At 43.1% G+C, this 72089-nt stretch overlaps 1 protein-coding gene and 1 long non-coding RNA gene across 2 annotated transcripts in view; one reads left to right on the forward strand and one right to left on the reverse strand.

Moving 5' to 3' along the window:
- Positions 1-11418, reverse strand: part of PPARGC1B (PPARG coactivator 1 beta) — a 98114-nt gene extending 86696 nt beyond the window's left edge. The window contains exon 1 of the mRNA XM_080995219.1: positions 11232-11418. Coding sequence (XP_080851345.1) covers positions 11232-11315 — 84 coding nt within the window. The 5' untranslated portion in view covers positions 11316-11418. The remainder of the gene's footprint in view (positions 1-11231) is intronic.
- A 16618-nt stretch (positions 11419-28036) lies between these two features.
- Positions 28037-52320, forward strand: LOC308471356. Its single transcript, XR_013982895.1, has 3 exons — positions 28037-28082; positions 32465-32516; positions 51839-52320. It is a non-coding gene; the product is annotated as an uncharacterized lncRNA (long non-coding RNA).
- The last annotated feature ends 19769 nt before the right edge of the window (positions 52321-72089 follow it).

A 72089-nucleotide genomic window follows, 5' to 3' on the forward strand; every position in this document is an offset into this window, starting at 1 on the left:
AATTCCCATGTGCTGAGTTTGACAGGGAAGCTGCAAATGATTTCACACAAAATAACCTACCGATCATCTCCACCTCCTTCCAATAACTGTGGTCAGTCAAGAATGGCAGTGCTGTGGGAAAGCCTTTGAGGACCAGGATAGTTAATCTGGCACTTTGTTATCTGACTATTAATATTTTAAATTAATTTCTTTCTTTCTTTTGTAAATGCTGGTGGTGGTGTACTGAGATTGGCAGCACAGGATTAAGCTGTGCATAAAGGAAAGGCGACACATTCCAACCAGTTCATGGAAAGACCTTCCACAGTTGTTCTCCTAGGGCATAATCCACCAGACAGTTCTCCTGCACAAGCCCCACTGAAATGAATAGGAGCCATGAAAGGGCACTGTAAGTGACTTTTGCCTAGGCAGGTGACTTCAGCCTTCCTATAGAAGTAATCATTTGCCCTTGGCAAGTCAGCTAATCAAGACCACAATGATTAACCAAAAGGAATTTGTCCTCATTCCTAGAGTATATTCACCTAGTAAGTTTCCAGCGTGGCTGGAGGCTCTATTTCCCTTTCCCTTTCACTGTGAATAGCTTGAATTCCAGTAGAATCAACAGCTGCCACCCATAGAAAGGTAAAATTTGAAATTTAGCCTAGTTGCAGCTGAAATCTCTCTTGATCAGCAGAAAGGGACCCAGCTGAAGGCCAATTCATGGAGCTATTTTATTCTCCCATGGAATTTCTGGAGTTAACCACATTTAACTCCACACTTAAAAGGATAATAAAGAACATACGAAGCTGCCATATATTGTTAGTCCCAGTGGTCCATCCAGTCCAGTATCATCTACTGTTTGATGCAACCAGTTGGTCTCTGTCTGTCTCTCAGAAGGGAGTTTTATCCTCTGTGGTGGCTTACAGCAGCTCTTTTCCTTATATCCTGCTATGTTACTACATGTCTAACTGTTGCTCCATTGTTTATGGCTTTCACACCATTCTAGTTGGGCTGGATTAGAAGTTAAGACAACCTCACCTGGATGCTTATATGATGCACATGGAGGCAATCCACTTGCTGAAATGAGGCACTGCTAGATACCATAGGACAAGGGAAGAATGACCCTTCACCTTCTCCACCCACACTGCTCTGATAAGATTTTGGGGCTAATTTCGAGACTTGATGCATACCTATAATTTTTTCCTATATATTTTAAAGTGTATCTACTTTTTTAATACAACTCTAGGCCACTTACTGTACAGTCAAAATGGTATTAGTTCTCCGGTATTAGTTCTAAGTCCTCTTGCTGGAGCAATGGTGGTATGTGGCAGAAGCAGGTTACAAGGGTAGAATTGTGGAGGAGGGAGGGCAGTCTATCTAGTTGTTGTTATCATGATGTTGGGGATCCAGGTATTTTTAACCATTTACTTGAGTTATGTTACTTGAGTTAACAGGGGTAAATATTTAGAAAATTCACTTCCAGTTTATATATATATATATATATATATATATAGTTACAAGAACATCTCCAATTGGTTTTTTTTGGTCATGTGCTTGTTTGGCTTTCCTCAGCGGCGTAGCGTGGGTTGTCAGCACCCGGGGCAAGGCAAGAAGTAATTTGCGCCCCCTAACCCGGGGCAAGGCAAGTAATTTGCGCCCCCTAACCCCTAACCTGCCGCCGCTGCCAGCTTCTTCTTGCTGCTGCCTGGTCTGGTCTGGTGTGGTTCTCTCCCGCGCTCAGCGCTGCGCTGGGCGGCCGCTGCACTGTCCCTCCCCCAGATAGTCCCTCGCTCTCTCTCCGCACCGCAGTGGGCGGCGACCCAGCGGCTCGGATCCTATTCGCACAGCCAGCACTGCAGTGAGAGAGAGTGAGTGAGCCAGGTAGGGGCAGAGAGCTGCAAGTGCGAGCGCGCCCCCCCCAGATGTTGCGCCAGGTGCAGCCGGCCCCCCCTGCACTACGCCACTGGCTTTCCTCTTGGCCTGGGCACTGAAAGCTAGATGATGGTCACTGAAAAGAAACAATTTGATGAAATGCATTGGATGCCTCATTTTATCTGTGGGTGCCCACTTGAATTAATTAGAATGTTTGCTTGCTGAGTGAGGGAAGGATAATGGTGTGATACAATTGTATCATCATATTTTATTGAACAGATAACTTCCTTTGCTTATGTATTTATTTATCCCATTAAAAAAAAACCAAGAAAAATATTTCAAAAAAGGAGAAGACAAGAAATGAATTCTCACACACCATCGTTACTCCAGTGCAAAGGGATTCACTAGACAGAAGGGGAGCTGTTATACAAAAAGTTACAATCCTTTCTTAATCACACAGAGACAATAATGGCAACCAGGCATTTCCTGGAGGCTCCGTACATATCAGCAAAATATTTGAAGGTGCCCTTCAGGGCTTTACAGCCCAATCCCCTCTGGCATGTTTACCCAGAAGGAAGCAACATGAGTTCAGTAGTGGTTACCTCTCCCTGGCAAGTATATTTTTTGGTCAACAATAGCACACTCTCTCACATACTTGCATATAGTCCCAGAGACTTCAAAAGGGTACCTGATAAGAAAAACCATTGACGGTTGGCAGGTAAAAAGGGTGCCCTTGGTGGCAGAGACACAAGGCCACCTTGAGAGCCTGCCTAGCTTGAACTTGTGCATACAGTGGTACCTTGGTTCTCAAACGCCTTGGTTCCCAAACACCGAAAACCCAGAAGTATGTGTTCCGGTTTTTGAATGTTTTTCGGAAGCTGAACGTCTGATGCGGCTGTCAGCTATTGTTTCTGGGGCTTCTGCACCAATCAGAAGCTGCGCCTTGGTTTTTGAACATTTCGGAAGTTAAACAGACTTCCAGAACAGATTAAGTTTGGTGCTTTTGTTTTTGCTATTTCTTTTGCGCTTTTGAGGCTTTTTCAGTTAATTTGTTTTTATGACTGTGTGGAACCCAGTTAAGCTATTGATTGATTGATTGATTGATTGATTGACTGCGGAAATGGATAAAAGCCTCCCATCCAAACAATGACTATCATCAGTGCAGGTAAGAAAAAAATTAACTTAAATTTTCATCATCTATAATACTGTCTTATTTATTTTATAGTACAATACATTTGAATTATGGTGCTGGAGGAGACTCTTGAGAGTCCCATGGACTGCAAGAAGATCAAACCTATCCATTCTCAAGGAAATCAGCCCTGAGTGCTCACTGGAAGGACAGATCGTGAAGCTGAGGCTCCAATACTTTGGCCACCTCATGAGAAGAGAAGACTCCCTGGAAAAGACCCTGATGTTGGGAAAGATGGAGGGCACAAGGAGAAGGGGACGACAGAGGACGAGATGGTTGGATAGTGTCTTCGAAGCTACCAGCATGAGTTTGACCAAACTGCGGGAGGCAGTGGAAGACAGGAGTGCCTGCTGTGCTCTGGTCCATGGGGTCACGAAGAGTCGGACACGACTAAACGACTAAACAACAACACAGTACATTGATTATTGCTTTCATTTTATGGCTCAATGGCCTCGTTAGATAGTAATATTCATGTTAAATTGCTATTTTAGGGGTTGTTTCTAAAAGTCTGGAACGGATTAATCCATTTTGCATTACTTTCTATGAGGAAGAACACCTTGGTTTTGGAACGCTTTCAATTTGGAACAGATTTCCGGAACAGATTAAGTTTGAGAACCAAGGTTCCACTATATTTACCTGAAGTAAATATAATTTTACTGCATGCAACATAATCCACTTCAGTGTAATTCTTTCATTTTGCTATTAATGGCGGTTTCCCAATGGATCCTGTCCTACATAATTGCAATTCTGAACTCTTGTACTCTATTCCTGACTGTGTTTACTCAGACATAGGTCCAACTGATTTCAGTGGGATTTGCTTTTTAGTGAACAGGCTTACGAATGAAGCTTTACAACAAAGAAAGGTGAAGTGGCAGTAGCAGTATAACGTCTCTCTCTCTCACACACAATCTGAAAGAGGATCTGAATTGTCTAACCTAGGGGGTTTACTTGCAAGAAAGTCTCCTTTCCCAGGCTGCTCATTGGCTGAACTGCAGGCAGCACATTCATAATTTTCAGAGGCAACATGGTGGGTGGGGGGATAGGGAGGAAATGGAAAAATATCTTAATTAAAAGAAAATGGCCCTCCACTCATCTTACTGCCAAGGCTGGAGGCTCATATTTTACGTTAAGCCATCTTTTATTGCTCCCCTGAGCACCAAAATAAAAACACATAGCACTGTCCAGTCTCAACAGGAATGTAGGAGAGATATCATTTCAACATTGTCAATGCTTTACCTCTTCCCAATATAATACACAGGGAGCTGACAAATCCTCTTACTACACACCACCTCTTTCTTCATGCATCTCTTAACAATGGTTTGGTACAGCAGTTTTGAGAGCATGCTCAGCTCCTTCAGCTTCCCAACCCAGTACATGGAAAGTAGTAGATTTCACTAAAATAGAGGAGAAGGTGAAGATCTGCAACTGGCTTTGGAGCTGGGGTAGCTACTCTGTGACCCTCCAGATGTTGCAGAGCTACAACACCCATCAACACTGGTCATGATGACTGGAGAGAGCTCACAGTCTGATAGCATCCAAAGGTCAAATAGATCTGGAGGCCCTACTTTATAGAAATACAAGCATTCCTATCTTAAATTTACAGAGCATTCATTAAAATGTAGTCTGGGATTCTGCCAAATATATCATGATTCTGCAACACAGTAACAAGGCCTTTGCACAACATAGCCTCCGACTCCTCTTGCTTCTTACCTATTCCTCCATCATCTGCAGCATGTGGAAAAAAACTGGTCTATGTTTAGAAATACACTAAATCATGAAATAAAGGGACCTATGAAAGGGTAGACAGCTGTGCAACACATGAATAAACACATCCGGGCCCTACTCTTGTGGCAATATGAAGGTGAATTGAAAGAAACTTTAGACCTTGAGTAAGGCAATGTTCATGATCAATTTTATTCACTCCTGGGCCAAATATTCAAGGCCCCTTTCATCTCTGATGACCTGCTCTGACATATGTAGTCCACATGTATGAGTTCATGAGATGACTGCTGAAAATCAACTATCTGTACAAAAATATTAAGATGGGATTGACTCAATACAATCTTGGGAGTGGCGTGTTTTGGCAATGGAAAATACTGTACTCAGAATCACCTGCTTATAAAGCTGCAGAAGAACTAATGGATCCTCGTCAGCGTTAGCAGCACTACACCATACCCCCAACAGTCCCTTCAAGCAGGTGTCACATATTCCGTAGAGAACCCAGTTTGCCAAGAATAAGGGAAAAGCCATTCATTGCCATGAATGTCTGCCACAAACAGCAGTGTCATGAGCCAACTCTGGAACTGGCTGGCTGGCTGACATTTTGAGTAGCTTAGAATGCTTCTCCGCACACCCACAACTGCCAGAAAAACCACCCTATTCTGCCAGGCAAACACAAGGAACTTAAGTGCTATAGGAGAGTTGCCACAGTGTGGATTAAAGCCACAGAATCAAAAACATGCAGGTGGATTTCCCCCACTCCAGAGCTGTTGTCTGTGGCCAGCTACCTTATGTGAATGTGCCTTGTGCTTCGCTTTCCCCCTATGCAGCCCCATGTATTGGTTTCTAAGTCAATGTGTCTGTGACTCCCTAGAGAACAGTTGCCAGTTGATAGACACTAATGCAGGCAGTCAAGTACAACTGCATGCATCACTGTCCAGATTTCAAGAAGTTACATACGATGTGCTTCTGGATCTATGAGTCTATGAAACTGTCAGTCACTGTAGTTGCATACTCCAGACTATAAATATGTCATCTGTGTCAATCAGCTCTTAGCCAAAAGCTATCTGGACTATGTGCCATATTTGGTGCTTTTCTCTCAGCAGAAAGGTCTAGGAGCAAAAACTCCATGAAAACTACCCAGTATTATTCCTCTGGGGAATCATGGTTCAGAAAGGTCTGAAATGGCTGTGTCTATGGTGAAAAACTACTCCTGGCTGCTACCTACACTGTGAATAAGCCAGGAGTCCAGTCTACACAGCTGTCTGGCACTAAATTCACACCTCTTTGAGTGGGCTCTACACTGGAAAAGCAATTTAGATCAAGTTTCACTTACAATATAATGCCACAAAAAAGACATTATTTCCAGAGCTTATGTATCCTAACCTCTTGCCTTCCCATATCAACATGATTTCTGCCATGCACTCAAAGCCCACACACATACAATTGGAAACAAATCCCTTTGATTGCACAAGAATACACTTCTATGTAAATCTGTGTAGAATTGTTTCCTTAGGCCACTCAAAAGGCTCATGTGGTTCATTATACCATTTCAGAATGCAGGTGAGGATGGAAATTTCCCCACTTTGTCCAAAGTTAGTTTGTCAGGGAGAAGGCTATGAGAAAACATTGACATGCCAGCTTTTTTTTTTTCCAGGCAGAACATTTTTTGAATGAGGGATATTCAAATATGCGATCCACTGCCTGCAATCTAAAGCGGTACAGTCTAGAAAGGACTCTAAATGCACAATTCTTCTGACTATATACCGTATTTTTTGCTCTATAAGACTCACTTTTTCCCTCCTAAAAAGTAAGGGGAAATGTGTGTGCGTCTTATGGAGCGAATGCAGGCTGCGCAGCTATCCCAGAAGCCAGAACAGCAAGAGGGATTGCTGCTTTCACTGCGCAGCGATCCCTCTTGCTGTTCTGGCTTCTGAGATTCAGAATATTTTTTTCTTGTTTTCCTCCTCCAAAAACTAGGTGCATCTTATGGTCTGGTGCGTCTTATAGAGCGAAAAATACGGTAATTCATCTTTCTGTTTCAATCCATTGCTGACACTTGCCAAAGCAAATAAAGCAGTGTTAATAAAAAAGAAGCTTATCATTTCCATGTGAAATAAACATGCAAACAACAAAAACAAACAAGACTGCCATCATCACCCACAAATGACCAGGGTCATGTATGTTAGTCACAAATGTTGGTGTGAACAAGTCTGTGCAGTGTTTGCGCACCCCTGAGGTGGTGGTATGATGGCTTCACCAAATGCCCATTCAAGACTGTAAAACCTGAATCAGGTAAGTGAGAACTATCCTACCACTCCTCTTCTCTCCATTATGCCACTGAGGTTCACAAGACAGTGGAAGCACAGCAGGGCAAAATATAGAGTTCACCTCTTCAAACAGAGTGTGCTGGCCAGGTACTCAAAGGACACTTGCATGTTGTTCCACCAAGAATCATCTCCCTTGTACTGTCAAGGAAAACAATACTCATGCTTTTGCCCTATTTAACGGGTAGAGAAATGGGCATTCAAAGCAATACCTCTTGTCAGCCAAAAGGATCATTATGCAGATCTATTAAATAGATGGAAGTATGCATGTGTCTGAAAGAAGACAAACCATTTTGTTTTGGTCAATAACTGTTTGCATCTCCAACCATTAATTAATTGAGCTGTTAACAAGAGGCTGAGAAAATCAAGAGGAAATATTGCCCCGGGAAGCTTGAAGCCAGCAGCCTGTGTTATCATGATGGTTATTTTTCCTTCAACAAATGAAAAACAGAAAAGTCGAACTGCTTTCTTGCTCTTCTACAGAGGCAGAAAAGTATATGCTAGTAATTCCTGATACCTTCCAACGCCTGGTGAATTAACAACAATGGCCACAAACTTGAAATGAGTAGCTCAGAATGCATCATGCTGCCTTGCACATAAATCATACATTTCATACTGCTGCACAATAACTCCATTTTGATGAAAAATCAGACTGCAGAAGAAAAGGCCTTTAATCTCTATCTGTTGCAATGCAGTCATTTTGTGAAACATCCTTTCCCTCAATACATAACAGCTATCAATGTGAATATAAAACCAAGGCAAATCAGGTTAACATTTCATTGCACCTTTTTCTCAAGATGCCTTTAGTTGTGCTTGGACTGGGCTCTGGTTCACCTGTACTATGAAATTCATAGCATCATGACATGAATTTCTGCAATGCTGCTGCAAACAGAGGAAGGGGGAAGGGGGTTCTTCATAATATATGATGACAAAAGCTGAAATCCTTCAGGGTCTCTGAAAGAAATGGATAATATTCATTATCCCATAGCCTCCTGACATTTTAGCCTCTTAAGAATAATCTGATCCTGTGCTGGAACATAGGGGGCTTTGCAGAATCAGCTTTCAGATTTCATTGAGAACTCAGCAGCCCAGCTGTAAGAAGATGCTAGTACTGTAGAGTAGTAATGGGGAGAGACGTCAGAGGCAAGCCTAGGAACCACCTCCCGCTTATAGTTACAAAAGAAGCATGTGACAGAAGCCAAGGCTGGAGCCTTCACTGCTGTTTCATCAGAGGTTAAGGTAGAAGTACAAAGCACACTTACAAGTTTTTCCTTTTCAGGGCAATCACATGCCACTCTGATTTACTCCAGACTTTAACCCTCACACACATGCAGAGGAGAAAGTGTAATCCAAAGATTAATGCACTTCCAACCAATACAGTGGGACTAACAGCAGCAAGCAAAATCAGCCCACCACAAGTATTATGAATGTAATCAGTTTCTATATCATATATTAGCAACAATGCTGCCTATGTATGGATAGCTGCTCACATAACAGAGTTGGTGAAGATATTTCTGGACATTTTCACTCGCATGTCTATTCATGCCCAATACACAAGGGCATGCCTCCCTCCAATTACATTTGCAAATATTTTTTATGAGGCAAGATGTCTCACTTCTCCTGACCCCCACAAAGTAGGCAATACTTTAGGTTCTGCTTTTTCAGTATGGAGAAATATATAGAAAGGCAACCAGAGTATTTGATACACTCCCCATAATACTTTTATCCCAAAGGTTTCTTCCCCACTCCTCTCAAAAGCAAACAAGTGTTTTATTGATCCAGCAGAGTTTCCTAATCCGCCCCCCCAACATCCCATAAATAATTTTTTGCACGGTTGTGGTGGAGCAGACAGACCCTGCTTACAAAATATTCTGCCCTCAGTTCTTTAAACAAGCTGCCAGCATCTCCTACTTGATTCTCTGAAAAATTCCCCTTGCCAACATGTCCCATGACAAACCGGTAAGCTCTAGCACTGGCTCTGGAACGGAGGTGCTCAGACTACACGAGTCTGGGCTGGAGCAGGTCCAGCCTAGTTCTGTCTGGCACATAAACACACAAGACGCTAGGGACAAATCAGGATGATCGAGAGCAGGGCACCGCTGCTTGTTTGGAGCCCAAACACAGCAGACTTCGCTCTGTTCTCCTATAAGTAAGTAAATGAATAAAGTCAAGGAAGCGAAGGGAGTGGGGGAGGAATGTGCCATGTCCCAAATCAAAGCAGTTTAGTAATCTCTGTTTATGAGGAGAGAGCAAAACGAAAAACGGGAGGGCAACGGGAGGTACTGGAATCGTAACCATGGAAAACTCTTTGCGATTGCAACAGGCTCCTGGCTTGAGAGATGCATGATGGTCTCGCAGCATATCGGCTCCACAGTCCCCCACTCACTCCTCCCCATGGAAAAGAATGCAGCCGGCTGCCTTTCCAGCAGGCACCCGCTCGTGATCAACCGACGGCTGCCAAGAAACCCTTAATCTGATTTTAACATGTAGCCCAGTCCAAAGAGAGAGAGATCTGCAAAGTTGCTTATTTGTAGCAACTCAGACCCCCCCCTCCACTCCAGCGCGCGCGCGCGCGCGCTTCTCTCGCCCCCTCTCCAAAGCTGCAGGTATATAGCGAGCAGCCCGCATGACTCACGCGCACAAGAAATTAGAGCTCCCACCAGCAAATCTCTAGGACAGCGCGACGAGGGGGGGGGGGGGAATCCAGCACCCATTTATTCCAGTTGCCCCACAGTCAAGCTGAACTGCTGCCAGTCCTGCCTTCATACATTGTAGAAAGGAGAGGAAAGCAACAGCCGCGCTTCCAGAGAGAACATGCCCGGAGGAAGAGGGGTGTGTGAATTAAATACACACTGGGAAGAATAACGGCTCTATTTACTGTCCCCGTCCATTGCAACCCAACCTCTCTCATCCTAACAACATCCAGGAGAAAAAGATAACCCCGAAGAGAGAATTGTAGGCAGATTCTTTATTTTTATTTTGCGGAGAGGGGAGGGAGGCTCTGCAGCTCCAACCGCGAGACGCTGCAAAAGCAAGGCAGCTCGCTTGTTATCTGGGGCAGCGGCAGAGCAGCGTGACCCACTAGTCCACGTGCGAGTGGTGCTGAAAAGTGTTCGGGCTACTCGAGTTTCTTCTGTTCATTCCCCAGCAATAAGCGGGGGTTGGGGGTGGGCTACCCGCAACTGAAGCTTCGCCGTAGGAACACACTACGTCTTCCTTCCGCCGGATCCTCTAAGTGCTGCATGGAGAGGAGCAGCACACGCCGGCCTCCAGGGCAGTCGGCTGCTTTTGCTACTCAGCCGGGGCTGTGCTCCGTCTGCACAAGCATGCAAGCTCCCTCCCCACGCTCCTCCATTCTGTCTGGTGTCTGGAGGAATCCCGGCTCATAGAGCCGCACAGATCCAGGCTCCGCGCCCTGGAATCTGTCAGAACAGCCATACATCTAGCTCTCTTTCATTTTCCGCTGTCGGGGCATGAAGAGGAACAAGGAAGGGATCCGCTACAGAGAAATCAAAAGTCCTTACACACACGCACTTCCCGCTCTCTGAAATATGCAAGGTGCCCCGTAGATCTAAGTAGACTATCATCATGCTTCTCCCGCCCGCCTCCCCACTCCTGTGCACGGCTGTTCTGTGGGGTCTTATGCCCCAGGCTTCCAAGTTGGGTCTGAGCGCGCGCGCGCGCACACACACCGGTTCCTCCCCGGAGCCCTAAATTCTATGCAGAGTGGATGCGGCGTCCTTGTGAGCCCCAAACCCAAGTGCATGTCAGAACGGAAATCCTTGCGTTCCGAGCTCCCCGGTACATGACAGGTCTGGGTCCCGCGCCCCCCATATTTCGTGGTGCATGACAGATCCGGGATCCATACCCCACCACCCCCGCGATTCCTCGACATGTAACAGATCTGAGTCCCATTTACACGGCATTTCCGGGGGGGGGGAGAGAGAGAGAGATGCCGGTGCACGGTGGCTCTGGGGTCCCTGCACGCCGAGACCCCAGTCTCCCTCCGTTCCAGACTCAGTTGTCCCCCGTCCCCGCCGTGCACAGGAGCCCCCGCGGCCCCTGTTCGGAGATTGCGAGAACCAGACGTGCCGGCCGGCCGGGAGTGCGCCTGGAGGAGGCTGGGCTGCAGCGCCCGGAGCCCGTACCTGGCTGTCGGTGAGATAGTTGAAGACGAAGGAGGAGAGCTCTTCGTCCAGAAGCGCGCTGCAGTCCGGCCCCGGCTCCGCCATCTTCCAGCTCCTCCGGCAACGGCACGAAACAGCATGCGGCAACAGCCACCACGAGCAGCAGTCAGGAGCCAGCCGAGCCGGGCGGCGGGGCGGGGCCTGGAGCCCGCCGGTTGGGACTGGGAGGAGCCCCGGGCAGCGGGAGGCTCGGCTGGGTTGGGCTTCGGCGGAGGCGCGGCGCAGGAAGAGGAGGGGAGCGGCCGCCGCCGCCGCCGCTTTGGCGGGCTTCGTTCTGGGAGAGACGCCGAGGGGGAGGAAGGGTTCGCGCGGCCCGCGCTTTCCGGGCCCAGAGACGCGCGCGCAAGTGAGGCGGTGCGCTGAGCTCGCTTAAAAGGCTCGCCGCCCGCCGTGACCTGTATTAAGCATTAAGCAGCGAAGGCCTTTCCTTTTACATTTTGTTCGGTGGCGGGGGGCGGACTTCCATTTCTATATCCTTCTTCCCTCAGCCATCACTTCTAAAAGGAGACGTGGCGGGGCTTAAACCACGAATCATGCTACCTGATCCGGAGCTTGTGGTGGTTACCTGTTGCTGGGGGGGGGCGGATTCTGCGCATGCTCCCCACCACCAAAGAAAACTCGCTCTCGCTTCTTACTGCTTCGTGTATTCCAGAGTACAGCTGTAATTGGCACGGAGAGAAACTCGAGGAGGAGAACACCCCCCCCCCCTTTTACCTCAGTTTCCCCTTCAGGCTCATTCAGTGTGCGGCCTTTAAAGTGCTGCCCCTTCCCAAGGACTTCCTTTGGCATCCTCCCCCCCCTTTTTTTTACTTGACAGAAATAAGGGGGCAGAAATAATGCTATGCTGTATAACCACGTTAATGGCGCTTTGGCAGTTTGAGGTTCTTTTTCGTCAACATTTCCTTCACTTTGGCTGAACAGGTTGGCTCAGCATGCACATTCAAATATTAAAGCCTTTGCTTGGTTCTTGCAACCCCTTGACAGCCCCCCCTCCAGATGAGGTAGTAATCCCCACCTACGCACCAGAGATGTGGGAGCTAAACCAGCCAATCTACTCTTCCCAGTGGAGGTTCGCGTCCCGCCGGCTCACTTGGCCAGGAACAAGCATCTGTTACTCAGGGTAAGTCAAAAGCAATCAGGTGTGATATTAGCCGGCTTGCTGTGCGGTATGAACAGAAGAGCTCCATGTTCATGGGGAAATGGAACATTTGGGTAGACCTGCTGGGCACATTGTTCTCGAAGTTGATGTGAAAGCTAAATCTGCAGGTAATGCTGCTCTACAGACTCTCCCATTACCTCAGCACAATGCCTTCTGCCCACCCACCCCACTTCCCGGCCCGCTAACTCCTTTTGAAAGGCTTGCCGAGCTGACACATTGTGGTTCTTAGGTGTGAAATTTGCACAGCAGCTGTCATTCGCTCCTCTCAATCAATATGTTAGACAAGAACATGAAAAGAGAACACAATGGTCAAAGAGAGAGAGAAATCATACGTGCAGCTTTGAGCCAGCCAGCAGCCACTCCACTGAACGGTGCAAAACATGTAATTTGAATGTCCTGGACCAGGGATAGACAGGTTTCAAGCTTGTCTGATAAGTTTTGTTTTGTTCTAGAACTCCAGGATCTATCAGCCAGAGCCAGGTGCAAAAGACATAGATTTAGAATTAAAAACAAACAACTGAGTGCCTCTAAACCTCACAGATTTGTTTACAGAACCAAAATTGAACCAAGGCAACATGATAGACGTGGCTTGGAGAAAGTTGATAAAGAAAAGAAATCTGTCTCATAACATTAGAACTCATGGGCATCCAATGAAATTGAAAGTTGGGAGATTCAGGACAGACAAAAGCACATACAGGCAACAACCATTTTACACTTGTTTAGCAGGCATGCATCGCTGCAACCCAGAAGTGGCCGGGAAAGGGGGCAGGACGAGGTGGGCTTCCACCCTCTCCACCAATATGCGGGGGTTGCCTGTAGTTGAACTTTAGAATTCACTCTGACTAAAGGCAGTGGTGGGTGGCCACCATGTTGGGCGATTTTAAAAGAGGATTAAACTTCATGGAGGTTAGCAGTGGCTCCCAACCCTAAAGGCTGTGTTCCATCTCTGCTGTTGGAAGCAGTATGCTTCTGAATACAGCTGCTGGAAACTGCAGGAGGCAAGAGTGCTCTTTCGCTTGGTGCTGCTTATGGGTTTTCCATAGGTGTCTGGTTGGCCACTGTGAGAACAGGATGCTGGACTAGGTGGGCCACTTGCCTCATGCATCTGACTCTTTTGCTCTCGCAGTCCTTTCATCCAAGTCCGTTCATATTTGTAGCCTAATTTAGGAGGAAAGGGTTTTTCCTTGCTCTTGGACAACTAAGAGTTGGAAACGCTTACTGATGTACAGCAAATCACTCAGAGATATAACAGGAGACCTGCATCTACCTTCTCCCCGGCCTTGTCCTATATGGCATTTCAGTAGCCTCAGAACTGAGCTATACTACTCAATGCTATATCATTATTTATTTCTTATATTTTTCCCTTCCCTTCTCCCCATAGGAGCTAAGGGCAGCAAACAACAAAGTAGTAAACAACACCATTAAAAACAAAATAATAACCTGGTTTTTTTAAAAAAAAATACTAAAAACAATTTAAAATATTTTAAAAATAGTTGCATACCCTCTGAGCTAATACTTTTAAGGTTACTAGGAACAGTATTAGCCACAAAATGCTTGTGTGAAAAGGAATGTTTTAAAATTCTGCAGTAATGCTAACCATGAGGGAGGCAGATGCATCTGACCAGGGAAGGCATTCCACAAACAGGAAACCACCACTGAGAAGGCTCTGTCATGGGTCCTCATCACCGTCCGGGCAGCTATGTGAACTAGCATAGGATAGCAGCTGAGAGACTTCAGCCGATTCAGATCTCTCTTTGACCAAGACCTCTCTAGGACTGCAATGCTACACTCACTTAATCTGGAGATAGTCACATTTAAATTCTTGGGACTTCTTCCTGTTCTTACTCCCAGGTGCACCCAGCTTTATTCACTCTTTATTCCAGTGGCCCATAGGTCTTGTTTCCAGGCCAACCTACTAAGTATAGCAGCCAAGGAAGGGAAAGAATGCTGGCTCATATTTACTCCTGCACGAAAAAGTGGTGGTGGTAAAGGAGAATCCACCACAGGTACAGGAAAACATAATTAATTGAGCAGGTGTTTGTTTTTATTCCTGCTGCTATAAAATTACAAAGAGGAATTCAGAAGAACTTGGTTGAATGCTTGGTAAGGATATATGCATATATATTCTTCCTGCTTTTACTAATGAAAAGGCTATTAAGTTAAATATACAGTCTTAAGGTCATTCTCCAAAAGAAGTCAAGTTTAGAAAATGTATTTTACTGGTTTAAAGTTTCTTGAAGAGCATAACTAGAAATGTGTGCATACTGAATTTATTTTCTTCTTTTAAATAATGAGTAACACATTTTTCTTTTCTTTCTTTCTGCACCCATGGACATTCTTTTCCCCTTTTTGTGCTTTTTTCTTTTTTCTTTTTGCATATACAGTGGTACCTCGGGTTAAGTACTTAATTCGTTCCGGAGGCCCGTTCTTAACCTGAAACTGTTCTTAACCTGAAGCACCACTTTAGCTAATGGGGCCTCCATGCCACCGGAGCACAATTTCTGTTCTCATCCTGAAGCAAGGTTCTTAACCCAAGGTAATATTTCTGGGTTAGCGGAGACTGTAACCTGAAGCGTATGTAACCTGAGGAGTATGTAGCCCGAGGTACCACTAGCACCAAATAGTAACATATCCAACCTTGTCGGGGAACAGCCACAATTTTGAACTTTTGCCTAACGTTGCTCTTCACCACTACCACCATTAAAGCCCTATGCTGCTTGTGTTTGCTGCTAAGGAGCGTGCTTCTTACTATTGGTTGTTCTGGAAAACTTTCCAAGACATCTCTCTAATTCCACTGACTCTGTTCATTGTACAGAGCAGTAAATAATGGGTAGGGCAATAAATGCTGACAGAGTTGGTCCTTAATTCTGAAGAGGCCAGATTTTACAGCACCTTGGGCTAAGTTGGCAGTGAGCCAGAAGTCCAAAGCTTGCTCCTTGTTGACATATAAATGCACATAGTCATTAGACTTTATTTTACAGTATACTGGGTTGTGTTGACAACCGCAGGAGACAGGGTTGCTAGATATTCTGTACACCTGAGCAGAATACATACTGAGCTAAATTGAAGAATGCAAAATAAGTAAATAAAATAAAAATCTTTCTCTTTACATGGAGCTTTGTTTTACTGACTGGTTGCTCTTTGTAGTGCAGGGTATACTTTCATGTTTTATTGCACATAGATTAGATGTTTCTTCTGAAAAAATTAACAATCAGACTGAAATCCTCTTTATGTCGTACCTGTTTGCTTATCCAAAGCAATTAAAAGGGAAAGGGCAGCTTTTGACAATGCAGGCAGCTGAATAATTTAATTAGTCAATATATAATTGCTCTGAGCAGAAGCACATGCAAGCTAGATCCCCCTACAAGCCCATCAAACTGTCTATATGATACTGACCTGCATAAAAGGATTATGCTGCTGAGAGATACGTAACTACTTGCATTGTGCTTAGGGTTTCTTCATGGGGTGTGTATTGAAGTTGCTTATTGTCTAAGTCTAGTAACAATAGAATTGTGTCATTTATCTGCTCTGTCCTTGACTGTTTTAGGGCAGTCTCCAGTTGTTGTTTTTAGACTCTTTATAGACCACATTTTAAAAACTCAGTCAGGCAATAGTTTTAGGATCAACCAAAATGTCACAAAATAGTAAGCAAGTTTTAAAAATTCTCCAGAACTCATCATCAGGTTGGAGATTAAAACAATCCAGCCTGATGGGGAGTTCTGCAGAACCCGAAAGCTTGCTCACTATTTTGTGGCTTACTTTGCTTGGCCCTAAAAAGAAACACTTAACAATGGGTTCTTCACTTCTTTTTCTAATAGAGTAACATGGCTTTCTTTACTTTTTGTGTTTTCTAAAATAATACAGGCATAACCTGTACATTATATTTCATTTTAATGTACTACTGTAGATCTACTGTTATGATCATAGGATTTTAAGGGAACTTCTTCTAGTCCAGTCCTCTGTTCTAAAGTAAAAACATATATACCACATGTTAACATTCTGGTCTACAAATTAACCCAGGGTGCAATGCACCGCAGAGAGACCCACCATTTTTAATGGTTTAGTAAAACAATCCAGAGTGAGGTGTTCAACATGATATATGAGAAGACAATTAATCCACCTCGATGCCTAGATAATCTGATCCAATGGAAAATTCCTATGGTGATGAGAGGCAGCAGAAAGAAAAACCCATTCACTAAGGCTACAGTCCTATACAGATGTGGATTTAAGCCCTGCTGACATTGAGACTTCTGAGTGGACTAATATATTACTGTAAATTACCAAATAACTGACCACTTAATGAAAGATGGCCATGCCAAATATCTGCATCTCTGATCATGCAAAGTGCAGGGGAGAATCCTTTTAAATAGACCCTAGCTGAAGAACCAAATTATGTGCTTTTCAAGACTCAGGTTAATTTTTCTGGAGGTGATCTTTGTCTAAACTTTTGAAAAGCAAAGTGGGTCTGCATGAACTTTCTGTCTCCATAGGGCATGGGGAGAAGGCTGATCTGGGTCACAGAGGAGAGAAGTGACCAGTGGGTGATGCCCACTGTATTCACTCAAAAATTCAAATGTCCCCACGTGCACAAGAAGATCAACAACTTCTGCAATAAATGGTATTGCTCAGCATGATACCTTAGGGCAGTGTTTCTCAACCTTGGGCTGCCAGCTGTTTTTGGGACTACATCTCCCATCATCCCTGATCACTGGCCCTGCTAGCTATGGATGATGGGAGTTGTAGTCCAAAAACAGCTGGAGGCCCAAGGTTGAGAAATGCCTTGAGGCATGGGTAGGCAAACTAAGGTCCGTGGGCAGGATCCGGCCCAATCGCCTTCTCAATCTAGCCTGCGGATGGTCCAGGAATCAGCGTGTTTTTACATGAGTAGAATTTGTCCTTTTATTTAAAAGGCATCTCTGGGTTATTTGTGGGGCCTTCCTGGTGTTCTTACATGAGTAGAATGTGTGCTTTTATTTAAAATGTAAGAATGTCCGCAGAATCTGTTTCTCACTATGGTGACCTGAGGTGAGGCCATTTTGGCAGTAACCCTAAGCTTATAAACTCCTTTTCATGGGAGAGCTCCGCTACTTTCTGCCTGGTTTTTAAATTGTTAGTTAATGTCAAAACTCAAGCAAACAGTTTCACAGAATTAAACAATTAGAGATAGTTTTAGGTTGAGCTGACCCTTCTTCCATAACGCAGTTTGTGGTTATTGCCGCAGGTGGTAGGTACACCTAGGGATGTGGGAGGAAATTGATTCACTTTGCAATTCAATGTGAACCTACCTAATTCACACTTTCTGAAATGACACATAAACTGGAAACACAGCCATCCCAATACATTCACACTTATTTGAATTTTTCAGTGAAGTTATCCATCCAAGTAATGTGTACAGAAATGCATATGCTAGGGTAGAGTGTGCATATAAATGTATATATTAATTAAAATAATGCACAAAAACACATTATATTATGAAAACTGCTTTGCAAAAGTATGTCAATGAGGCAAAATTGCATACAAAAAAAATATATATTAGGAGAAATTTGCATTAGCAGGCTGGTTGATTTTTTGTGAGGACTTTTTAAAAATTTCCAAGTGTGTGGAGAAGTGTGGGGAACTGAATTTGAGATTGAAAAAAATGAGAAATTGAGGAAGCAAACTGGTACATCCTCCACCCCCTACTTACACCCCTGATAGTCTGTTTTTCTTAGATACAGAGGACGCTATCCCATCACTAGTGTTCAAGCAAGATTAAACTGCCAATCTTCATTTGTATATGGAACAGGGAAGGCTACTTTGTCCTTTGCCTCAGGCAACAAAATGTCTTGGGCAGCCTTGTCTTCAGCAAACCATACTTGAGCTTTGGATATGTTTTTTGCTGTTCATATTTGTTGTACTAAACATCTTTTCATGATTGCTTTAATTTGTATTCTTAGAATTAAATTGTATAACCTTTAGGGCCAAAAGGAAAAGTTAAAATATTACAATAAATATTTTTTGGTCACCATACCGAACCACGATCCCACTGTCGACAAAGCCCATACGCTGCCAAATTTCTCTAGACTTCACATGCAGAAATATGACAAAACAAGCCCTTTCATTAATAATATGGAATGGTTTGATTTTTCTCTTTCTATTTTTGTTCTAGCCAAAAACAAGGAGGAAGAGAGAAGCCTTTATAAGCCACATTACTATTGTGGTAATACTGTCTGCTCTGTGGGCCAAACACAAAAGGCTTAGGAGTTGTAAATGGCTCATAAAACTGAAGTTCACTGTGGCCACATATATAAGCAGTGGGGGGAAAGCTGAGAAGAATGCTCCCAAAGGACTGTACCCAGCTACTGAGCTTCTCTGCTGTTATTTTTACCCTGAACTAAAAATGTGCAAGGTGCTTTAAAGGAAATGTAATCATTGGCCAAAAAAATAAAATAACATAATGTTCTTCAACAGCAGAAGGACGGGATTGTTTTCCAAAACAGTTGTAATCTAGAAAAGAGCAATAGTATTTGACAGCCAGATAGTGCTCTGGAGGCCATAATCAACCATCACTATACTTCATTCAGGTACAGTGGTGCCCCGCAAGACGAATGCCTCGCAAGACGGAAAACCCGCTAGACGAAAGGGTTTTCCGTTTTTGAGTTGCTTCGCAGGACGAATTTCCCTATGGGCTTGCTTCGCAAGACGAAAATGTCTTGCGAGTCTAGAGATTTTTTTTTCGCTTTCCCCCCCCTTTATCTAATCTGCTAAGCCTTTAATAGCCTTTAATAGCCTTAGAGCAGCTAATCCCCTAAGCCTTTAAGCCTTTAATAGCCGCTAAACCGCTAATAGCGCTAATCCGTTAAGCCGCTAATAGGGTTGCTTCGCAAGACGAAAAAACCGCTAGACGAAGACTCTCGCGGAACGGATTAATTTCGTCTTGCGAGGCACCACTGTAGCACAAGTGTGAAATATATTGTACATTAAAGGAGGAAAAGCCAGTGCTCAGAGAAAAGGTTGTCAGGTTACCGTATACCCTGAAAATCATCCATATATCTTTTAAATCTCATGATGCAGCAAGAGTCAAGGCTAGGTTTTCCCACATGTTTCCTCCCCATGTCTTAGTCAGTGTGTTTAATCCACATGTTTTTCCCCACTTCAGATATCAGAAGAGTGATCAGGGCTGGAAACTTGCGGAAGAGGTTAATCCTTTCCCCATGCACAATGCTCCTATTGAAAATCTGCCCCCTGCCCCACCTAATTTATTTTCCATTTTCTTTCTGAATCATCTTGTTACTTTTGCTAACTGGCCTTTCTAGGGAAATTAATTTGAATTTATCTATCTTAAACTCCCTGAACTGGGTAGGTGAGGACAGAGATTTCAGTTAGGAGACAGGAGAATGATACGTAGTTATTTCATGTATAATTGCACAATTACCTTTTTAATTGCTTCCTTGCCACAACTCATTGAAATGTGAGCAGCAAGAAGCACCTGATTATTATCAACCCTTTGTTTCACAGCTTTATGTAACTTGCAAAAATGTTCAGACTGATTTCAGAAATTTACTGGGAAGATGCTTTGGGTTGTTGTTTTTAAAAAAATTCTTTTAAATTAAATTGCATTTCAGGCTAAGGATTGTGCAAAACTCAGAGAATTAAGGTGGTGGGCTTGGTGTGTGGCTATGAGAGGAATTCAATGTTGCACTATTACGATTGTTCCATCAACACAAGCATTTCTGCAGGCCACACAGAACAATTTCACCTCCCTCTCCCACTGTGGTTTTTCCTGAACCTCCCAAGCATATTTGGGAAGGTGCAGGGGGAGGAGAGGGAGGGAGGGCAGTTGCTCTCAGGACTCATTGGATTGACTCATTGGACTCTCACAGGACTCATTGCACTCACCAGTGCAGCTATGTAGTTGAATGCAACCCTATATGCATAAGGTACAGAGTGCCAGTAAAATAAAGAAGGTATTCTAAGAGTTTTATCTTCTGTCTTGGTGAAAGGGCCAGCCTGTGTCCTGGCAACCGAATGATATGAAAAGAGATCTCTGATAATGGCCCAGTGATCTTTGAGGTGTGTGGACACTATGCTGCAGTACTGAGAAGTCTGCAGGACATTCTGACTTAGGTGTCAACTGGTATTTGTGCTTTATCGAAAACGTTCAAAGCATCTTGCTTGGCCATAATTTTATATGGTTGTGAGTCATGGATTATAACCAGAGCAATTTCCAAGAGATTAAATGGCTTTACAGCCAGCTGCTGTGATGTGATCTAGGTCCAGGGAGACTGTGTATAAAGTTACCAATTTTAAGTGTAACAGGAAAAGTCTGCCAGTGTCCTTTCAAAATAGCACAGTTCAGAGACCAACTAGTGTCACTAGGCCACTGGTCAGGAGGAGTCGCAAAGTTTATCTCTACCCTTCGCCTACCAACTGCTGAGTGTGTGACACAGAAAAGAGAGCCAATGGAAAGCAGCTGAGCAGGAGACACCCCAAATGCTGTGTAAACTCAGCGGCTCTGGTTTCAGATTGCAGATACCTCTGGTACTTGTAAAGTAGATGTTGTAACAACAGAGATGACATGTGGTGAAAGGCAGAAATGTTTAGGTGCCTATCCAAAATTACAACATCCTCTTTTGCCCTTATCCATACTTGTCCAAACTTTTATATATTATCATTATTGCTGAAATTACCAGTTACAAAATCCGTTTGCCCCCCAACACACTTTGTTGTCTGAATACCAGTTTCTCTAAAAAATTGCATTCCCTTACCAACATAGTGTTTTCACTTATGCATATTTGCAGCTGAGTTTCTGATGCTGGGGAGTGCCTACTATTGACCAGGAACATTTAAGTAGATGCCACTGTCGCGTTCTATAGTCTGTTCTGTGTATAATTAAGTGTCAGGAGCCAGAATCAGGAGTAGGTCAGCAATAACAACACCAGTGTCAGTGTCACCAGTGTCAGAGAAACCAAAACAGTGCAGGCCTAGTGATCCCAGCAATTCTTCCCAGTAGGTCTTGCCCCAATGAGGCAGTTGCAAGGACAGAAGATCCCTGCCTTTCTACTGCTCTCTAAGGCACCACCCCCAGTTCTTTCCTCAGCAGGTTAAGGCTCCATCGCCTTGTATCTCGTTGCTTTGTCCTTTTCATTTCTCTCTGTGTTGGAAGACCGGGGGAAGGGGAGCTGTTCACAGCAGGAGAGGGAGACTTTCTGGATTCTGCCCCCCCCCCCCGGCGCTCCTCTCCAGCTTCCTTGGCTACCTCTGAGCCTGGACTGCTCTCTGCCTCAGCCTCTTCCTGCTCGCTAACCCCTGTTGCCTCTTCAACTTCCGACTCCTCCCGGCCTGCTCCCTCTTCTCCCTCTGACCATGCATCGTCGTCCCACCACCAGTCCCCTGGATCTGAACCTTTTCCCCTTGGAGGTTCCCCAGCTGGTACCTCCAATTACTCCTTTGCATGCAGCCAGTCCATGACATCAAGTGGCATATCGCTGATTCATTAGTGGCATATCGCTGATTCATTAGATGTTAGAAATCTGTCAATATTTGGGGCACATATTCCACATATTCTGGCAGAACATCAGTTGATTTCACAAGGGATTTCTCTAGCCCCCATTCTTCTCCAGCTACCCATGGGCAGAATGGTGAGTGGCATGGAGATGTGCACATTCAAATTAGTGGATGAGTTTTGCATATACAGTATTCTAGGTCTACCAGATTGGCCTATGAGGGACAGATTGTGCTCACTGGCAAAAATTGCCCCTTTCTCCATTCTATATAAACTGCATCAGAACTGGAAACTTAAACTTTGCAGAATACTTTTATTTCAGGTAATGCCACAATGCGATTTACAGAGGGAAACTAACACAGGGAAGGAGGCCGTAGCTCAGTGGTGCTGATAGAGCATCTGTTTTGCATGCAAAAAACCCCACGTTCAGATCCCAGCATCTCCAGGCAGGGTTGGGAGACTTCTTGTCTGAAATCATGGAAAGCTATTGCCAGTCGGTATAGATCTTTCCCTACCTTTTAACACAAACCAGAGAATGTTGATGATCATATTTTGGTTTTTGGATTTTGACTTTTCAGGCAATCATGAATTTTGAACATTCACTGTCAACACATATAAGCAAGAGTTCATTTTATTGCATTTAGATGTAGTTTGTTTTCTGATTGCTGATGAGCTGTTTCCAGTAGCTTATAGGCAGCAGGTATAGCTGTGCTAGTAAATTGTATAAAATATGCAATGGGCTCTTGAAGTATACATTCCCAGCCAAAGGCCAGATCAATAATGCATATTTAATCTGGAGTTTGGGTATTTGTAGTAGAGCCAACTGAAGGAAATGGTACAAGGGGCAAGTAATGACAATGCAGGGTGGCTAGGCTCACTGCTATCTCCTTTTAACTTGCAAGGCCTCAGTGCTGATATCAGGGGAATCAGACACTGTCTGGTTCTTTTCCATGATTTGTTTCGCTCTGTGCATTGTCCCAGGGCCAAAGAGGCCATAAAAGTATTTAGCTCCTTGCTATGTATTTCTTTAAATCTGAGATGAAATCAGGAGGCTTATGTTACCTCTAATTAGGGGGAGACTCGTGGCTTCATTGCAGGAGTTTGCTGTGTCCTTGTCTGACTCTGAGGCACTGACCCTTCTCTTTCATTCCTATTTCTATCTCTCACCTAATCCCCCTCTAAAGTGATTTGTTCCTTTGAAGGAGATCTAGGTAGATAGAGCTAGAAAGCTATTTACTTTTTAAGTGACCAGACATAGCTGCATCCCATAATACCTTGCCACACTTTTCATTCAGTCTCTCACCCTCCAAATGAACTCTGCTTACTCTGCTGCACTGTACCACTGCAGGCTATTACACTCAGCTTACGTTGTCTGTCATATTGTATTGATGTCACTGTGTTGTACTGCTAAATGTGCTGCCTTGCTGTATTTGATCCTGCTGCCTGTCCTCTTTCCTCCCGGCACTGGTCCTTGGCTTCTCATGCAATCAGTTTACTTCACCCACCATCTGAGCTTAGTGGCTAATATAATATAATGCTCTTTTGGCATTGTCTGTGTGCATGCTATCTTTTACAGATTTCTTGCTCTTACGTACTTTGCATTTGTCTCCATCACAGAGTTGGCAGCTCCCATTCTCTTTTTCCTGAGAGTAGTGCTGGGTACAATAAATGATTCAAGTGGGGACATTTTTTGGCGGAAACAGAAATGTGATTATCAATATAATGCTCACAGGGCTATCTACATGAATTACTATTACCCAAGAACAGTAGTTTCCCAGGAGCCAAATCCAGCCAACCAGTAACTTGACCAAACAAATCATATGAACTTAGGAAACTGCATTTATACTGAGTCAAGCTATTGGTTCTTTGGTAGAAGGCCATAGTTCAGCGGCACAGCATCTGCTTTGCATGCAGAAGGTCCCTGGTGTTCAATTCCCAGATAGGACTGGGAATGTTCCCTGCCTGAAACCCTGGAGAGCCACTGCCAGTCCGTGTAGGCAATACAGAACTACCTGGACCAATAGTCTGACTTGGTATTCCTATCTAGCGCTGTTCTTGTCCCCTGCCTAACAACAACTCTCCAAGGTCTTTCTAAGCTTTGCTATCTGAGACTTTATTTTGAGATGCCAGATATTGAGCTTGGAATGCAAAGCATTATTTTTTTTAAAAAAAAATTGCTGCACTGTGGCCTGCCCTGGGAAACCTTTCTACTATAATTCTCAGCCAGCTAGGACTTGATCTATGAAAATGAAGAATGCAGTCTTTGTCCAAACCACAATCTGTGAATGGGACCAAACTAATCATTCCTGGGGGAAATGCAGAGATTGTTTGAACCAGATTGGAAGTATGTCTTATAATTTCCCCAAGGAAAAAAATCCCCCCAAAAGTAACTCCATCGCCTCTATCACCAACAGACTGGTCAAATCAAAAGGTCACTTAGCAATCTTTAGGCCAGGGATCCAGTATTGGATGGGATCCACATTCTCATTTCATTTGCTTTGTAGTTTTCCATAGCTCTTTTCCCCCATCCATCTGTCTTTCTGATTCCTATCCTCTTCCTGTATGCTCTTCTTGGGCTTTCTATAATTGGATGTGAAATGGTTGTGTGGCATTTAAGGCAGGATACTGAGGCAAACTGATGAGCTTGGGGGAGATTCAAAGGCAGCGTTTTTTGGATTTATTTTTCTAATGTAACTAAACGTGATTTGAGTTTGAAGAGGGTATTACTGGGATCACTGTGAAGTAAAATCAATGTTGGTAGAGGGCAACTTCAACGGGTTGAGTGAATTCAAGACAGAATGTATTTAAAGGCCTATTGTGACTGATGCAGGGCAAAGAGAAGTTGTACCTGAGACATCCACTGAGTTTTCAGTGCCCCATTTTCTGTGTTCATTGCATGCAAGGCTTAAGTTCCTCTTGAAAAAAAGTGTGTAGTAAATGGAAGATTTTGAGAGGAGTGCCTTGTCTTTAATGATATGCCTTGTCTTTAATGATATGCATTATTGGCATTATTTTACAACCACGTAGTAGTATGTGGTTGTTTTTCAACAAAATCCATTTGAATTAACTCTGTACTCATGACCTGGACATATGCAGTGCTGCTGTTAAAATAAAATGGTGGAAGCAAAGTAAGGGGGCAGTGGCAGCTGTCCATGAGTGCCACTAGGGCAACAAGCTACTCTGCTGCATGACAATTTGCACTTAAGAACATAAGAAGAGACCGCTGGATCAAGCCCCTCATCCATCTAGTCCAGCATCCTACTCACAATGTCCAACCATATGCCTGTGGAAAACCCATAAGCAGATTGAAGCACAAGAACACTATCTCTTCCTTTGGTTTCGAGCTCCAGAGATAAAAACTCAAATTGGAATTTACCATCTCACCTCTCTATACATTGCTACTCATATTAGGGAGTTTTGCTATTCCTAATGTAAATATTGTCTGCCCTTTTGAAATGATCGCACGTAGCACTAAAACCATTCACAGAATGCCAAAGTCAACAGGACTCCGTATCGCTTAGTGCCATTATGTTCAAAACCTCCTTAGATCAGACTTCAAAACTTTATTATTCCATGCCGGGATGTTGGTTTCATGATTCATATATAAATTGTTCAGCACCAAGATCCCTGTTGAGTGCTCTACAAACATTAACTAACAAGAGTAATGCAAATATAAATCCTCTCCTTTTCTGCATGCTTAGCTTTGCATTCTCAGTGCAGGTGTCCACAGCAGGGAATGGGTCATGCATATATCTATTTGGAGAATATACCAAGTATATCTAAACAGTGTTCTGTCATGCTCAAATAACAGCTCTCTGGGTCACGCTGAGAAATTCTGAGGTGTTTCTTCTCCCCCACCCCATTTCAACAGAGCAAGTGTGGTATTTGCTGATGTGGATTATCACTTGGGGATACAGACTGAAATCACTAAAGCAGGGGTAGGCAACCTAAGGCCGGGGGCCAGGTGCGGCCCAATCGCCTTCTCAATCTGGCCCGCAGACAGTCCAGGAATCAGTGTGTTTTTACATGAGTAGAATGTGTGCTTTTATTTAAAATGCATCTCTGGGTTGTCTGTGGGGCATAGGAATTCTTTCTTTCTCTTTTTCCAAAATATAGTCCAGTCCACCACATGGTCTGAAGGATGGTGGCCCAGCTCACGGCTGAAAAATATTGCTGACCCCTGCACTAAAGGATTAGAAATGAGCTTGTTTTTCACATTTTTCTGAATGGGCTTTTGTCAGCCATGTTCCAACCATGTTTGTGTTGCAGTGCATTAAGTGGTGGAGATACTAGTGAAGATCCTGACAATGGTTGTCTGAGCTGCCATAGGATGGGAGGACTGTTGTGATCCAGTGGAGGTGAGGGGCAGGCAGAAGGACCAATGAAAAGAAGGGTAAAAAGGAGAAGCCAAGGAAACCGGGACTTAAAGGTATGGGCTGGAGAAGACAAAAGGCTGAGGGTGGTGAGTGATGTGGAGTAGTCCAGAGAAATGACATGAAAAGGGTAGAAGGCCTGAAGGAGGAGAGGAGAGTAGGAAAACTGGGAGAGACAGCAGAGAAAACTAGCATGCCCTGAAGCTGCAAAGCTGAAATAACCAAACAAATATTTGGCTGTTGGCCTCTAGTTATAAGAATAATCAGAGGGCTTCTTTGTAACCATGTTGTATTACAGCTATATCAGATTGCTTCCAATCCCATCTCTGTGTGCACTGACATCCGTGAGGGATGCCTTGATGCTCTTGTCTTTGATGTTATTTCTATCCACATGCATTAAGATTCCAAGGTGCACCCCATATGCAAACAGACTGCCCTGAGGCTATAACATTACTCTGTAAAGTCTGCTTTCTTCACAAGGGCTTTTTGTTTGTTTGTTTTGTAATCCTGAAGCGCATAGGAGTATTTTCCCTCTGAAGAATGATGGCTTTATTATATATGTTACAGTGGTGTCCAAACTTTTTTCAAAGAGGGCTAGATTTGATGAAGTGAAGGGCCATGAGGGCCAACCAAAGTTGCTGAGCTTTTTAAGGATTTTACCCCAGGAAATGAACAGCCACAGGGGCCGGATTAAACCGACTGGCGGGCCGGATTAGGCCCCTGAAACAGACTTTGGACATGCCTAGGTGGAACATGAGGAATAGGTTGCCTTAGTATTTAAGGAGCTCACGTAGGTTCAGTAGTCCACATCCCTACCTCAAAGTAACATTTCCTGGATTAGGACTATGAATTGGTTCTATTGTCAGGAATCATGGGTATGTTCAGAGGCTGTGCTGATTGCAAATAGCAGAGGATGGCTGGATCCATCACAGCTCAGTTTGGGATCAGCTGGTGGGGCAAGTGTACAAGACTAGATGGAGCTTTGACCAGATCCAACAATTTTTTAAATGTTTTTATCGAAATCTCATCTTTCATATCCACCTAATTTCAGTACATCCAAAGATGCTGCAGAAGAACCACACTGACATGGTGTTTCAGCCTATGGTGGTCTTGTACAGAGATGCCAACTTGAATAAAATATTGGGGGGGGGGGCACATTTGAATGACAAGTCCATCAACTTTGGCTCAGCCCCCTCAAATATTTTGTAGGAGGTTGAAGGGGCTTCAGCCCCTAGGAGTTGGCTCCTATGGTATTGTCCTAGAAATGATCTTCCAAAATCCCAGTTGAGTGCTGCTTCACCAAACCAGGAACATGAAAAACAGGAATTAACTATCATATGGACACAGTCTGAGCCATGAGTTCATTTTCTGCTGCAGAAAGACAGGAACAATAAATGATTTACTGTATTTTTTGCTCTATAAGACTCACTTTTTCCCTCCTAAAAAGTAAGGGAAAATGTGTGTGCGTCTTATGGAGCGAATGCAGGCTGCGCAGCTATCCCAGAAGCAAGAACAGCAAGAGGGATTGCTGCTTTAACTGCACAGCGATCCCTCTTGCTGTTCTGGCTTCTGAGATTCAGAATATTTCACTTCTTGTTTTCCTCCTCCAAAAACTAGGTGCGTCTTGTGGTCTGGTGCGTCTTATAGAGCGAAAAATACGGTAACCATAATATAAATGCTTAAGCACTGTACTTGTGAATTAGATGATAAAGACCTTTTAGTTTGAAGTGGCTGCCCTCTTTTAACCCAGATGATGCAACCATCCTGGAAACTTATCAAGAGTTTGTTATCTGCAGGTAAATTTGAATATTATACATGTCTAAATCTAATGTAATGAATAATGAATAAGTCTAATCATTAATTCAGCATGCTTGTTTTGTGTGCTTTTTAGTACATTTATATCCTACCTTTCCTCCAAGGAACTCCAGTTGGCAGACATTGTTTTTCCCTTTCCTATTTTATCCTCACAACAGCCCTATAATATAGGTTAGGCTGAGAGCTCTTAACTGGCCAAAGGTTACCCAGTGAGCTGTGTGGCTAGGTGGCGATATGAACCCTGGTCTCCAACAACCTAGTCTCATGTTCTAACCACTTCAACCATATGTATAATGAGAATAAGTTGATCCTAATAAAAGTATTATATTACTAATTTTCTGACTTCTAGATATTCATATGCAATTAACATAATAGGCATAAAAACAGCATAGGTATGTTTAGTCATACGACACATATTTTGAAATGTAATTAGCAAATTTCCCCTTAAGGTGAATTTTCTCTTAAACACAAATTATTTCACTTTACTGGGATAATCAAGAAAGCCTTGTTAGTTACAAAATCAGACACACAATTATGTGACAGTCAAATGCTGCTTTGCGGATGACTTGGGTTTAAACACCTGCTTAGTTATAACCTCTGTGGCTATATCTTATTGGGCAAGCAGCACTCCCTTCATCCATCAGCTTTCCATCTGTAAAGTGTGCATGTAAATAACCTGGATTGCTGCATGTAAATAACCTGGATTGTTGTGGTTATTTCAATCCAGCTGGGGGACCCATGTGGAAAAGGAGGTTTCTGTAGATTATGCAAATTCACACCTAGATGTGCATCCGTGTTTCCCCACTGAACTAACTAGATGCATCTGGGGTTTTGTGCATCTCTTTTCCTAGTGTTACTACTTGATAGACAGAACTTGAACTAGATTTCTTTTAAAAGTGTTATAGAAATAATAGCAGTACCCATGATGTCAAGAACATAGTGAGGTAAAGACCTGCTGGACCAGGCTCAAGGTGCTGCTATTAGTATATTAAAAACCCTAACAGCTTGGGACCAGTTTACTTGCAGAATCCCCTTGCCCCATGTATGCCCACTCGAGCGCTTCAATCTGCGAAACTGGCACTATTACAAGTGCCACATAATGCTCATTCCACAAACGTAAGAAATCAATCTTTTAGTGTGGCAGTACCCACACTTTGGAACTGCTTGCCTGCTGACACCAGGCAGCTGCCTTCTCTGTATTCCTTTTGGCACCTGCCTGAAACATTTTTGTTGAGGCATGCCTATCCAGATCTATAGAAATGTGGGGTTTTTTCCCTTTTCTTTTAGCTAGTGTTGATTTTGTATAAATATTTTAATACTTGTTTTCAACTTTTTGTAAATAATTTTAATATCTTATTCTACAATGTTGTAAACTGCTTTGAGGTTGTTGTTTTTACAATCAAGCAGTATATAAATTTTGTTGAATAAAATAAGAACACACATCTCTCAATGAGAAAGTGATGTTGTTTTGGTGTCAACCTCCCTCCCTCCCAAATGCTGAGATCACTATTTTGCTTTTAACCTCTCTGTTTATCTGTGTTTTTATGGGATATGAATACATAAGAGCAGGTGCCCTTGATCCCTTCTCAGTATACTCAGCTTGTCAGATGAGCAAGGAAAATAAGCTGAGCAGCAGTGGATTGAGTTAAAATGCCAAACTAGAGTTTAATAAGAAATCTTGAAGTTGCAATAGTTGACATTGCCACAGCTGGACACCCTCTCTTTTCCTCATTCAAATCAAGCCGTGGATTGTAGACATCTTGTATAATGCCATTGTATTAAACTGCAGGAGCTTGATGTAAAATGAAGTCTATAGCTCTCCAGGTAGGAGAGAGGTAGTTTGGATTCTTACCATAACAATACGACTAAGAGGTGTGCGCGCTGACGATCACATAAGCATGTCCTACCACCATCTATTGGGATTTACAGGCAAATAACCAGATTAATGCTTTTACATTAATGCAAATAGCCAGTTCAACTTTGGCATGTGATTTCCCGTCCTCTGGGTGACCAGCAAAAGGTGGCCTATCCAGCAGCTCCATCTACGAGGCCTTCTGCAATCTGTCGTGTGCTCCCAAGAATTCCATCCCATTTATTTAAACGAATACACCATGCTTGGATAATTGCTTTCCAGCTCAAAGTGCTTCTTAGCAACAGCAATCACTGCAGTTTCTAGGCACCAGCTGCAGGAATGTCATTTGAATGCCATGCCTTGCCATAAGGAGCAATGACAGAGACCAGTTTGGACACACAGGTTTATGACATTGGTCTTCCATCCTCCCCCTTCTGTCACATTAAGCATTGTACTTTATAACACAACTCCAAGTACAAGATTTGCCCCAAGTGATTCACTCCTGGAGCCCTTTATAAATGATTACATGATCTGAATTTTCAGTCATGGATGCACTTGTACACTCAACAGATCCCATGTGATCATGCTAGCATGCAGAGTTCCCTGTTGCCATTTTTGGGGGAAAGGGGAGTGTGTATTACCATGGGAGAGATTAATACAACCACTTGATTGCTGTCTACATGAACACAGCTGTGGACAACAGTGATGTCACAGTACTGACACTCACCGCAAAATAGATCCTAGCATCTCATGAAAGCTCCAAATAATAAATAATTCTAATAATTTTTGAATACCGACTTGAATCCAAGGAACTCCTACCACCAGTAGAAGTTACTTCTATACATACAAAGGGGAGTATTTCTAATACTTGCTGCTCCCCTACTTACACCCCACCATCCCCACTGCATCCTCCTGTACAACACTGCCATTCCAAAGTACACAACACCCTTTTACCTAGAAGTGGTTTTTCTGGAGGTAGAACAAGTTGGCACAGTGGCAGCAGGAAAATCCACTTACGGAACTCTGTGTTCTCTGGACTCAGAATAAATATCCACAAATTTATACACGTATTTATTAATAAATAACATTACTATAATAAATGAGTTGTGTCCAGTTGTTTAAGTGTTCAAACAATTGGTCATGCATTGCATCCAATCCAACAATGTGGTTGTGTGAGCAGATGTTCTGCTTGTGCCATGGAACTTCTCCTCAGTCTCCTCCTACATGCTCACATGCCCCCTAATCTGTCTGGAGGTTTGGGGGGAATCCCCAACACAGATTAGGGGGGGGAGGAGTATATGGGAGGATGGAGGGGAGTTCTCTTGTGAAAGCAGACGTTCTGCTCATGCAGTGACTTCACTGAGTACAAAAGATTATCATTTCAACAACCCTGCTAGGTAAATAAGTATTACAGTATTTATTCCCATATTGCAGAGAGGGACTCTGTCTCCATCTCAGAGATAGTAGCAGAAATGATATTTGAACTGAATACTTCCCTACCCACAGCATATACTCTTAGCTACTATGCTGTACCATCATCATAATTAGCATGCCCTGGGTTTTTTTTCTCTGAGGGAGGGCACAGTTGTAAATGACAAGGCACTTCAGGGATATTTGTACTGCCAGATTGTATCTTGTGAAATGATTTTCGGAAGACCATGTAACAATGAATGGTTGCAAATGTATGTTCTTACCGAGTTGGTTTCAGGCGGTTCTGAGCAGAAGTTCAAGCCTCATTCCATGGCATCTGTCCAATGCAAGCAGTATTAAGATTGTGCTGCAGGTTTTGAAAAAAAATGTGGTGTTTCAACACAAGTGTATGTTCCAGTGGTATATTGCCTTGTATGGACAGACCCTGCCCCCCCCCAAAAAAACCCCTCCTACAGCTAACTCATGCAGAGTGGAATTGATGTGACTGGATAGAAGTTGCCTCCCTAAATAAAGCCACTCCTCTCCTGGTAAATGGTTTTTCTGGATTGATTTTTCTTCCTTTTGATATGTGAACTCAGCAGACAAGAGCCTAGAGTCATCAAGGCCTTCCTCTGCTGTGTGCTGCTCCCCACCTGCTGCACATTCTTCACTTAGCACAACCCAAGTATGGATTCCCCCCCCCCCAAAAAAAAGCAATTCTGGACTCCTAACAAGTCTATGATGTATTATGTATCTTGCAATATAGTTTTGACTATTCCAGATCTTTCCTATTTCTTTTTTTTTATAATTCCCTTTTCTCCACCATGCTTCAAACACAAAACCTGGTGTGTGTGTGTGTCATGCATATACACAGACATATGTACATCCACATACATTACCAATCATTCACTGGGCTTTCTTCTTGCTCTACAAATAATCCCAGTGTAAACAATCCTGAACTAAACCTCACCACCATGAGGTTCATTTCCACTGAACCTCCCTAGCATTCCAGTACCAGTACAGGAATGGCACATGGGGGCCAGCAGGGGGCACACTGTTGAATCTCATAACTCTCTGCCTCTCTGTGCCTTTTCCTCACAGATGCTGCCTGCTCCTTCGCCCTCTCCAAGTGGGCAAACTGGCAAGAGCAAAGGTAAGGAGCCTCCACTTCCTTTATCCTCAGCCAGGCAGTCTGGTGCGGCTTTGGCCCATTAAATCAGATTGGGCAAGCAAATGGGAGTGGTGAAAGTGGCACGGAGGGGGTTCCATAGAGAACGTGCCCATGGCCTGCCCCTACACGCAAATCAAGCTAACACTGACACACAAAGCTACAGAAACTGAGTTGATTCCATGTTCTCAATCTAATAGAAAACGGCTGAAACCTATCAACATTTCAAAATTCAAAGGCCGTTCCTTTGCTTCATAACTCTCTTCCGCCTCCAAAAACTCAAGTTGTAGTTGCAATTCAAATGCATAAGGCGGGGGCAGGTTGGATAGCCTCTTGACTAGATATTTGTTGTCACCAGTGTCTGTGAGTTTTCTGGTTGATTAATTGTATATGTGTGAGGCTACAAAACCCATTGATTACATGTGATTGTCTGCAGTTCATTAACTGGCAAGCTGCCCCAGCACTGTACAGAGAGAACAAATGAACCTTTCCATCGAACTTCTCTTTTCCTCTGTTAAGCCTCAGTAAGAGACAGGCTCTGGGCTAAGGAGCCTGTGGCCCTCCAGTTGTACTTGGACTCCATGCCCATCAGCCTCAGCCAGCATGACCAATAGTCATGGATGATGGGAGTTGTAGTGCCTGGAGAGCCACAGATCCCCCTATACCAGTTGTAGGCAATTGGGCTCTAGGAGCTGGCTGGCAGCCAAGTGGGCCAGAAGTAAGTATGTAGGAGCCAGCCAGGAGTTAAGTTAAAGAGCAACAAGCAAGGACCACAGCAGCCAGTCAGGTGTGTAGTAGTTTAAACCAGACAGCAGTTAAAAGCATCCTTACACCAGAGACAAGTGGATGGCTCAGTTGGTTAGAGCGTGGTGCTGGTAATGCCAAGGTTGTAGGTTCTATCCCCATATGGGATAGCTGCATATTCCTGCATTGCAAGGAGTTGGAGTAGGTGATCCTCAGGGTCCCTTCCAGCTCTACAATTCTATGATGCAAAGTTGTAGAGACATAGACAGAAACTCTGGTGGCTAAGGCTTTTTATAACGCCAAGCCAGTGGACTGAAGAATTGGCCATGGGGTCAGCTGACTGAATTCTTTGTCGGGTTGGCACTGCAGTCTAGATAGTGCCCTTGAACCTCAGAGCTCACTCTACTAGACTTTCAGTGGATACAGTGCTCTGGTGGTGAAGAATGAAAGGCACAGGAGCTTCACTAGTGGGGACCAGGGGTGCCAACTTGAATAAAATATTGGGGGAGGGCAGGTAAGTCCCACCCCACATAATCGATCACATGATACATGATACGATCACACATACTATTTGAATGGCAATGCCCATCAACTTTGAGGGAGATTTTTATGGGGGGGCATGAAGGGACCCTGCCCCTAGGAGTTGGCTCCATGGGGGGACCCATGGCTAGAATCTCTCAGGGCCGGTTTCTTCATTGCATTTAGTATATAAGGGCCTCTCACTCCTGTACAAGGATGCATGCATTGTGTGACATGGCAATGGCTGTGCTGGTGTTCTTTTTAAAAATCCTAGTATATGTTCAAGGAATCGGAAACAGGAACTAGCTGTTTATTAGTGCTGGAATTATTTTAGCCTTTAGTCACATTTATACAATTATTAACGTGGAATAAGTCAAATATAGAATATAAATAATCACCCTGAAGTTCCCATATCAGATAATTGTGGTTAAATGTGTTTTAAAAAGATATCAGATACCAAATCCAAAGCTACTGCTAAAAAATTTATATCATTATGAGTTCTGCTGCCTTGTTTACATTTGATTGCATTTGTTAGCTTCAAAGCAATTTAACAACAGAATAAAATACAAGCAGATAAAATCAATTAAAAGTAAATTTTAAAGCAGCATGCAATATAAAATTCTCATCCAGCAATACAATAAAAAGGATTAGTCCAACCACCACCCCACCAAAAGATGAGCACTAGAGTGGAGACTAGCTTAACTACCAAAGGCCTTGGTAAATAAAAATATATTAACCTGGCACTTAAGAACTGACAGAGGTGATGCCGAGTGTGCTTCTATGAGGAGAGCCTTCCATGGGCAAAGCAAAAGCCCATTATTGTGTAGATCCCCTTCATACCAGCCTCAGCTGAGGCACGTGGCTATAGGCTTCTGGTGAAGGTGCCATCACCATGTTTTTCTTTATCTAGGCCTTTGGCTGATTAACATTCTATGTCCTTTTAAATGTTTTTGTGAGGGGGTGTTATTGGTTTGTTTTCGTTTCTGTTTTTATTATGTATTTCCTGTTCTCATTTTGTACGTTTATGTTGTGAACTGTCCTGTGATCTTTGGATAAAGGGCAGTATACAAATTTAATAAAGAAATAAAATAAGGACCACAGAGTCCAGGCTGCAGATCCTTGAGGTACTGGGGTCATCAGTAACATAAGCCTTTATTGGTCAAACCCTGCACTTTGAACCTAGAAGCTAACAGAGAGTTTTAGCTGGAGCTGACCAAAACTGAAGCATTATTGTGGGGGCAAGCAGTTGCCCTGCAAATCTGAAGCAAGATTGGTATTCATGTTGCCTGGCTTTAGGAGTTTACTTAATTGATTCCAATGGGTCATAAAGACTCCATAAGCCTCCAGTGCTCTCTCATCCATAGGAGAGGAAACTGGATCACGGCCCCTGTTTTCTTACCACTTGGGGAAAGTGGGGGCCAGCTTATGATGAGACCTTGAATATTTTACAGATAACTAGCCTTTACAGCAGTGTATTATACCAATGATTTGGAGTGTCCTTTTCACACTGTAATGTCCAAGATGATTAATATTTCAGAGTTCTACACAAACACAACTCCTATAGTGTTCACAGATCAGCTTCCACCCCACTCTCTTCACCTCTCCGGTTCCTCTTTGTTGATATCCCCAGATATCCTCCTTGTCTGATTTATTCCATCAAACTCCCCACTTCTTAGACATTTATAAATATTTTACTGTATAACACAACACTGTGTCAGAAGTTAGCTTCTAAGCAATCTCATTCTGCCATTCAACACAAAACAGCATGAGTGGGTGCTCACTGGCACTGTGGGTTAGGGTGGAATTGTTGTGGATGACTCATCCAAATGCAGTGTTTTGTTCCAGAAACAGCATCACTGCAGTATGTGGCCATGTCTATATAATAGCCCATGTTTTTCCTTGTTGATGCTGCACCAGGTTATCAAAACGTTAGATAATTCCACACCTAATTTGCATGGATAATTGCCAATGAATATGCACACAGACAAAAGTGTTTCTGTAAGCAGAAAGCCTGCAATCTGTAAAAGTGGCTTGATACCGACACAGAAATGCTTAGAGATCACATAGAAAAAAGGAGGCGAGCCTTTTTTCCACGCATGGAAGGATTCCATGCATTTGCTGTGTGGCCACAAATGTGAATCATGCAAAAATGTATGCTGTGTATACCTGCAAGAAGCAAAAGCAAATTTTACAAACTGAGCTGTGACATTTAGAATCTATACAGGAATGACAAAACTTTTTAGTTATCTTTATTATGTGTTCAGCTTTGCAGAGGTGACAGTAAGAAATGGATAAGGTACCTGATTAAGTGATTGGCATGGTATCTGATATCCGTAACAACCACTTCCTTAGGAAAATTCATGAATTCTTTGGTCATCCTTAAACGTAACATGAGCTAAGTTGTCTTTCTAATTTGCATGGGTTTTTTTAAAAAATGAGGTTTTGTTCTATTTCAGCTATTGTTTCTCTTCAAAGATTGGAAAATTGTAAGGCCCACTGTTCAAAGGTTTCAGATGGCACATAGAATATATACATATGTCCAGGGCATAGTCCAACCACTTTTAAAGTGGTTTTAACAGAATATTTGAGCACTGACTTAAATCTCTTCCATGAGATCAATGGAACTTAAGTACATTATAACTTTGACTAGTTCGTGCACACAATGAATAATTTATTACAGAGCAGGTTTCATCTCACCATGCTGAAGACTGGCATGGCAATAAACTTTAAACTGGATATTTTACTTAACAAAATACATTTCTGGATACAAAAGAAGCAAACAAGAAAAGGGGGAAAGGAACTAAACAGACAGCTCAGGAAAGCCACCTAGCTTTCTGTTCCTAGGTACACTGACCCTTTAGTGGCTTTTCCCTCTAAATGCAGTGGTTGTTAATTAAAAGCTGTTTGACAGACCAAATGTTCCCATCCACAAGAATTAAAACCTCAGACACACAAGATATACTCTATGGGGCAAGTTCAAGAGATGGAATTGCTCTAACGAGAGAGCTTTGTTACTACTGTCACAACACTGGAAGACTTCATACAACAGTTGGTTTATTAGAAAGTTGCTGGACACTTTGCAGATCCTTAGAGAAACTGTGTCTTTCTTCTCAGTAGACATGACTGCAAAACGTTCCTACACTGCAATGTTAGGAGGGGCATGAGCGTGAAGCAACCCTAACCCCCCAAGAATCGTGTTTTGCATCACTTCCTGAAGTTCAGTAGAATGGGAAAAGATGGTTCCAGGCTGGCATAGAGTTTGAGATATATTAACCCTCTGTAGAACACACTGCATTTTTTGTCCCATTAGCAAGAGTGTTCCATCCCAACTTAACTCCTGTAATACAGGATGAGTTTGTTTTTAAATTCAGCAGTTTCCAAGGGCATTGTAGGTAAAGCATCTTAAAACAGCCTGGAAGCTAATGCTGAAATGTTTTTCCTTCTGAGTTGATGTCTTTCATGATCTGAGCTGCTGTAGTTGGTACCAGCTGTAGCTTCCAAATTGTCTACCTGACTTTTAGAAAACATCTAAAAGCAACTCTGTATCAGGAAATATTTTTATGTCTAATGTTTTACAAATTTTTTATGTGCTATAAGCGACCCAAAGTGGCTGGGAAATCCAGACAGGTACATGGGGTATAAATAAAACCACCCTCCTCCTCCTCATTACTACTACTACTACTACTACTACTACTACCACTACTGTCTGTAAGGGTAGTTCCAAATAGCTTGCATTTCAATATTATAGTTATAAAGAAATGAGCATCTATGCATACTCTGTGTCTGAGACTGAAAGCCACTATCTCTGCAGAAATAGAAATGGGCAGGGATTATCTTGAAACAAAAGCTACCTTCTAAAAATCCAGGTGTATCCTAAAGCCTAGAATCACTCCAATGCTTTTGATGAATAGGTTATTACAATACTTAGAGAGATAACAAAGTAGTCTGTTGGCTGAACTGTGTACATTTTCAGAAAATAATGGAATCCTATTGGTGCCCTTTGTCTCCTTGGGCAGATTGTCAAAAATTGACCTCCAGATCAAAGGCATGACCAGAATGGAATTGCTAATTTAGCACTAATGAAATGATGACTGGGTTAGTGTGGGAAAGGGTTTAGATTACCTAATTTCTGATGTTGACTAAAAAATCAGGTAAGTGTATGGACAATGTGTACACTATATCTGAAATGATACAAGGTGGAAGGTGTGGACGCTTACAGTTGAAATGGTGGTCATGAAGCCCATATGAAAGATGTTTTTTCAGTGAAACTTTAATCCTCAACTACATCCTGATTAACTCCTATCACTAGACTGGAAAGCAACAACAACTCTAAGATAGCTGGAAAAACTGATGGCCAGTACTCCACTCTGTTTCAAAACGAACTTTTTTTTTTTGCCAGAACTCAAACACAAGGTGGGCACATTGAAACTAATCCTATTATCAGCTCTTCCAGAAACGAGAGGTTTTTTTAATGGGTTTTTTAAACTGTGCATCTCTCAATCACATTCAGAGTATGTGCACCAGCTCTGGCATGTCCTTGGCAGTGATGATGTTGGCATTCATACTTCGTGTGTCATTGAGCAACACACAAACTAAGGAACATTTAAATGTTATTGCTTCTGTTTTTTAGAAGTTACTGCATAGGCAAGGACTTTCTGGTGGCCTTCCCATTTAAAACACCCATCTGGTGTTCTTATAAATACAAAGCAATGCAAAGTTCCTTGTAATATTGTGAAATAATAGAAAGAGAAGGTGACACTTGGAGGTTGCAGAGTTTTGAAAAATTGAAAGGAAAGGTGCGAGACTGGTTGCATTATGCCCAAATTTTAGAGATATTTAAAAAAGACAAAAAAATCGGCTTCCAGGTGGAAAAATCAGAATTAGAGTTGGAATTACTTGAACCTAAGACGAAAGTGCTTTCAAGAATGTATAACTTGTTGCTTAAATGGAATACTCAAGATGAGATGGTTAAATCAGCCATGATTAAATGGGCACAAGACATTGGATACAACATTATGTTTGAAGACTGGGAAAGGTTATGGACCACCGGTATGAAATTTACGGCATGTAGTGCCTTAAAAGAAAACATTATGAAAATGATATACAGGTGGTACATGACCCCAGTCAAACTCGCAAAGATATACCATTTGTCAGACAATAAATGTTGGAAATGTAAAGAGGCTGAAGGAACATTTTTTCACCTCTGGTGGACATGTCCGAAAGTGAAGGCTTTTTGGGAAATGATTTATAACGAGTTGAAAAAGGTATTTAGGTATACCTTTAATAAGAAACCAGAAGCCTTCCTCCTGGGCATTGTGGGCCAGAGAGTGTTAAAGAAAGATAGAACTTTCTTTTTATATGCAACTACAGCAGCAAGAATTCTTATAGCTAAATATTGGAAGGCACAGGAGCTACCCACACTGGAAGAGTGGCACACGCAACTGATGGACTACATGGAATTAGCCGAAATGACGGGCAGAATCCGAGACCTGGGAGAAGAGGCAGTAGAAGAGGATTGGAAAAAATTTAAGGACTATCTACAAAAACATTATAAGCTATATGAAAGTTGAGAATTTGCTAAGTTTTGAGGAAACACGCTTCAGTATTAAGAATTGAAAATGATTGAAATTAAGTCATAACGGTGAAAAGTTTTAATTTAGAATATATAAACAGATGAAAGTACAAAAACATACGAAACAAGGTGTTAATTTGCTGTATAATATTCTTTTATTGTAAAGAATGCAGGGATGGAAGATTTGGGGAAGTCCAGTTGAATATGAAAAAAGATGTGGAAAAGTGAATTTTCTTTTTTCTAACTTTTTCTTTTTTTGTAAAACTGCTTTTGTTGTGTAAATTGATGATGGATTTTGACTTTGGAAAATAAGCAATAAAAAATATTATTAAAAAAAAACAAAAAAAAAAAAAACAAAGTTCCTTGTATGCTGGAGTCCTTAGTGGAGGGTCTTTCTGCACTTACCTTTTATAGGGGCATAATTGCTGGCTTTTGGGGGGATTTGTTCGGCATTCTTCCACATGTTGTTGCCATGATTCATCTGCTGTTCCGGAACAATATACTAAAACCAACAACACCTTTTTCCTTTACTGCAAAAAACCCTCAACATTTGTGAAAGATCTGGAATGCATTGTCAATATTTTCATTTGTGTGGAATGTGCTTTCTATGTGGAAGGGTTGGGGATTGGTAGGTGTGGTTTGGGAGGCGTCTGTTGTACTGTTGCACCTTGACCAGGGCAAGCTGCCAATTTGGGCTGGGTGCTGTTTGGAGGGGAAAATGGCAGGCAGCAATGGGAGTTCTGGGATAAGCCATAGCTCAGACAGACACCTGTAATCCTTCTTGTCTAACCTCTTCTAATCTTCTAGGCTCCCTCAATATTTGAATTCTAGAATCCTATGCATTATATCCCCCCTCCAAAGGGCTATCCCCATTTGCATGCTCATAACATTTACTGGCTGGAGCAGGCTTCCTCAACCTTGGCCCTCCAGATGTTTTTGGCCTACAACTCCCATGATCCCTAGCTGGCAGGACCAGTGGTCAGGGATGATGGGAACTGTAGTCTCAAAACATCTGGAGGGCCGAGGTTGAGGAAGCCTGGGCTGGAGGAATGAGAGTATATAAGGGCTATGACTACACTCATGGAGCTTTTCTCAATTTGACTGTGCCCTCTACCATTAGTGTGGAAAGGAGAACCCTCCAGTCACTGTCTCTAGTAACAGTGAAATGTGACCAAAGGTGTGGACAGTCAGCTCCAAATGCACTCCTAAAAATGTTGGATCCAGCCAGGGGTGTGGCACTGTTTTCTGGCACCCAGGATGGGGGCGGGTGCTCGTGGGCAGGGGTGGGGTCAGGGCACAGAGGGTGCTCTGTTTTGGACTAGGACCTGAGAGAGTAAAGGTAAAGGGACTCCTGGCCATTAGGTCCAGTCGTGGCTGACTCTGGGGTTGCGGCGCTCATCTCGCTTTATTGGCCGAGGGAGCTGGCGTACAGCTTCCGGGTCATGTGGCCAGCATGACTAAGCCTCTTCTGACAAACCAGAGCAGCGCACGGAAACGCCGTTTACCTTCCCACCGAAGCGGTACCTATTTACCTACTTGCATTTTGACGTGCTTTCGAACTGCTAGGTTGGCAGGAGCAGGGACTGAGCAACGGGAGCTCACCCCGTCGCAGAGATTCGAACCGCCGACCTTCTGATCAGCAAGTTCTAGGCTCTGTGGTTTAACCCACAGCGCCACCCGCATCCTTAGGACCTGAGAGAGATCAGGGTTCAAATCCCCCCTCAGCCATGCAGCTTATTGAGTGACCTTGGGACAATCTCCATCTCTCAGCCTAACCTACCTCACATAATTGTTGTGAGTACAAAATGGGAGAGGGAAAGGTGCTGTATACACCACCTTGAGAAGCTTGGAGGAAAGATGGGATATAAACATAAAAGTATAAATGTAAGTTCAAACCTCTCTTGGGGTGTGTGCAGAATTAGTTGCACAGTTTATCTAGGCCTTTGGCTTCATCACACAGGATCCTTGTCATTTCATTCTAGGTGTTATGTCAGGCAAGAGGAAACCTGAGATTTGAGCCATGCTTCAAGTTTGAACCGTGACTAATAACTTCTATTTAGAGCCGGAAGGTAACAAAGAGCAGATCACTTCTGACAGTACATTTCCATGCTCAACGTTTTCAAACCACGTGTAGCAAAAGGGCTATTAAATATTGACAAGATTACTCTTTGTCATGTAAGAATGAGCATCATACTAGGAAGAATATAAACATCTGCCATAATGTCTATCCAATAGCCACATTTGTACGATTGTCGATTTTTATGGTTAATGAAGCTGTGAAAGATGGGTATGGACATGCAGTCTTCCCTGACCCCTTCATCCCTTCTGTTGCATGGTTTGAGAACTCAGGTTTAATGCAAGTCAAGATTATTGTGCCAAAGTAAAACAGGAGATGGGGAGGAAAGAGGTGAGAGGAGAATATGCATCCACAGCACTTGTCCATGATAGGGATCAGACAAATGCAGCAACTGAGTCCTATTGGCCCCCACCTGTGTCTTACCTAGGGGCTCATGGTCAGAATATTCTAACTATGCATTAATCATGCAATTTTCTATGACTGATTTTCAACCTTCATGGAAGAGTTCCATTGTCTTGGAACGCAAGAGGAGCTCCATTGGTTCAGACCAAAGGCCCGTCTAGCCCAGCATCCTATTCTCAAAGTCACCAGTCAAATGCCTTTGGGAAACCCACAAGCAGGACAACAAGCACAACTGCAGTCTGAATTATTAAGCAGCATTTTGAATTAGTAACATAGGATGACTGTCATGGGAAACTCTTGAGGAAGATACCAGTGACTGTTGCAGAATAATCGCAATGCTAAATAAGAACACGCATACTTTTCAAAACACCAGCAGAAGCATCAAGGCCAGTGCATGAATTTTGCCTCATATTACTTCACATGGCATTCGTGTTCAATGGGTCATAATGCAGTTCCCTATGCAGACCTTCTGTGTTTTTCGTTTAGCTGCTTGTAAGCATCTTTAGACTCACATGGTGAGCAGCTGTTCTTGAATGGCTCCTACTAGGACATAATGGCAACCTGCTCATGGACCAATTCAAAGAAGCTTCTGTTTCGCAGCTGCTATAAATGCTTCGACTCTAAAACAGCCTTCATAGGCGGGTCAGGCATGATATTTCAGCACTCGCCCCCATTGCTCTGTACCTAATCACCACCACCCTATACAGAACTCCTGTCCTCTGGCGCATCAGTCATATACTGGTATCAAGGTAGTGCAGCCTAGTGGCTAAGTGACTCAGCTGCAAATCAGGTGGTTTCTGGTACAAATCTCAATTCTGCCAACTCACTAGTTGGCCTTTTCCCTATGGAGCAAAGTCATTCTCTTTAAGTCTCAGTCTCCCCTTCTGCAGTATGGGAAATAACAATACTGATTTACCATACAGGGTGGTTGTAAGAGTTATGAGTATATAATGTGTATGAAGTGCTCTGACCATCTAAATGTGCCATACAAGTGTTAAAATGTTGTTTCCAAATTAAGCTACATTTATATATATAATTATGCAGATTCTGTAATATAAAATGAGCACTGGTTTGGTTTTGGTTTTTACTTGTAGTGTTTAGAATTCACTGCTGTGAGAAATGGATTTGGGTTTTTAAAAATATTTTTTTATCCAGCATTCTAGGGAATATTACTCTTTTGCCTGAGTGGTCAGTGTATTATTCTTCATTTCTGTGATTCATTACCTTGGCCCTGCTACAACAACAACAACAGAAACCCAAACCTTGTGATTTCATAGCGTATCTTCCTTTTTCTAGCCCTACTCAGCTCTTCCATAAAGTTGGTTCCTGGCTTGAAGTTTACAGGGCTTTTTGCTATTTTTAGGATATGGAATTAAAAGAGCGACTAAAGCTCTCATGCTGTCAATCTCCTGGGAGTCAAGACAGGGTTGTTTACTACAGGATATTATTCTAGGGCTTTGTCCAGTCCACTTTTAGATGACACAGTTGATAAGGCTTCTGTTTCTTCTCTTGGGAGAACTAAGAACTCACTCCAGGCATCTTCAGAGGAACTTCTCTTATATCAGTCTAGGAAAATGGGCTTTGAGACTGTTTTGTTACAGCTGCTGAGTATCTTAAGCCTCTTCTTATATGTTATAAAGCCATGTTTTCTACCAGAATCTTCCAGGGAGGCCGCTTGGCACCGCAAGCTGTTCAGAGGAGATGATTCTGGGACAAAATAAGTGAGGCCCTCGTCCTCTTTTGTGTGTGTGCTTTAATTCTGTTTCTATTTTAGGAGTTGCTCTTTACTACAGTAATCAGCCCAAAAGAGCTGTCGCCCCTCTGCTCTTGCATCAGCTCCGTACGCCTGCTAGATCATAGCCTTGCATGTTCTGTGATTCCAGGAATTTTCACAATCTTTGGCAGCCTCTGGAGACATTCAATATTTTCACAGGATTAGGGTATGTAGGGTATATAGACAAGCACCTTTTGACTACACAATGCACTAGCAGTCAGCAGTTAAAGCAGGGCAGGCGCCAGACTTTGGGAAGCCTTTGGCACAGTGCCGATTACGGGCCCCCAACACATACATCCGAACTAGGGGCAGGACCCAGTTCTGATTATGGTGGCTGCAGTGGCAGCTGCCATGAACTTTCTCTGCCACCACCACTTCTGAACACTGGGCCCTTGGATACATTTCAGCCGTGGCAGGTGGCAGCACTTTTGAATAGGAACCCATGGTTGGCTCCCATCCATAGTGCCACCCACCATTATGAATTACTCAAAATGCAGTGCCCCAGCCCATATAGCTACCCGGAAATCGATGCATTTCATAGATCTATGGTCGGAGACATTACAGTTTGGGTAAGTTAAAATGGCAGGCAGCCACCACAGATGGGAGCTCAGTTTGGCTCCCATTCAAAAGCAGCACTGCCATTTCCCACTCAAAAGCATCTGTGGGTGGCTGGGGTGATGATGTGATCAGGCAGGTGAGGGGCCCTTCCAACCTCCTAGGGTCCTTAACCAGGGCCCAACCTGGCCAGCTGCTGGCACCAGGCAGAAATAAAAGTACTAGATTAGTACTCACACATCCCCAGAGCAAAAGTATTTATTGCAAATGAAAAAAGCAACCTCCCAAACTGGCCTACCCACTAGCTGCCAGAATGATGCAAAGAGTATAAACTCAACACTACTTCTATTTTACAGCAAAAAATAATCTGAAAGTAAGCAGATTTGATTGATTTTAAAAACAAATCTTAAAATTAGTCTTGAAACTAAAAATCCACCATAAGGTGGTGGATACTGGAGAGCAGTGGTCACTCTTGCCTAGGTGCAGTTACTCCTGCCTGCTCCCATCTTCCTGAGTTGAGTCCCTGGCAGTGGCAGTGCTTGCTTGCTGGTGGACTAGATGAGCTAGTGGTCTCTCCTAGTTGTCTCCTCCCAGCTCATCACAGGCAGTGCTGTTGGGAAAAGCTCTTGACTGAATGAGCAAGCAGAGAGGCAGCTAGAACAGGCCATGCCCTCCTGCAGGCATCACAACCGTTTCTCTGTTCCCATGACGTGTGCTGTCCCTGCTGCACTGCAGCAGTTGTCTGAGCAAGCAGGTGCCAGGCTGAGCGGTGAGTGAGCAGGGAATGTGGTATTGGAGGACAGAGCTGTGTGTGCCATGTGGCTGGTGTCTGTCCCTGAAACAGACTTGCACCATTAAGTTAGGCTTCTGCCCACAGGCACAATGGAGGCCTCATTTTCCCAATATTAAGTTCAGTTCTTCCATAGTTCTACTTCAGTTTGTGGTTTTATTTCAATTAACAAGAATTCATCAGCATTTTAGTGTGAATGTCTTCTAAACTACACATTTTTCTGTGCAGTGTTGCTAGTATACTCATTTCTGCAAAGCACTTTCCTCTTATATGATACAATTGGTATCCCCCCCCCACTAATACATGCATTTGTATACACCCTTTACCCCAGTATATTCATTTTTGTACATATTAGTTGACTGGAGAACTGCATTGCAAAATTCAAAGAACTGCAAATTTCAAAGGATGGCTGATTTCAGTTCCCATATTTTTTCGGAAACTGGTGAATTTGGTATGTTTGCCTTTGAATGTGAAAAGAGACTGATTTCTCCCCTATCCCTACCTATGCCCATTGTTGAAGTAAGATTCAGCTGGTTGGCGTCATCTTGTCTTTTGCCTCAGGCCACAAAGTGTCTTGGGCCAGCCCTGATTGTTCTAAAGGAAACAAAACAACCTCCATGCTCACTTGCTAGTGCCAGCCAAGAACAACAAGTAGCCGTAACTGGAAGCCTGATGATATAGGGTAGGCCTTCTCTGTACTCCTGAAAATGTAGAGAAATGGTGCCAGACCAGAGTCCTTAGCTGGGCCTGCTGAAGACCTTCTTCTTTCAACAAGCATTTTAAGTAAAGATCTTTCCCAGACTGCATCTGTATTGGAATGGTTTTTAAGATGGTTTTATTGTTTGTGTATTTGCTGCCCTTGACTTCTTTGGGAGAAAGGGCAGGATATAAATCTAATGATTAGTAAAAAATAATAATCATAGAATTATTTACTACTACTACTACTACTACTACTACTATTTTTCTCTGTGCTCCTGTTAATCTCAGCTCTAAAGTAGAGGAGGCATCAATAAGATAACCTTCTGATGACCTCAGTGGGTGAGAAGGCTCATAGGGAAGAGGCTGTTTCCTCAGTTATACCAGGCTGAGTGTCTAAAGAACCACCAGCACCTTGAACCATGCCCAGAAGCAAAACAAAAACCAGTCCAAATGGATGTGAGAAGTGGTGTTATATGCCCTCTCAGCACCTGTCAAAAGATGAACTGCTGCTTTCTGTGCCAGATGAAGTTGTTGAATCTACTCTCTTCCAAACTGGTCTGCTCTGCATTATTTCACTTATGTGCTGTTCACATTTTCTGCAGATATCACCAGTCCTGATTTTCACCTCCTGTTTTGCCTATCTTTCGTGAAGGCTGAGAAACTACCTTATTTCCCCAGAGAAGCAGCAGAAAGCAAAAGCCAAGCCTGTAAGCTACAGGTGGGATGGAAGGCCAGCCGGGGGCAGGTGGGGTGTTTGTGGAGGTGAAGAGTAGCAATTCCCATCCATATAAGATTCTTTAAGAGAGGCCTGTCTAACTTGTGACACCATAAGTGAAACGTGGCCATGTAATTTAGCCTGCCAGGTGCTTGATATAAAACCCCTGTTTTGAACTCCCAAACTAGCAGTCGAAAATGGAATGTGGAGTCTTCAGTGGGCCAATTTCCATAGCTACGCTTGGCTTGGTGGTTGTGCAGACTTGCATTAGACGTTTTGCTGAAGCTCCCAGGACGATGCTGTGCTTCAGTGCAGCAGTTCACAGGGTCCAGATAAGGGGATCACCAGGGCTCAGCACCAGCAGGTGTCCTTGGCAGGACTGTGCATTCCTCTTGCCACTCTGCCCTTGCATTGCTCTGGCAAGGGAGGGAGGGAGCACAGGCAGCCTCCTTGCCTACATTCCTGGGCAAAATCAAGTGAAGCCTTTTTTGTTCCACAGCGCCTCCATAGCATATCCATAACTGAAAGTGTGGGAACAGATAGGAGTTTCCTGGAGCCAGACAGCATGGCCTGTTTTCTTATTTGTATGACTGCACATCAGATGCAATGGTGCAAAAAATTCCATGTATGCAACATGCTGGACTATAAGAACAAAGAGTTGTGTCCAGTGCTGCTGTTTTGTTTGCAAAGTTGACTTCAGGCTCATCCACACTTCCCTTTGTCCCATGATTTCTTCCATTTAGTGTGTGGCATGTAGGCATGGATCCATTAGGTTTTTCTTTCATCCTGCCATTTTCCCCCAGGAAAGCCTAGAAGTTACCAATCAAATGGAAGTGTGGGCGAGCCATTCGTCTCCTGCAGCAGGACTTTCCTTTCCTCTCCCCTGCAGCCCCATATGCACCCTCAGCATCTACTTCAGAGGGTTGGGGAACCCTCTGGAGTATATTTTTGGGGTGTACAGGAAGAGGAGAGGAGAGGTCCACCTGTGCTGCATTGGATACAGCCCAAAGTCCCAGATGGCAGCAGTATTACCATTTAGTAGCAGCAGCAAAGTACATGAACTTCTAAACATGGTTACAGTCAGACTTCTTAGCTGATGGTGCCAAGGAACAATAACTGGGAAAGAAATGAGGGTGCTGTGGTTATAAAGTTGTGATTGAATTCATTGGTTCTCCTTTCTGGAGTTTGCTGTGCAAAAGAACTGCTTTGGAAATCAACAGGTGCTGGATTGTTTAGCAAAAGCTCAGAATGCATTCAACATTAATTTGTGGCCGGACATGAGCAAATGATCAAGGACTAGGGGTGTTTCTAAATGGAGGCTTAATGTCACATGCCGGTTGTTCAGATATCACAAATGGTTCATTGGCAGCAGCTGGTTGTTTTTTTTAAAATTAACAGATTTCTTGTTTAAATGCGACGGGGTGGGACAGGAGACTGACAGCCATTTTTATGCATCTGACGTTGTGTGTAGACTGCAAAAATCTTGCATGCATAAGCATACTTTATTTTGCATTTTAATAACTTATATGCCTCTTAATGTAACAAAATCTCCAAGTGGTGCTGACCACACAATAAACACCCATCCAGAAGCAACCTGGAAGCATTTTGAATTGGGAGCATTTGGGATTAGAAACTCCACATTGAATGCAGCTTCAGGCAGCCTGTAACAAGAAACAGCAGTAACTTGAGAACTATTATCTGTCTTCCAGTCTCTAGCCTTTATTCACTCCCCCATCCCCAAATATCACATTATCTCTAAATTAAATTGTAAGGCAAAGCTGTGCATGCATCCACATCTAGATAGCTTGTAAATCTATAGTCTGGTTCAGGTTATTTGCTTGTACTTCTTTGATGCCAAATTCATGCTGGGCTTTAGAAAGATTTAGCATTGGCTTGGATCCAAACATCCTACTGCACAAGTAAAAGGCACTTCTTGCTCATGCATATGTGACTGTGTATTAGCAATTCCCTCCCTCCCCCGATGTTCACAAGAGCATTCATACCCTGCCCTTCCATTGTAAAAAGCAATGCTGTTTGTTGCTTGCAACTTATTAAAAATCAAAACAAAAACAAAAAGGCACCTGAATGTTTCAATGTACATTAAGTGTCCACTGGTTTGTAAATTTCATGTATATATAACTGATCAGATGGTCATCCAAAAGAGTTGTAATAGGGACATGACAAACAAGTGAGTTTCAATAATAAATTTGAGTGGGAAAATAGTAATTCAGTTTTGAACAGTATCAAGAGCAGAATTCACTTCCAGCTTTTCCACCCACAGGCTTTTCAATTACTTTTCCCTCTCACAGACATGCACAGAATCTTCTGCTACATCTCCACATGAATTTCTTACGCTTCCTTCACAGCTTGTTGGCATTACTGTTGAAGATTCTTGTTGACAACCAGCTTGACCCTCCCTATAGGACTTGGGTATTCATGTTCAGAGGGTTCCCTGACTTTCTAGAGCCAGTTTGCAGATTTAAGAGGGCAACAGATGGAGGAAAACTAGGAAACAAGCAATTCCTTCTGTGCAAGTGGAAGTGGGTGGAACAGAGGGGAGCTGGGGGGGGGGGTTGCTTGCGCAGCAGGAACTTTGGACCCAAGCCAGTGTCTTGATGATGCTCACAACAAAAGATCACCACGTAAGAGAAGCATCTTTCAAGAATATACAATGTTCTCCTGAAGTGGGAACCCAAATATAACAGCTCTAGATTGGTGTGAGATCACTGGCATATGAAGGTGAAGTGAAAATGTGAAAGTAACCCATCTATTTTCACCTCCCAGAGCCAAATTGCTTAAAACAGTAGGAGAGGCAAAGAATTGTCAGGGCTTTAACGACAGGCCATTCTGGACTGCTTCAGCCATTGCCAGTTTCCTACATGGAATTTTCCTTCCATACAGGAAAAGGCTAATCCCAGTTCACCCACGATATTCACTGGGTGACCTTGGGCCAACCACAACTTCTTAGCCTAACCTACTTCACAGGGCTGAAAATAAGATGGGATAACCCAACGTATGGCATCCTAAGCTTCTTGGAGAAAGAACGTGATGCAAAGATAATAGGAATGGGAGTAATAAAAAAGGGGGGATATTGCAGAAAACTGATGCCTACCAATTGGATATATCATGTTTTGCTACATGAAACATCCTGTAAAGCCATGACACTAGTTGCAGCTCTCCTATGCTTCTACATATAGTGGAATTGATGCATTATCTTGTGTGGCAGTCTGCTTGTAGACCCAGACTTTTTTACAGGTGGAAATAAAAAAAGCCTTAAAAGATGATTAGTCAAATTCATAGAGAGTAAGGATATCAGTGGCTACAAGACATGAAGGCCATTCTCTGCTTCCACAGTCAGATGCAGTAATGTTTCTGAATACCAGTTGCTAGAAAACCCAGGAGAGGAGAGTGCTCTTGTGCTCGGATCCTGCTTGTGGGTTTCCCATGGGCATCTTGTTGGCCACTGCGAGAACAGGATGCTGGACTAGATGAGCCATTGGCCTGATCCAGCAGGCTCTTCATATGTTCTTATGAAATGCTTCTCCTTTTAAACAATTCATCACTTCCAAAACAGACCCAAGGAACTGCTGGGGACATAAATCCCTGTACAACCTAGAGAGCAGAACTTTATTTTCTTTCCTGATTAACACCCAGATTGGTTTTATGTACAGCTGTTGCTTTAAAAAGAAATCAAACATTTCATGTTGTTGATAGTCTAAATAAATCCATATCCAATGAGCAGTAAATAAATTATGAAGCAGAATTAGCTTCCCAAAGATCTTTGGTGTAAATAAAATGAGATGGTTTAATCAAACAATGATCTAAGATTTTAATACTCTAGGTTTCCACCACCAGCAGATGTAACAACAACAAAAGATTTTTTTCTAAAACATCAGTTCACCAGAGAGTCCAGCTATTCAGACAGCTGTTATGAGAGCATAAACAGTACTTTTGTAAAATTCAGCAACTTTATGTGCAAACAATCAAAATTGTATAAATGACTAGTTAATTAAGCAGCAAGGCACAATAAAAGAACATTTATTGTGGTGTGTTCCTTTGAATTTTTATGTAACATAAAACTTAAGAACAACCTTCCTGGATGAGACCAGAGGTCCACCTTGTCCAGCCTCCTGTTCTCTCAGTGGCCAACCAGAAGCCTATGAGAAGCCTAAGACCTGAGTCCAGCAGCAACCCCCCCAAATGTTACTTTTCCTCCTAGGGGAGTTGCTCCAGTCCCTGGATTGTTTTGGGTGCCTTTTTCAGCAGCTTTTTAAACTCTTCAATATTGTTTTTGAGGTGCACCGACTAAAGAAGGTATTTTCACAACTGACATTAGGAACCAATTTTATTCTTCTACATGCCACTTATGAATACTTTATTATGGATGTGGTATAGAAAATCACTCATTTTTAAAACAAACATATATTCTAGTCAATGTAGGGTTTTCTTTCTTGGGGCAACTTGGATCCTCTTTGCAGAGAAATAATACAGCACCTATCCTCTACTTCAGAGATGGAGGATTTCCTCCTGCATTCCCTCCAGAGAAAGTGATTGTTGGGGTGGAACCAAATGCCATAATCCCTATCCTCTCACATATACACACCCCATTCTCACATGCATTTAAATGAGACTACCTTAAAAGTGACTGAACTTAACAAAATTCACCTTTGCACATCCTCTTCAGAAGGATCCTCTGGTGTTTGGCTCTGCACTTTAATTCCATGCCATTTCAGACACTCCATTTGAGCCTGTGCACATGTACATGACCACAGGGAGAAAGGTCAGTGGATGAATGGGGTCGCTGTGCATGACATTCCATCTCTGAGTTTATGGCTGCTGTGGGAAGTGTACAGCTAATTTTGCACTGATCTTTCTCCATGTGATTATAGTACATGGCCTATACAGTGGAATCTCGGTTGTTGAACATAATCCATTCCGGAAAACCGTTTGACTTCTGAAACTTTCAACAACCAAGGCACAATTGCCAGTCAGCAATTGCAGTGGAGAAAATGGAGTAATCCACCTCGGAAGCCATTCAACTTCCGAGGCACGTTCTAAAACGGAAGCATTCACTTCGGGGTTGTTGGTGTTTGAAAGCCAAAAAATTTGAGTTCCGAAGCATTCGACAACCGAGGTTCCACTGTATTTTGGAAGTCAACTTAAAAAAATAGAGGGGGGCAATTGAGTTCCTACAACATTTACTCTTCCTAGTCTCGGTACAATCTGTTGTACCATCAGACAAAAGCTAGCTTAAAGGAAAATGTTTTTCCTATGAAGGTACATTCTTTCACCTTTGGTGGACGTGCCCAAGGATTAAGGCCTTCTGGGAGATGATTTATAATGAAATGAAAAAGGTATTTAAATATACCTTTCTGAAGAAACCAGAGGCCTTTCTCCTAGACATGGTTGGCCAATTGGTGTTAAAGAAGGATAGAACTTTCTTTATGTATGCTACAACAGCAGCAAGAATACTTATCGCAAAGTATTGGAAGACACAAGACCCACTCTGGAAGAATGGCAGATGAAGGTGATGGACTATATGGAACTGGCGGAAATGACCGGCAGAATCCGAGACCAGGGAGAAGAGTCGGTGGAAGAAGATTGGAAGAAATTTAAAAACTATCTACAGAAATACTGCAAAATTAATGAATGTTAGAATGATGTTGGATTGAAGTTAAGGGTTTTTTAGCAGCAATGTTATAAAGGAATATGTAAAAATGGATTGTTAACAAGTGATAATTTAAAGTTATAATATATTAAGATAAAAGATTAAGATAAAATCAAAGAGGGAAGGGAATTGCTGAATGAATTAATTGAACTGGAATACAAAAAAGGGAGGTGTGAGGAGGTCAGGGAAACAAGCAAATGAAAGATAAGATATGGAAAGATTGATTTGTTTTTAATTGTTTTTATTTTTCTGTATTTTGTATTTTCTTTTTTCTTTTTTTCCCCTTCTTCTTATTTTTGTAATCTTTTTTTGAAACTTTAATAAATAGTATTAAAAAAAAATAAAGGAAAATGTTTTTCCTAATAGCACATCTTACACACTGAGACTCATATTATTTGTATAACATTACCCCACTGTGGGTCTATATCTGTGGAACAGCTAAAGGGGAGAGAGCTAATGAGCTGGCATCAGTCAGAACTTCCAGCTGAATCATCTAACTTGCCCTGAAAATTGTTCACATCTTGCTGGGGCCTGAGAAATAATTTCCCATGAAGAACCAATCTTAGCTTGCGAGAGCCCCAGCTCCAAATGACTTCTGTTAAGTAATGCAGTGCAGCCACTGACTGAGGGCTTATCCAAACGATCAGTTCAAAACATGCTCTCAACAACAGCTGTGTAGGCTTTGCAGGATAGCCCTGCAAGCCATAATTTACAGTCAAGGGGGCAGTATCCAGCCCTATGTGTAGCAGATGTGGAGTCAGCTTGCTACAGTGGTGATAGCCATGCTTTTTCACAGATACACACACACTAGATATTGGGCAGTCGATGAAAGGGAGAAAACTTAGCTTCCAAAGTGGGAACTAGAAGGCAGGATCTCATCCCAGCCAGGAAATCCTGCCTTGAGAGTAGTATGCTTCTGCATAAATAAAAATACATAGAGCAATACAGATGAGGATGATGAACCTGACAAGGGACTTCGTTTTCACTTTGCTGTGAAATTGGTCAGTTTTAGCTTCTGTGCAAGTCTGGTGTCATGGGGAAGTTTGGGATTTGGAAGTTGCCTTATTTGTTATCAATGACATCATGATGCTCTCCAAAAGGTGTCCATGACACTGAAGCAACCATTCCACATTGCAGTGATCCTGCTTTCTAGGAGAGAATTGCATTGTTCCAGTAACAAAATATTTTGATGTTTGCAGCATGCAGAGGATGGTGGAATTGGGATGGGGAACGAATCATTGAAAGGCAAAAACTTCATTGAAAAAAGACATGAGAATGCCATACAACAAATGAGCAACAGTTGTGCATTTGTTTCACTTTAATCATGTATTTGTAAAGGTCCTGAGTGGCTAAGCCTCACTGCTTCTTGGTAAATCAGGTACAGTTCTCTTGCACTGGCTCAAGAGACTGGAATTGAACTTACATTATTGGGCCAAGTCTTAATTCTGGGGCCCTCCAGATTGCTGGACTGTTGTTGTTTTGCAGATGTATTCTGCAACATGCCATTGATGCAATCATAGTGTATGAGTGGTGGATTTATGCTGGAGTATCCACAAATCATTCCACTTTATCTAGTTGTTCTGTGATGCTTCGCTGATGTTATTGCACCATTGCTGTCTGGAAGGGTATAGCACAACAAAAGCAGCACAACACAAAAACAGAAACCAGAACTTTTGTGGTATGAAAAGTTACATGATTTCAGCAGGAAGCTATGGGACAAAGCAAATCAGTATGTCTGCCCTGAAACTTTTGCAGATGCAACATTGTGGAAAGAAGGATCATGTATAACCACCCCAATGCCCTCAGAAGCACAAATCATCATAAAAAGGATGCAGAGAGAGGCCCTCAGCTTCCACTGGATGAGCCTTTCAGCTCACTGGGTGGTATCTCATGGTGTCAATCCACTTCTGGGAAGTATCCATCATCAGAATTGAAAGCAGAATTAAAATAGTTGGCGATACCTCCTGCTTCCTCCAGTCAATTTTGGATCTGTTCCATTGGGTCTCCCAGTCCTGTGAAACTGATTTAGGAAATGCACTTGTGGCTTCAGTGGATAGGGAAAATTGCCAAAAATTGCTTTCCTCCCTCTGCTCTGCTATGGGATCCCTTTCTTTCAGCACATGGACTTCTCTCAGGTGTCCAGCCTGTCCCGGTCTCCAAATACTATTTCTGAGCTTGCTTTAATCTCTCTGGTGCCACTAATGCTTCTCCCTTACACCGCAAAATTTATAATATTAGTGTGAGTTTGGAGGACATATCAGCCCCTGCTGCAGGAGCTGACCTGGCACTAAAGCGTCAGTGGAGAAATGCAGGCTGGCTGCTATGGGCTGTGCTATTACTTCTCTGAGAAGCTGGTGCAGAATGAGTGCTTGGGGCCAGATCCTGATCTTTAGTTTGCTGGCACAAATTAGCAGACAGCCACCTTCCACTGCCAGGGGGTACTGCATGCAGAATCAAGCCTCTCTGCCTGATGGATTCAGATAAACAAGAAAAGAGAACACTCAAGTAGCTATCTGTCTGTGCTTTTCCATAAGGACTTTGAAAATACAAAGGCTCTTTCAAATAGGCCAGCAAAAGCATGCAGGAGAGACAGCAGCAGGAGGAGAGAGAGTGGACAGCGTTTTCCAAGTGGAAACAGACAGCTGCTGTGAAGAGCCGATGGGTGAGACGCCCTCTGAAATCTTATTACGGCGGCGACTGAGATCGAAAATGAGCTTGCTGGCCTCAATTTAATTCCCATTTGTTACCATGTTAAAAAAAATGAAACCACTGCACAGATTGTCACCATTCAGTCACAGAAGACCAGGACTGTGGAAACAGGTGATAGGGCATACGGATGAAGAAATATATTGACCAAGGCATCGTAATAAAGGAAAAGATACAGAAATACAAGTGTGCGTGCTGAGTTAGATTGGGGAAGCTGGGCAGGAGGAGGATGGCAGATCTGGTGCAGTGGAGGATCATTTTTATCTGGTGGAGAAAGAACAACCAATATGTTGTTGTTTGGTTTTTATTGTAATGCCTCACTGGTTCATTTTTCAAACTGCATATCAGAAATAAAACTGAGCAGTATACAAAACAAAATGAAAATGAAAAATTAAGAGTTGAAGACCAGGAAAGCAAGGGCAAACTTAGAGGATGAAACTCAGCATTGTGATCTTCCAGTCATTCAGTCTGTGCAAGCAAAGCACTGTTCTGGGATTCTCCTGACTCCCCCCCCCCCCCAAGTCAATTTTGGGGGACACAGGAAGCGTGGGGAGAAGAGTTGGGGGAATCCGCATTGTGCAAGCAGAAGTCCTTATGGAGGGTTTCCACTGATGGAACTGGTTAGGTGAATCCCTTCCATTGGGTCTTAAGTGGTATTTAAAAGTTACTACTGTCACCATGGACTGCAAGAAGATCAAACCTATCCATTCTGAAGGAAATCAGCTCTGAGTGCTCATTGGAAGGACAGATCCTGAAGCTGAAGCTCCAGTACTTTGGCCACCTCAAGAGAAGAGAAGACTCCCTGGAAAAGACCCTGATGTTGTGAAAGATTGAGGGCACAAGGAGAAGGGGATGACAGAGGACAAGATGGTTGGACAGTGTTCTCGAAGCTACCAGCATGAGTTTGACCAAGCTGTGGGAGGCAGTGGAAGACAGGAGTGCCTGGCGTGCTCTGGTCCATGGGGTCACGAAGAGTTGGACACGACTAAATGACTAAACAACAAGTGTCACCACTTCATGAATTACTGAAGGGAGGGCATGCTGGGGCATGGATGCTATCACCAAAAAGGCCTGCTTCCACTTTGTCACAAAGTGAGAAGTGACAGTCCAGTGGTTGTGGAATGGCCACCAGGGTCTCCATGGAAGATCTTGTAAGATCTGCTTGGTCTGTACTCCAGGTAGTGATTTGTTATGAGGTATCCTGGTCCCAAATTGTTTATCGTTCTTTATCTTTAAACCAGTCTCTGACTGGTTCTCTGACGATCCTTCAAACTGAGGACTGTCATATGCAATGTAGGACACCTAAGAAGTGTTTAAGGCAGAGGGGCCTGAGATTTGGCTTTGACACAGGGTGATAATTTTTCACATGTTCTCTCTGACAGGTAATGGTGTTATTTCTGATTTGATGTTCTTGTCCCTTGCTGATTCAGGCATGAAAGGAGAGTGCAGATAAGAGCAAAAGGTCCTTGCCAGAGGGTTCCTGGTGTCTTTTCAACATCAGTGTCCTGGAGCCCTTCCAGATTATTTCGGCCATGCTGTCAGATGTGAGAGCAGGAATTTTGATTCCCCACTAATTATGTTTAGAATATTTAGGGCAGGGGTGAAGAATAGGATCAGGGACTGGCATGAGCCACTTTGACACTTGGGTGGGGCCACCCACATATCAATCACTTGATGTTGCCATGCCATCAAGAGAGCTGCCTGTGGATCCTGTTTGTCAGCTTCTCTTAGCTATCTGGCCGACCACTGTGAGAAGAGGATGCTGGACTAGGTGGGCTACAGGCCTGATCCAACAGGCTCTTCTTATGTTCTTATGACCCAGCTTCAAAGCAAAGAGTCAGGAGCATGTTCTAAGTGCACTCCCAATTTTTTCACCTCTTTCTTTTCACTCCAGGATCAAGATGGCCAGCTGACAAGCACTGGCAGGGGTGCCAACTTGAATAAAATATTGGGGGGGGGGTTGTCCAGGTAAGCCGTGCCCCACATAATCAATCACATGACACTGTACATGAACACCATTGGAACAGCAATGCCCATCAATCTTGGGGGGGCCCTCAAATATATTATTTGGTGGAGGCCGAAAGGACCTCAGCTGCTAGGGGTTGGTTCCTATTGGTCACTTTCAGCAGGAATCAGCTGCACGCAGTGGTGTAGCATGGGTTGCCATCTCCTGGGGTGGGCAAGCCACTGACACTGACAGAGTTGCATGTGCACCAGCATTCAATGTGCACCAGAAAACTTGATGTTGCAGAGGCACAGGAACAGAAGCAGCAGTATGTGCAGAAGCTGGACAGCAGGGAGTGGAAGCTGGGGAAAGGGCAAAAGAACTGCTAGCTTCTCACCAGCTCCACCCCCACACTCTGTGCTGCAGCAACCTGACAACAAATACAAATATTAGCTTCTCTGCACAGCCCTGACATGACAAGTTCATTGGCTGTGCTCCCAAGATAGCACTTTTTATGAGATGGGTATTCAAAAAATCTTCTGAGAAATGCTGCAATAAATGCCCGTGGCTACATAGCAAATATTTCAGGAAGAGGCAAACGGCATCTACTTCCGTCTTTAAAGAACACTGTGTGCCATTTGTACTCTTTCTTTCTTTCTTTCTTTCTTTCTTTCCTTCCTTCCTTCCTTCCTTCCTTCCTTCCTTCCTTCCTTCCTTCCTTCTTTTTAAGTACTGGCTTTGCTTTTCAAACGTCTCACTATATTGCTATTGACCCAATAGAGGGATACTCCATGCCACCCTGTGATGGGCTTGTGGGCATCCTTGTACCATCCTGTACTGTACTCTCTTATTCCAGTATCACTCAGTCTTTCTCACCAGACTTCGGGTTTTTTGGTTACACTCTTTGGAGCCTGGCTTATTAGGTCTCATTGCTTGGGCTCTGAGGTTCTCCACCTGAGGAGATAGGGTGGACAGGTCTGTTCATCTGGATGGAAAGTTGTGGTTTGTTGCTTTGTTTTAAAAATGAGAATCAAATACCTTCCCTTTTCAAATGTATCTATTTATGTGTTTTTCAAGTGCTTATACCACCAATATGCAGCAATGCACTTGAACCAATTCTCATATTTTCTTAATTTTTGCAGGTGTAACCTGGTGCAGGAGAATAAGGACTGTCATAGACTGAGGAACCTGTGCCCCCCGATGTTGTTGGACTCCAATTCCCATCATCCCCTACCAACATAATGGGAAGGACGGTGGGAGTTGTAATCCGGCAATATCAGGAGGGTCGCAGGTTCTCTTTGACTATCATAGCCCATTAACTGCCTATTTTTATTGGAAAGTGAAGATTCACAATTGCCATCACAACCTCTCATATGAGGGAATTCTTCATCATCATATGTTTCTCTGCTGGGTCCTGGTTTTGTTGTGAGATTATGGGTGATGGTGATCCGTTAAAAAAAGCAGCGATTAATCAGGGAATAATGACAGTGAGAGTTAATCAATCATGGAGCTATTTAGACTTTGATGGCTGCATGTTGCCATCACAAGGAACAAATAGACAGTGTCAGTATGAATAGTTTGGATTGCAGCACAAGAGTTGGGGTGGGCTTCCTATATCAGCCAGGCAATAACAAGTATGCATGCTTCCTAGCTGCTGGTGAAGAGTAGCAGCATCTTAACAGAGGACTTCCTTTGTCCCTGATTTCTCTATCATTCAACTCATCCATCAAATATGGAGCTTCTTGTGGTAAGCACTGAGTCAGATGCATGGGGTCCCAAACAGCTGCAGGATGATAGGCTCACACAAGACATTGCTAAAAACAGATGAATTTTCACAACAACTGGAAAATGTTAACTTATGGGGCAAAATAAAGCTCTTGCCTAGCTTTTTTTAGCTTGGAGTTTATATTTACAGTTATATTTTTATTTTCTCAAGAAAACACACTGTCACTTGCAGAAATGCTGTGCATGTTTCCCTCACTTCTTGCTAAAAAGATCAAGTGGAGCCAAAAGTAGAGGAAGCCCCAGATCTGAACCTTCACATCTCCATCTAGCATCTCCACAGCTGGGAAATACTCCTGGCTGGGAAAACCTAAAGATCTGGATTATGGGGGCAGTTCAGTAGTACTGAGTTAGAATAACCATTGGTTGGACTCCATATGAAATGGGTCCACATGATCTATGATGGAAATCTTCAGCATTTTCTTTTTTTTTTTAAATAATTTTTATTAAAGTTTCAATAAAAAGTTGAACAGAAAAAACATAAAAAAGAAATACACAAATACGCAATACAAATTCCAAAAAAAGAAAACAAAAACGAGAAACAAAAAACAACAACAAAAAAAGAAACAGAACAATTAAAAACAATATCACCTTTTCATTTCCCTTTTTTAAATTTACTTATTTTCTGGACTTCCTCATACCTCCCTCTTTTGTATTCCAGTCCAAATTGTTCCTCCAGCAATTTCTTTTCCACTTTTTTAATCCCAGTCTTTATTCTTAGTGTAATATAGCATTAAAAATTTACCTCTTAAGTACCAAATTTCCCTTTCCTTTAACTTATTTACTCCTAATCTTTAATCTTGATGTAATATAACATTAAAATTTTACCTCTTAAGTACCAAATTTCCGTTTCCTTAAACTTCTTTAATCCTGATCTTTAATCTTAGTCTGTCTTATAATTTTATCCTGTACAGCTGGAAACCACTTATTTTCAATCCAACATCACTCTAACATTCCTTAATTTTGCAATATTTCTGTAGGTAGTCTTTGAATTTCTTCCAATCTTCTTCCATTGCCTCTTCTCCCTGGTCACGGATTCTGCCAGTCATTTCCGCCATGGAAATCTTCAGCATTTTCAGACCTAACTGGACCCATGAATTTAAAGGACATGGCTTCTCCCCAAAAGTCCTGGGAACTGTAGATTGTTAAGGGCACTGGGAGTTGTAGCTCTGTGGGAGGGGAAACTCAGTTTGGGGAGAAGCCATACATTTAAATCTATGGTGTGTGACCTCAGTGGTAAGTGCTGTTTTACGGTGGAGCAGACTGTGCAAGGAGGTGGCACACTCCTCTTTTCTGGAGGTGTTTAAAATGAGATTTGGTCGTCCTCCGTCAATGATGCTTTAATTGCATCCTGCATTGAACTAGGGGTTGGTCTACATGACCTCCACAGTTCCTCTCTGTAATTCTGTAGATAATTTCTTTGAAGGCTCTGTGGATCCAGTGGCATCACTCACATTAGAAACTCACAGAGGTGGGGAGAGCCAGGCACTTAGTCACGTGTCTGGTCCAGTCACCAAAATCTGATGTCCTGTGTACCATCAACATGATGCAGTAAATGGGGCGCAACTCTTCCCTGACTGCTTAGTTTTGCTTTTGTGAAATTCCATGGGGACCTGAGCCAAGCAATTTGCAGTCGAAGGGTTACTGTTTCAGTCATTAAAAATAAATATTAAATGACCTAGTTTTTTTATTCTCTTAAAGTCCCATGAAAGAGAAACAGTAAGTGGAATCGACAAATAGATTTTGGATGCTTTGATGGAGTGGCAGGATTTAAAAAAAGCAAAGAAAATGAAAGCAGGAAGTAAGGCAGAGGCTTGGTCTGCATTGTTACGATGCACTTCTCCTTTTGCACAATTCAAACAAGAGCTCAGTCTGCTTACAGTGTAAACAAGGCAGGAGAACCATGCCCTTTGTAAGACCCTGTAAGCCTCATTCATAGGGTTTTGGTAATGTTTGCACCCTGACCTATTCAGTGTGTAGAAACCAGACTCTCACTACCACCAGGAGGAAGTTACAAAAATCGCTTCCACGGAAGAATATCTTTTCCTGAGGAGTTCTGGAAAAGCGCATGGGGAGATTTGTTAGCAATTGTTCAAATTGTGCTAACAAGGTTTCATCATCCCTGACACAATATCCCAGTGCATAGGAGTTGAGATAGCCCGGCCACCAGGGAAATGATGCTGCAGCAGTGAGGGTCATGGCAATGTCTTCTGTAGCCTTCCTTCTTCTTCAAGCAGTCAGGGCAGATGTGCTCCATAGTGCTGGAGGAGGGGAGCACACAGATTCTGTGTTAAACTGCTTAGCGGTCTTCTGTTGAGTGATATATAAATCTTGTTGAATAAAACAAAGGGTTGTGTTGTTGTTGTTTTTTAAAAAGAACATTAACTAAATGGCAGGGTGTTACTCCTGGGAAAGGTAGCTTTCCTGGTATTGATCCATATTAATTAATTTTGGCATAATGCAAGTCCAGGCCCGCCTACCAAGCTGACTAACTTCTTAAGACATTCATTGACAGCTTGAAGCAATCAGAGACAGGAAATGGGCTGTCCCATTGGTTTGGAAAGAGAAGGGCATTTCCAAATGTTGACACAGTCTTCCTCATTTTTACAAACCTTAGAAGTCCCATAGCTGATTCACAGATTCCCAAGTTCCTGATTTACATGTTTCGCTGCATGATTGCAATTTCATCCCAAGCACAAATTCATGTGATTGCCATTTGCCACCAAACACCAGCCTAGCTGCCTAAAGCTTGATCGTGGTGTTCTTCTCCCTCTCCCTCCCTCTCTCTCTCTCTCTCTCTCTCTCTCTCTGCATCTGGCTCTTCTCTAAAAGAGGAAAGCAATGAGTAATGTGTCTGCTAGGAACAAAAGTTCCCAGGAAAAGTGAAGCATGCAGATGTTGCATTGCCTGAAGGTGCAAAAAGCAATTTACTTAGCATCCATAGTGCTCAAAACTGGTTCTTCAAGTCCAGATGCAAAGAATGCAAATGAGAGAGAAGAGAAGAGAAGAGAAGAGAAGAGAAGAGAAGAGAAGAGAAGAGAATTGGGGCAATGTGGAATATGCTGAAGGAGGGTTACAGACCCACATCATTGCTGCTTTTGTTGCTCTCATTGCAAAACTGGTTTGTTTGGTTTATGTCAAATCAGTGGTCTGTGCTTAGTCACATAGTAAAGTAAAGCTGCATCACACACTATAGTTCCTGATAAGGCAGGGACAAGGAACCTGGCATCCTCTAGCTGGGGCTGGACTACAACTCCCACCATCCTTTACCATAGACCACAGTGACTGGGGCTGATGGAAGCTGGGGTTCAACAACATCTGGAGGGCTTCAGGTACCCCACTCCAGTTGTAGGAAGATGACCTTGGATGGTTCAGATTCTTGGTTTTGTAGGACCCCGCTCTTTTGCTGAGTTTACACTGCTCTGTTCCATTTGGAACAATTTTGTGTTTTTGAAATTGTAATGATTTTATCTGTTTTTATAATTGCATTTTCTACTGCTGTAGCTTGCCTTGGGACCTTGTGGTGAAGGATGAGTAAGGTATCTTATCAGTAAATAAATAGTCCTATGTTCTGCCTCCAGTGTCAGAAGGCAATTATGCTTCTGAATGCCAGTTGCTGGGAACTGCAAGTGGGGAGAGCAATACACATGTCCTGCTTGCAAATTTCCCACAGGCATCTGGTTGGTCCCAGTGAGAATAGGATATGCTAGACTAGATGAACCACTGGCCTGATCCAGGAGGGATCTTCTTGTGTTCTGTCTTATTATGATAAAATAGACCCTTCTCTGATGACTGTACATGAGCTTTTATATTGCCCTCCCACTACATGCAGAACAGGGGAAATGTACAGGCTAAATACCATGTTTATTGTGGGAAGCATCTCTTAGATGCATGCTTAGAGTTTTTAAGGGGACAGAACCTCCATGTTCCAAGGCCCAATGACCTTGAATGCCAGGTGCTAAAGGGTTGTTCCCTTCATGTCCTACATGTGGTCACCCCACCAGCATCTAACTGGCCATTGTTAAAATCAGAAGGCAGGAAAAGATGTAACTTTTTTCTGATCCAGCAAGGCACTCCTTACGTTCTCATGTAGCAAAAGAAGAAAAGCAGCTGCAATATTCTTTAGTTTTCCAACGCAGCCCATAGCAGAAAGGCAAGCTCAAGAGCAGAGCCCATCATGCCTCTTTACTGCAAGGAATATAGCTTGTTCCATTGAGATGGTTTGCAAGCCCATTACTTGTCATCATAAAGCACAACATTAGACCAGAGCTCACCATTTTTTGTTAGGAAATGGCTTGCACAGATAACGGTTTGTAGTGCAGAGATGCTACTGTGGTTCTTGCGGGGTCATCAGTGAGAGGCAACCACACGGCTATCTATTTTTTTCAAGCACTAAATGGTTTTGAATAAAATGCTGGTGCTTTTTGAAAGCAAGCAAAGAAAGCTGTCCTGTAAAATCCATAGTGTCTGACACTTTCCCCCTGCCACTGCCACTGCCAATTCCTTTTAAGAGCCATGACATAATGGAACAGCTATAGTGAAAGGGTGAGTCTGGTCATCTTTCTCCTCCTCTTGCACGGTCCTCTCAGATATTCTAAGAGTTGGCAAGTCTCCATCGTAACTCCACCCTTTGCATCGGCATATACCTCAAACAGCAGGGCAGTTTGGAAAGGTCACTGTGGACCTATGGGACTGAGCACACACACACCCCCGCCGTCACTGACCTCATTTTAGTTGCACAGTGGACCTATGGAGCTGAGGCAACACATACAGCCAGCATAATATCTGGGGAAAGGGTGCTGTCCCATTCCCAGCAACACAAAGCTGAACATCAAGACATGGAAACCTTGAAGATCAGATATATTATTTTCTTTTAATGGTTCGTGGATATGCTGATTTAGTCCCCAACTCATAATCATTTTCCCTTGTGGGCGAACTTCCTGACCTTTTCCTATTGTTTTTATGTAATTCAGCTGGAGCTGTAGCAATCACTCATCTTATTCTTGAACTGAGGGTGTGTGTGCTGGGTTGACTAATGTCTGCCTCCGCTGTGCTGCCCTTCAGCTCCACCCCCAGCTCTCCTGTGGGTATATGACAGTCCAAGCCCCAGTCACCTTTTTAAGCCATGCAAAGATTGCTAAAAGGCAGTACAAATAAGACTTTCACCTTTTCAATAATCTCCCCTATTTGGAACTATTTCCACATGGTTGTCACTGTTGTTCCCACTGCAATCCTACACCTATTTATGGCTGGGGTGACAGATGTCATCATCCAGCAACATCTGGAGGACCAAAGGTTTTCCACCCCTGGTGCAAGCCCTGCCAAACTTCATGGAGTAAACATTCTACAAGATATGCTGTTCATAAGGACAGCTTCTCAAACATAATATGTACATTACACTGAGGGATAAACTTCCCCATGTGCATCCTCTTGGAATTATTATTTTTTGGGGGGAAGGGGGGAGTTAAATACATAAACTGCCCACTGTTCTACAGCCACCCATGTGCACCATCCAGAGGAGAGCATACACACAAGTGGGAAGTAATGGTAGGGGAGATGGGTATGCCTTGGAGCAGAAACATTCTTAATGCATTTACTCTGACTAGGAAAAACTCTGTCTAGGAGAAAGGTGAGAAACGTGAGCTGAGCAGCACAGGAACTTCGGGTTGGATTACATGATCTGTCAGAAGAATTGGATGTCCAGGGATTGGATTTCGTTTCATTGCCGACCACAGGCTTTTCAGAGACACAGCCGACAATTCAGTTCCAGGGATGGGAAGAAATTCGCTTAGGTTCACATTTTAATGTGGCCCTGCCTAATTTGAATTTCCCCTAAATGATTCAGGAACCAAAACTCAACTCTCCTGCAAAATTTGCACTTCTCTGAATTTCACGGTGTTGTTTTCCAGCCCCCCCCCCCGAAAAGTGTACAAAAAGTGTATATTAGAATAAAATGCGCATATCAGTGCATATATGTGAAAACAATAGACCAAAATGCATTATATTAGGGGAAATTGCTTAAAAATGTATATTTAGGACAACATTGTATACACAAATGTGTATTAGGAGAAATTCATACTAAAATACTGATGAATTTTTGCAAGGGCTTTTGTTTAAAATTGCAAAACGGATGCAGAAATGTCCAGAACTGAACTTAAGACTGGACAAACAAGCCACCGAGAAAATCTGATATTGACAAATTCATCCATGGCTATTCATTTCGTAGGGTTGCCATATGTCCTCTTTTTCCAGGACACACCCTCTTTTTCATGGGTAGAGTCATCATAGCGATCCATAGTTAAAAATAGAAGTCGAAAAATGTGTCCTCATTTTTGTTCTTCAAAATATGGCAACTCTAGCTGTGCTGAGAAAAAGCACATGGTACAACTTCCCTCTTGGGATTGGTACCATGTCAGAATACAGGTGAGGGATTGCATGATTCAATACTCACTCAAGTTTTTTTTAAAAAAACCAAAAGTTTCTGCCATAGAAATCAAGCAAATTAGTAAGAACAGTTTCTTAGACTGCTTACTGAGATGCCTAAGGTTTGTTTGCACTTCACGGGAAGCCCAACTATGGCTTACCAGGGCTGCAGGTATGTGCCGGCTCTCAGAGGGGAGTTCTTCTCTGCCTTGCTCCTCTTCACTTATGCTAGTGCAATGCAGCATGGCAGCTAAGTCCAAGTTTGGCTTAGTGTGTCATCCAAGCCCAGGGTCATACTTAAGGTCTCTCCTCCTTAATGATGATCTGTAATCATAGGTCAAACACATAGTGGTTAAGGAGGGGTGTCCACATGAATTTTTGCATCCAGATGTAACATTTGTTACAGTTGTTCTCCTACAGAAAGCAAAGCTTATGTCTGGAACTGTGTGCAACAGCTGGTTGGAATACGTCACATGACTGAAAGCTTCTCCATACCTCCCCCCACCCCCCAATAACCCCTTTGTCCTGCACATGGAAAACTCTCATATCAAGGAAAAGTGCTCTAGGTTAATTTTTTCCTTGGACTGTTCATTACTGTGTGCAGGAATTTTTATATTTAACCAGGATTCTCCCCATCTGTAGTGACAAAAAGAAGCTAATGTCCAAGCAAAGACTTGAACCGAGGTCTTGAACACTCTAACGACTGCATGTTCCATGTAACTGTAATTAACAGGGCAGCGGCAGGGGAGAAAAGAGGGTGATGATACATAATATTTTCCCTGCCCACCATTTCTTCAGTACAGGTGACATAGCTTTCCTGCTGTTTGAACCAGACGGGAGCAGAGAAATGACAGGAGGAAAGGATTAAGTACCCCTGCCCTTTGCCATTTTTCAGTTTAAAATTCCCCACCCCAGCCAGCTTCTGTTCTTTTAAAATGTTCCATACCTTTATACAAACAACATGTAGTTAATCCCTACACCAAAGAATATACAATTTCCCCAGAGGAACTGGTGTTGCTTGGCCCATTCGATCAGATGCAAATGGAAGCTTCCTGTCTTATGTGTCTTCCTGGAGACAGCTTGATCAGGAGGTAGGACTTGCCAGCAGCTTCTGCCTAGGCAAGTGTGTTCAATTATGCAGCACTAACAGCTTTGTCGTTCCAGCCTGCCCAAAATCCTGGTGGACTCAATCGTCCTCCTCTTTTTTATTATTATTGTTAACTGTTTATTGGTTTATAATATGATACACAGTCTCTGTGGTGCCTTGATGCATAATGGAGAGTGGGTGGTGGAAGAGGGAGATCTTCCTTTTCGATCATTTGTTCAAACAAAGCGGTACGTAATGGTGGACTTTTAGCCTATAACCAGATCAAAGGTTTACTGTTACAGAGAGCTGGAAAAACACAAAACCACTCCCTCAGAGCAAAGGGTAGCATCATATATACTAAAAGCAACCTCAGTGTTCCAAGCTACACTCCTTACATAGTCAAAATGGCCCCAAGGCTTCTCAGGACAAGTATTTGAGACGGAACCATGGAAAACCCAAATAACAGGCCAGTGGAGACTGAGCCTGCTCAGTAGTGACAGAATGCTTGCTGACTGCATGGGTGGGAGTGGGGAAGACAGATGCTAAGGGGAACTGAAGGAGCATCCTGAACAGGAAGATTCCACATCGCAACTGCAATTTTATCCCAGCATTTTTTCTGTGGTGGTGTGGTCTCTGCCCCCTGTGCAGGTACTAGGGTCAATGCCATCCTTAATGCAGAAATATTGGAGGGGCCCACACAGGCTGAAAAACTTTGGCACCATATGAACTCAGAAGGCAGGGCACAGACAAGTCATTTCTATGGCAGCTGGGAAAAGATCACTGAAATTACGCGCTACATCCACGGAGCAGTTCCCACCTGGTGAACTGCGACTCCATGGGGAGCTATGGGTGGGGGAAGCCGCGAGCAGCACTGGCCTCCATCACTTCCTCCTCTCTCCCTTGCTCCTCTTAACAGATAGCCCTTCAAGTCATCTGAAAGGGGGTAACTAAACCTCCCATGATATCCCCACCGCTTGGCTACACTGCATTCTGCAGTGAGCATTTTTCTTCCCTGCCTCCTTTCCTTTCCTCCCAATCCTTTTCCTCCTGATTGTTACTACAGCCAAGTGCACCACAGCCAAACAAACAAATCCCTAAAATGAACCAGACTTTGTGTGGAACTGGCACATGTTCATTGATCGTCCTTCCCTGCAAGGCTTCTGGGGGACTGAGACGTGTGAGGCTTGGTTGTGGGGGGAGGGGGCTGAGCAGAGAGGAAGAAGGTAGGAGGAGCCTTTTCTTGCTGCCTGATTCCTGCCCACCCCCAACCTCTATCTCTTTCTACCTGCTGGAAAAAGAAGGAGGCTCTTTTGTTCGGTTTGGGAGATTATAAAAGATAGCGTGGGTGGGTTGAAGGGGGAAATTGAGAGGAAAGCAGAGTGAGGGTTGCAAGTAAAAAGAGGGTGAAAGGGGCATCCAGTATTTTTTTGTGGGAAGTGAGAAAAAAATGGGCATCTAGTGGGGGACCTGTTGGGGTTGGGGGCTTCCTTAAGTGGAGTGAGTGGAGATGGAGGGTTGAGAGGGAGAGACGTTCTCCCCTGGTTGTGGTTTAATTGTTCTTCCTTCGGGCCTTAGACTGGTTTCGGGCCTTAGACTGGTTTCTGCCTGCCCCAATCCAAATAAATACTAATTTATCTCCACTTTCCCGGCTTCTGTACCATCATCTATCTGCCTAGTCACCTGCATTTCCCTAAGGATGAGGAGTTGACCACTTAGTGGGGGGAAGAGCTCTAAAGTGGTTCAAGGTACACTTTGTATTTTCTTTTTGTTTGTTTTTTTCATATTATTGATTATTTTTCATATTATTGATTTATTATTATTATTAAAATTAAATTTTGTTTTAATCAATTTTGTTTTAATTTTCCCCAAACGTACAAAAACTGCTAAATGCCAAAACAACACAGTTTCTACCAAGTATCCCACAAGAGAGTCACATAAATAACGTAGTTGGTCAAGGGAGCCATGGACTCAAAAAGTTTAAAAACCACTGCATTCAGTTCTCTGCATGAATGTAGAACCTATTGGATGGGGACAATAGTAACAAAGCCCATAGTCCTTATATTAACAAGCCAGGTCCGGCAGTTCTAGCTGCTTGAAAAGCTAGCCCACCTGCTGGGCAACTGGGATTTTTGTCCCAAGTACCTGCTTGGTGCTTTTTGCTGCCTGCTGCAAAGTTGTCCTTGAGTGATCCCTAGATCTGATCTTTGCCCTAGATAGGGATTGCAAAGCCAGCAGAGAAAAGAGAACAGGCCTGACAGCCTCGTGCATAAAGTTACTCTTGGCTGCCAAGGAACATTGTTTTCACGTTCAAAGAAATGTTGCTGCAATTTGGTCTGTTGTGGGGTTGTTTTGCCACTTTGAAACGTCACAGGAACTCAGAGTGACCAAACTGAGGTTGGCTTAGAAGTGCTTGCCTCAGATCCACAATCCAAAGTTCAAGTCTACAAATTGAACTGAATTAAAAGCAAATGCCAAATGTGGGACTTGTTTCATTGGATTGAATTCGAGTCTGGTTATACTTTTCCTGTTTTCAACAATTTGCCTTAGGGTTCATAATCCCAAGTTCTGATTGCATCACAGGCGCAACATCATGGGAGGAGGTGCCCCACCTCTGGCCTCTTGCAAGTTGCTGCAGGAGAGGGGCTGTGAGCAACACCATGAGAGGAGTGAAACTGTCAAGCTCCCTCATTATCTCTGCTATTGCCAAGAAGTGTAATGTTATTCATGTACTCTTGTTATATCTACAGTACTGAAACATTATTGTTTTTGTATGTTATTATATTTGCTATTACTACATTGTTGTTTTATGTTATTATGAAATGGTTCTTGCAGTGGTTGATTGTAAGCATGATTCTTTTAGTGGAAAGGCAGCATACAAATGACACAGCAGTGAAGGTGATGGTTGCCCACCTAAGGAGCTCAGCCAGTTCAGTGGATAAAATGGCAGGAAGCCTAGAGAAGAGGCGACTGCTTCCTCTCTGGCTCTCTCTGTGTGTGATTTGGGCTGAGCCATATTCTCTCACTATGGGCCCCTCCCTCCCTGCCAATACTTAAAGCCGCCTGACCATTGGCCATGGTGGCTGGGGCTAGTGGGAGATGGAATCCAGCTACATTTGGAGGGGGCATGGATTCCTACCCCTAGTTTAGGGTTTTCCTGTCCCACTGGCTCCAGTCAATGCCACTCACAAAATGCTAAGCCTCATTATGCCACCCCATGTCTGGAACCAGATATAAGATTCATGAAGCTTCCCAAAGCTCTTATCTGGTCAAAATGTGAAACCACCACAACAACACTGTTAGAAGCAAGGTTCATCGCTTCCCTAGCAGTTGCCTAAGAATGAAAGGTAAAAGGCACTCACTGCTGCTTTGTTCTTCATTCCCTTAGTCCAGAGATGTAGACTTGTGCTCTACCTCCAGATGTTGTTGGACTCCTGCTCCTGTCATCCCTGACCATTAGCCATCCTGGCAGGGGTTGGTAGGAGTGTGGTATAAATTCCTAAACAGATCAATTAGATTGCTGCCAGAATGAAATAGCCTATGTTTGTTTCAGTTTTGGGGTATCCCCTGAGTAAGATGCCACTGGTGGGTTTACCTCTACTTTACTGCCACCACTGCTGCACTCACTATTCATTTGTGTCTACCTCTAGTTCCAGTCTCCATCAGAGGTTAAGGGTAAGGCATGCAGAGGTTACTTCTGTTTCTCCTTGCTCCTCTCTTTGCTTATTCACTAAGATAAAACAGAATAAGCGCCTCCTCTGTTGGCCACGTGGTTTCTGACCCTATTTGAAGAGGGAGACAAATTGAACCACTGGGAATTAATCCCTATTATAAGTGAGGAGTCCTTAATGAAAGAGGCATATGCGGCCTGTATGTGCTCAGTCTGACTATTGAGGGTTTGGAGAAGCCAATTTGAAGAATGTCAGGGTTGTTGTTTTTTAATTGGCTTAGCATAATATTAGAATAGTGTCTCCTCTTGTAGCATAACTATTCAACCATGAAATCAATATCCTTCATGGACACATTATATGGAAATGCGCTACTTAAAGAAAGGTTCTGTGAGATGATTGCTGCATGATGTATTATTCCGACCAGTGTGCCCATGAATAAGGGCCTAGCTAGACATCACAGGGGATGTGATGTGACATCATCAAGTTCAAGTTTCCTCTACGCCTTCAAGCAGCAGTCAATGAACTGCAGTGGACGCAGAACTTCTGAAAGCAAGGATCTCACATCAATCATTTATTTTACTAAAGGTTATTGGCCTGATGTATGGGAGAGATGCAGGTTTGTCGAAGCCACACAACAGCCACTTACAGGCAAGTTGATCAACCTTCCATTGAGTTTCAGTGATTTCATATATTGAGCAAATACAATGTATGGCTTTATGAATTTACCCACTTCCTTTCCCGATCCATTGAAATCACTAGCAGGTTCTTTCCAGCTAAAACTGATAAAGCTGGTAGAAGAGACAAAGCTAGAAACAAAATGGAAGACCTGATGTAATGCAGAAAAGACTTATCCTGCTACCTACTCCACTGTGAGGTGAGGCTACAAGGTGACTATCCTCAGTCTAGAACAGCTTTCCAACCTGGTGCTCTCCAGGGGAAGGGCCATATCTCAGTGGTAGAGCATCAGCTTTGCATGCAGGAAGTTCCAGGTTCAATCCCTGGCTTCTCCTGGTATTGAAGAGACTTCTGTCTGAAAATCCTGGAGTGCCACTGCCAGTCAGTATAGACAATACTGGGCTAAATGGACCAATGGCCCAGCTTCTTATAATAAGAAGGTAGCTTCTTATTCTCCTGGATGTTTTGAACTGCAACTCTCATCAACCCCAATCAGCATGTCCAATGGCCTGGGTGCTGGGAGATAGGCTGGGGAAGGCTGGCTTAGAGAACTTGTACTCGGCACAGTTCACCCTCAGCTATAGAGCCAACAGTGAGAAATGCAAAGCCACGCTCATGAGCAAAAAGCCACATGGATGATGTTCTGCTACAGATTGTTAAACAGCTGTGTGTATGGGACATGCTCCTAGTGCCTGCCTAGTGCTACCAGAACAAGCAAAGAAGGCACAATCGGGCCAAGTATACCTGCGTAGAAGTGAATGATCCACTGGGATAGTGACGCTTTAGCCTTGTCGGCCTCCTGGCAGCGGTTTTAAAGCAGCCCAGGAGACACAAGTGATTGACCTGTTCATCTGGCAGTCCCTGACAGTAGAAAGGATGTTGGAAGCAGCTGGCTCACCACAGGGGAGGAGATGGGGAGCAACTCTAATGACAGCATGTCTCCGAGAAGGTAGCAGAGCATGAAACCAATTTCACACTTTATTAGCCAATTCAGGTGCCAATTGCTCAAATCCTGAAACAATAATATCCTCTCCCCACCCCACATATTTCCTCATTCTGGCCAGCCTCTTAAGGATACTTATTCAGCTTCCCTTTTCACAGCACCTCTGGGCAAGTTCATGCAAATTATACTGAACTTTGAATAGGGGAGCCAACACATGGCCATGTGGCTCATGCTCAGGAACCAGTGACCCATCCTAGTACAGAGATCTCAAAAAAGGTCTCAAAAGTCAAGAGAGCAAAAGGACAAGAAATTTACAGTGACTTGAATATATTTCCACCAACTCAAAGCACTCAAGGAGCAAAGCAGAGCCAGTGAGAGGTGTGGCTTGGAGGGGAGAGTCCCATTGGAGGACCACACTTCACCCCTGGGCCTGAGATATCCCACTCCCTACTTTAAAGCAAATATGCATAGGATTGCAGTTTGAGGGTCATTGCATGGAAGCAATTATTCCTTCCAACCTGAGAAGGTGAATGAAGTCGCAAGTACTTCACCTTGTACAAGGTGTGCTCTGATGGGTTCTAAGAATGTGCTCTCTATCCTTGAATTTTTCTGAGACTTTTATTTAGGAACTGAATCAAAGAGGCATAAGAAGATAATCATTATATCAGCCTTTTCCCTTCCCTAGACAATTCTGCAAGCTGAACCTTCTTCAAATCCAACCGCTGTACAAATAGGAGCAGACCGATCAATGAAATGAAGAGAAGCCCATTTGCTCAGCACAATGATATTTAATTTTTGAAGTCACGTCTGTTTA

The sequence above is a fragment of the Podarcis pityusensis genome, assembly GCF_964106645.2.
Source record: "Podarcis pityusensis genome assembly, chromosome: 2".
In the NCBI taxonomy this organism is placed as follows: Eukaryota; Metazoa; Chordata; class Lepidosauria; order Squamata; family Lacertidae; genus Podarcis; species Podarcis pityusensis.